Below are 72,089 nucleotides of genomic sequence, written 5' to 3'. Positions count from 1 at the left end.
GGTGGTAAAGTATATTTGTGGTCAGACCAATCAGTGAGTACTCTGTATTGTGGTTTTTTCTGAACCCTGTCTGGTTTGGATGTAATACATTGGTTGATTCAACGAAGTCTGATAGTTGATCAAATACTAATATTTCTGTTAGTTTGGCTAAGAATGTAATATTAGCGATGGGGCAATAATTTGAGGTATCCTCGGGGCTGGATTTATGATCCTTTATTATTGGAAAAATTGTGGCAGTTTTCCATGACAGTGGTAATGAACCAGTGTTAAGGCTCTTTAGGATAAGAGTGTGTATAAATGGGCCGAAGCTGGAAAAAATTTTTTTAAGATGAATGGAGGGATGATCTCTGATCGGGAAACTTTTAGATTAACTCTTTAGAAAAGACATTCAATATCAGCTAATGAAGGAAGGTTAAACGTAGAACATTTAGCAAGAAGTAAGTGACAATTATTTAGAATATCGGTGGAATCTCTGGATAAAGTATGGTAAATTTTTTTCCGTATAGCGCTAATTTTTTTACAAAAATAGTTGACAAGGTCTTGAGCTGTTAGGTTAATCTTGAGGTTATTGTCTTCTTTCTGAGAGATAGGGGCAATGGTTTTTAAAATAGAATAGAGGATAGAAGGATTTTTTGCTTTTAAGATTTTGGTGGAATAGTAGTTTCTTTTGGCACAATTAATTTTCATCTTGTAAAAAGAAGCATATTCTTTATAAAGTTTTAAATTTGTAGGTGATTTATTTTGGTGCCATTTCCTCTCAAGGGATCTTAATTGTCTTTTGAACAGGCAAAGCTCATCTGAGAACCAGGGATTTTGTATTTTACTGGTGGAAATAGTTTTGGTGATTACCGGTACTTCATTATCTAATAAAGATTGGATTGTTGAGTTCCAGGCAGTGAACTGTTCTTCCAGTGTGTCAGTTTTTAAATTTAGTGTTTTTGGGTTAAATGAAGAAAGGATGTTTGTTAATTCTAATTTTGTGTAGTCAAGGTATGAAATATTTTTGGGTTGTGGGGCTATTATTATTATTTTTTTTTAGTAGATCTTAATTGAAATGAAAGGGTAGTCTGACCAAGGAACTGGTGTAATGTAGAGATCAGAGTAGGTAAGGAATTGTGATTTTGAAATTAACATCATGTCTAGAGTGTGTCCTGCGGAGTGTGTTGGATCTTGAATTATTGATTATAAATTCAAGGCATTGGTATGGATTAATATTTCTCTGGTGATGGGGTTAGTTGTTTCATCAAAGTGAATGTTAAAATCACCAAGGATCAAGGGATGATTTGTTGAAGAGCAGAAATCGAAAATTAAGTTTTGAAGAAGAGTTAGGTTATTTTGGCCGATAGATGGAGGAATGTATAGTAAAAGAATGTCAATTTTTGGATTAATATTAAGTTTGACTTGGAGAAATTTGATGGCCACATTTCCGGAAGAGTAATCTATGGTACTAACAATTTAGCTGAAGGAAGTAGAAAATGAGAAATGAAGTTTTAGATGATATGCAGATAAGAATGTATTTTCCTGTTAAAGTACAAGCAGATATACTGTATGACAGATATGTATTTGCATTAGTTAAACATATGACTCAAAGGAATTATTTCAGTTGAGTTTACGTTGCAATCCATAATTGAATACAGTATATTAAATATGGAATATCTTCCCATTTTATGAAGCCGCATTAGGCTTTTTTATCACTGGCCGTGGTGGTATTAGCTCTGAAGTTCATAGGAATTATATGAGCATCAGAGCTAATACTGCCACAGCCAGTGATAAAAAGCCTAATGCGGCTTTATAAAAAGGGGGCCTATATTTTTATACTATTGGCCTAATATTCTTATATACTTTCAAGAGATTCAGCCACTCATTTATTTTCAAACTAACTGAGCTCTGGATTGAGTTACTGCTTTCACTTAGAAGTTTAGGCCCCTTCATTTAACCGTGCCGAGTCTACGCTTGTGGAGATGGCGCAGTATACAAACCTAAAGTTTAGTTTAGTTTAGTTTAGTTTCATTTTATTTTGGAAAGCTCTGAAAACTTTCTTGTTTACTAAACAAGATTACTAAACTTGTTTACTATTCTAGATTACATTCTTCTTCTATATTTACATACTATACTTACATTATTGTAAACCAAGTCGAGCACCTTTTTGGTTGAAGACCCGGTCTATAAAATTAAGTTTTAGTTTAGTTTAGTATCCAACTGTTTAAACCCATAGTAAAAATATTTTAAAATACATGTGTAATCACATAGTTCAGAATATTATTTTTAAATTAATTTAAACATCTATTTTATTTTTTTAATTAAATGTCATTGACTAAAGAGTATTAAGCCTTTAATGTGTCATTAGTGCATGCTAAGAAAAGAATGACATGAGAACAAATTTTCCCCATCCTCACGAGTTCTCTCTAGTCCCATCCGTTCCCCACAAGTTCTGGTCCTTGGGCTAGATTCACTAAACCTTCCAATCCTGTGCCAACATTCGCAAAACCAGTTTTATTGGTTTTGCCATCAGTCCCCGACCCCAACCCAGTTCACTAAACTGCTGCCCGATCAATCTCCTACCCTATCCGGTCCACCCATGCAAATGAGGTGAAATGGCATGCAAAGGTAGGAAGCCATCGAATCACTAAGCAGAAGAAGAAAGACTGATTGGACTTGCCAATCCAAAAAGAAGCAACTGCTGAGGACTAGTCGCTTACTAGTCTTGCTGACTCTCCTACCCTCTTCCGCCCTGAAATATCAGTATTGAGGTTACAACCCCACATAAAACAATCATCAAAATTAAAAATAAAACTGTAAAATATCTTTACATATGCGTAAGAATTCATTTTATATATATTCTGTAAAAAGCGATTTGCGAGCCCGTGGTTTTAATCTGTGGGTTTAAAGCTTTTTCTGTTCGATAATCTGGCTACACAAAATAATTCACTGCACCGGTCACAAATCATTCCCTATTTTTAAATGTCCAACTCGTAGGGCCCGCAAAAGTAAACTGCAGCCACCCCTCCCCCTTTCTTTTGAGTTCGCTTGTGCTTTACCGTCAATGACGTGCAGGAATAAACCCCACCCACTAACTAAGTAGTAAGGGCAAAGAGCTAGCGTATGCATAAATTGCATCAATAAACAACAAGGATATTCTGCGCATGCGTTTTGATCGCTCATACAGTGATCAGTGGGATTGCTATAGGGTATGCGTCCAACCAGATGATTTGCATGTAGAATCTGTAGTGAATCGGTCACTTGGCAAAACTCAGCCAAGAATCGTCCAACAATGATCCATATCGGTAAGTTTAGTGAATCTAGGTCCTTGTGCATACCTAATTCTAATCTAATCTAATCTAATCATGATTTCTTAAACACACTTCTCCAGAATAGGTTAAAGGCAATTTACAAGATAGGAGGTCCATGCAACATCATGGGGAAAAGTTACAGCATATCAAGAGGGAGAGAATTATAGAAAACAACATTGTGGAGGAGGTTTACAATGTTGTGAGGGGGGAAGCACCTTCAATACATTAAGGAGAAGGCCTAAATTACAACACAGGGAAAAGTTACATCAAAAGGAAGTAGGGGTGGAAGAACTCCTTCAATAGTCTTGTTTAAAGACTTGTTTATTTGTAACATTTCTGCAAGTTTAATGCTTTGTATTTCATTGTGATTACTCTGTTCTCTTTTTTAATATAAATCTTTATTAATTTTCAAACTTTGACAGTGCAATACAATTAATTGGACATAAAATACTGCATAAAACGCACTATTAACTACACAAGTAATACATAAAACAATCATTGTCTCTCACTCTCCTCCAAATTATTAATACAATAAGACATATGATGTGATTACAATATTATAATTAAGTAATTTTAATCCTCAAAATACATTTCCCTCCCCCCCACCCACCCACCCTGGATGTGTAAGGAAATCTAAGAAAAGGAGAGATACATGACCCTTATTGCGAGGTAACAAATGTAGTCAATGGGCTCCACACTTTATTAAATGAACTACTAAATCCCATACGTTCCACATTCATTCTCTCATATTTGTATGTGGTATACACATTTGCCCACCAAAATATGTAATTTATTCTGTCATGGTTCATTCAGTTATGTGTGACCATTTGGATAGCTATTCCCATCATAATCAAGAAAAGACGGTTTTTATAATATTTGAAAGAAGGTGGGTGGGACGGGATATAATTTTTATGTTTGTAGAATTATATGAGAATTACAAGCGTTGTTGTTGTTACTAATGATATATTCCTGTACGCTTGCTGTAAGTTTTCAAAATGAATAAAGAATATATATAAAAAAAAAAAAAAAGAAAGAAAAGACGGCTTTTATATTTATCCAAAGTAGGCTTAATGTGTAGTAACGTACCTCAAATTATGGCTTCTTAAGTTAAGGGAATAGATGACTCAAGAATAAGATTTATTTGTCCCCAAATTGACCTCCAGAAATTAAGTTTCAATGGACAAAAATATAACAGATGATCCAAAGTCCCTAATTAATATGACAATGCCAGCATCTATTAGACTTAGAACTATTAGACTTAATTTTTGTAAATGAACTGGGGGTCCAAAAAGTCCTATGTAATAAAAATAACCATGTTTGTCTCATAGATGCTGACGCTGTACATTTCAACCCCCAAGTCCAAATTTGTGCCCAACGAGATACAGAAATATACTGTTTTATCTCGATGCTCCAAATGTCAGCTCTCTTCATTTTGTTAAACACATGGAAATTCAAAGTGTTGCAGTATAAAAACAATTGTTTATGTTATGTTATGTTATGTCATCAGTTTACTGAAGGGCCCCTAAATCTGGATTATAGAACTTTCCTCACACATTTTGCTATACCCTTGGAGGTGGGGATAATCAGCTGGTAGATGTTGCTTACACTGGTGGAGAGGAAGAGAGGTTGAGAATAGGTGGGTTATTTGCTCTGGTGAATTGGCAGTTAGCGCACAATGAACAGAGCAGGAAATTTTGAACAGGATCTGGGCATTTACTGGCAGCCAGCGAAGTTCACAGTAGTATGCAGAGACTGAGTCATGTTTCTTTAGGCCAAAAATTAGCCTGATGGCAGTATTCTAGATCAGTGTTTTTCAACCTTTTTATACCTATGGACTGGCAGAAATAAAAGAATTATTCTGTGGACCGGCATCGGTCTGTGGACCGGTGGTTGAAGAACACTGGGCTAAGTTGTGGGCCAGACCCATTTCTACCCAATCTCCACTCCAGACTCCGCCCCATAATAGTACTAATTGCACCTTGCATGTCCCGTGCCTCATCTGGAAGCCTTCCCTTTGACAACATCAGAGAGAAGGCTTCTGGTTCAGGCGCAGGATGCCCGTAGGAGCCACTGCCCGTGGCTTTGTGCACTGAATCAGTTAGGAAGAGGGAGCTGGCTCGAAGATAACGCCGCATCAATCGCACCGTGGACCGGCAGTTCAAGAACACTGTTTTGGGCCTGATGCACGTGTTGGTCCTGTGGACCAGCAGGAAATTTCTGTGGACCGGCACTGGTCCGTGGACCGGTGATTGAAGAACACTGTTCTAGATCAATTGGAGTTTGTGCATTTGAGAGGAGGTTATGTCGTTGTAGAGGGAATTGCAATAGTCGAACTGCGCTAGGACTAACATTTGTACATGAATTACAAAGTGGCTCCTATGAAAGTAGGTTTTCATCAGTCTTAGTTGCTTTAAGCTGTAGAATGTTTCTTTTTTTTTCCAGAGATTGTCTATTTGTGATCCATAGGAAAGTGTGGAGTCAAGCAGGATAACAAACACCTTGGAGGTCTTCTCAACATTTGGGGCTCCTTTTACAAAGCTGCACTAGGGCCTTAATGCGTGGAATAGCGCACGCTAAATTGCCGCGTGCGCTAGCTGCTACCTCTTCCTTTTGAGCAGGCGGTAGATTTTCGGCTAGCGTGCACTATAGCGTGTGCTAATCCGGTACATGCGTTAAAAATGCTGGCGCACCTTCGTAAAAGGAGCCCTTAGTGATGCACCAGAGAGTAGAGTTAGAGTCATGGGTGCTGACTGTGAAACCAGCGAACCTTGGTTTTGATAGTGTTGAGTTTTAGTTTGTTGATGAGTGCCCAGGAGTAGATTTTTTTCAATGTCCTTGAAAACTTTGTTAGATGACTCGTTATCATCAGTGTGAAGTAGGATTAGGAGGAATATACTGTATTGTCTGAATAGGAACGCAGACATTCGCCATCAGTGAAGGTGAGGTTGCCCAAAGTGGTCATAAAAATGTTGAATAGCACCAGTGAGAAAGAGGAATCTCACATGCTGCTTTTCAACTCTGGAGATGTTGCTGTCCTTCCATATGTTGTACTAGCTGTTCATCAGAAACTCATTGAACCACTTAAGGACAGATCCAGTCAGACCCAGATTGCTGAGTCTACTCAATAGGAGTTTATGATCAACAGGAATTTATACATACAGTGCATGTACTTTCCTACTTGTCCCTTGTATTATACCCAACCCTTTTACTAGTGGTAGTTTCCCTATTTCTGGGACACTTCTACCTGTATATTTTGCATGAAGCTTTTTGTGTGTGTATGTCTGTGTTTATTCTCAGGGGCAGGAGTCTGTTGGTTTTATATTTGACCTAAACATGCAAACCTGATCTAAAATATTGACCACCATTTACACATATCTATTTCCACATTGATTTTCTAATGTACAAGCTCACTTTAGATAGTTTATGTATGTGCAATGTGGCATTTTTTTCCTTCACAAGGTACACATTTAGTTGTGACATGTAAAAAAAAAAAAAGGGGGGCAGATCCAGGTACTGTATCTCAGAAGTCAGCCTGTATGTAGTCATTATGTTATTTATAATTATGTTAATTGACTATTTCTTAAAATACCTAAAATTTGTTTGCATAAGGTAATCACATGAATAATTCATGCAATCATAGCTTTTCTCCCTTTTTCCTTTTCTCTCTATTTTTATCATTAAATGGGATGCTTTGTAAATTTAAACGCCTTGACACTACCTGAAGAATGTTAGAACACTTTGAATAGAAATAAAAAATTAAGAAAGAGCATACATAATAATACTTTTTGCTTCCTTCTTTAGATAACTGTTTGCTGATTTTATAGAAACATAAAAAGATGAAGGCAGATAAAGATCATATGGTCTATCCAGTCTGCCTATCCATGCCATGTACTTTCCCCTTTCACTCCCTGAGAGATCCTATGTACTTGTCCCAAACTTTCTTATGTTCAGATAGTTTTTTGTCTCCACCACCTCAATCAAGAGGCTGTTCCACAAATTCGCCACCCTTTCTATGGGGTGAGGGTGTGGTATAATGGTTAAAGCTACAACCTCAGCACACTAAGGTTGTCAGTTCAAACCCATACTGCTCCTTGTGACCCTGGTCAAGTCATTCAATTTCTCCATTGCCCTAGGCACATTAGATAGATTTTCCCTGTCCACCAGGACAGGGAAAAATGCTTCAATACCTGAATAAATTCATGTAAACCATTCTGAGCTCATGTAAATCACCCTTCCTGCCAATGATCCTTCAGGGGTTTGGGGGAAGTGTCCGGCAGGAGAGACTGGGCATCTTTATTGCCGGTGATCATTGGGGGGGGGAGGGGTGTCCAGCAGGAGGGATTGGTCATGTCTCCTGCCAGTAGTCTTCATGGGGGATGGGGAGGGGGGATGGATTGCCTGTGCTGCTAAACTGATCACGGCAGCTCAGTGGCAACCTGTTCAGAACTTATACCTGTTTTGATTTTGTCTAAGTCAAAACAAATAAGTTCCATCCAGGTAATCTTGTCAAACTCTCAATTATGGCTGCAGGACAACTAAGTTTGGTTAGCCCATGTCCTGCCCACCTCCCATCCTAACCACTCCTTGAAAAATGCCCCTTTTCTATTCTGGATGCACAGTGGCAGTCAGAGACCTAAAATGCCTCTAGATACATCTGATTGGCCCAGGCACCTTAGGCCCCACCAGTAGGCGGAGCTTTGGGACGGATGGGCCAATCCGGCCTCATTCCGTCGTTGGCTGCCTGCCGGACAGGCGGGTTTGGCTCCCGTCTGTCTGGCCAACTACACAAAGGTATGGGGAAGGGGGGTGGGGGTGTCATGGGGGTCAGCCAGGGGGGGTCGCGGGTCGGCTGGGGGGGCGGTCAGAGGTTCTTGGGGGGGTCATTGGGGGGAGGGGGGTTTGTGTCGAGGGCAGGAGGGCCTGGGATCCCTCCTGCCCGTAATGTAGTGCGGGGTGGGGGTAGGGGGTTGCCGTGGCCAGGAGGGTTTGGGCTCCCTCCTGGCCCGAACAACTAGCGGGGGGGGGGTCACCAGGGCCAGGAGGACTTGGGCTCTCTCCTGGCCCGAACAACTAGCGGGGGGGAGGGGGTCGCCAGAGCCAGGAGGGCTTGGGCTCCCTCCTTGCCCGATATTGTCGGGGAGTTGGGGAGTCGGCGTGGCAAGAGGGCTTGGGCTCCCTTTTGCCCCGATCGTGTCGGGGGTGCTGCGGTTGGCTGGGGCAAGAGGGCTTGAGCTCCCTCTTGCCCCGATCATGTCAGGGAGTCGGGAGTCAGTGGGGCAAGAGGGCTTGATGTCAGAAAAGGGCGGGACCGCCGGAAGAGGAAGCAGCGCAGGTGCAGGGCTCACAGAAGGGCCGGGACCGCCAAGAGGAAGCAACAGGACACCGGTAGGAGCTTCTACATGATGGGGGGGGGTCGGGAGGCTGTGGGGGTGCGAGCGGTCCTTCAGGGTGGGGGTGCGAGTGCGTGCGAGCGGTCCTTCGGGGTGGGGGTGCGGGTGCGTGCGAGCGGTCCTTCGGGGTGGGGGTGCGAGCAGTCCTGCGGGGGGTGAATCGGACATCGGGGGGGCATCAGGCTTTCAGGGTGGGGACAGGACTTCAAGGGGGAGAGGAGAGTCGGGGCGGGTGAAAGGAGAGTTGGGCAGCATGCGCGGTATACGGGTGTGCACGGTATACAAAAATATTTTACATATATTTTGGTTTCCCGCGCGCTATACCCGTGTGCGCGTTTTACACGGGTGCGCGTTATCTATGTGAAAATACGGTAATCATTTTTATAGTGTTACTAGACACACACAGCGTTGTACATCAGACCATAGAAGAAACCATCTCTGTTCAAAAGAGCTTTCAATCAAGTCAAGACAGACAGAATGGACATGAAGGTGCATCAATACACAGAGCTCAGGAATTCCAAAGGGAATGATCAGACAAATATTGTTGCCTAGCAGGTAGATTGGAGTTTGGACTTGAAAGCAGCTTCAAAGAAATGGGCTTTGAGTCTGGATTTGAATACTACTAGAAACGGAGCATGACCTACTGAGTCAGGCCGTTTGTTCCAGACATACGGTGCTGCAAAGTAGAAGGGTTGGAGTCTGGAGTTGGTTGTAGAGGAGAAGGATACAGATAAGAGAGGCTTACCCGATGAGCGGAGTGCCCAGGGGGAGTGTGGAGAGGGATGAGAGAGGAGAGATACTGAGGAGCTGCAGAGTGAATACACTTGTAGGTCAGTAAGAAGAGTTTGAACTGTATGTGGAAATGGATAGGGAGCCAATGAGAAGAGGGGTAATGTGGACATAATGAGATCGGTGGAATATGAGGCATGCAGCAGAGTTCTGAACAGATTGAAAGGGAGAGTGAAGGTTTAATGGAAGGCCAGTGAGAAGCAGGTTGCAGTAATCTAGGTGAGAGGTGATAAGGTTTTGATGAGAATTTTGGTAGTGCACTCAGAAAGGAAGGGTCTGATTTTTGTGCTATTGTACAGAAAAAATGACAGGTTTCAGCAGTCTGTTGGATATAATAATAACTTAATTTTTCTATACTGCCATAGTCAAAAGACATCTACGCGATTTACATTGAAGAAGGCTGAACAATCAGCGAATTACAGAATGCAAGAGGTGAAAGGTTACATAAGAAATAGGTAAAGGACAGCAAGTTACATCAAGTTTGACAAGGGGAAAATATCATTGAGAGTGAGGGGCATATGTTTAGGAGATGAATTTGTCAAATAGAACGATTTTTATTGATTTTCGGAATGCTCTGTAGGTCTGCCTGGATCTATTAATGTAGTTTCCCAGCCAGGATTGCTGTCTGCTTGCTTGGAAACTTAGGGTCCTGTCCAAAAATGATTTGTATTTGCAGTCTGTAATCTTTGGGTATGCAAAGATGTTTTGGTTTCTGGTTGTTCGTGTGGGGTTGTGTAATGTGAAGTGGGGTAGCAGGTAGGAAGGCACTAGTCCCCAGACCTGTTGGAAAAAGGTACATGTGAACTTGAACAGTATTTGCGCTTCCACGGGTAATCAATGCAATTTTTTATAGTAAGGGTATGTGAAGAGAAAGAGAAATGAATCAAATATTACCCCGAGGTTGAGAGTTAAGCTGAGCTTTATAAAGTTATTAACTATCTTATAATTTGTTTAAAGCTGATTTTTATTTTAGGATATTCTTTGGTTTATAGCAGAGTGTGGTTTGAAAAGTCTGGTAAAAAAAAAAGTTAAACAACATAGTCTCCATCAAGGGCTAAACAATTACACTGGGTTTTACTAAACAGCGGTAGAGGTTTCTACCATGTTGCCAGCAAGTTAAATGCTTTGATACTCATAGAATTCCTATCAGTATGAGAGCATTTAGGGGTCCTTTTATTAAGACACGCTAACTGATTTAGCATGCGCTAAATGCTAAGGTATCCATTATATTCTATGAGCGCCTTAGCATTTAGCACTTGCCTCAATAAAAGGACCCCTTAACTTGCTGGCCCATGATCGAAACCTCTACAACCATTTAGTACAAAGAGCTCTTAGTCCAGTGAATTTCTAATTTTTCCTATCATAGGAAAAATAACTTACAAAAAAAACCCTGTATACTCGCTGAACTAAGTGTATAGCCCTTGATAAATACTAAATTGTTTAACTTGCTTTTTTACTAAACTTTTCAAACCACCCTCGTAAATTAAGGGTTCATTTATTAACTGCATGCTAATGTCATTATGACATGTAATCTACCACAGGATCCATAGGAATAAAATGAATCCTGTAGTGGTCAGTGCATATTAACAGCATTATCACATGCTTTTAGACAATAATATCTTCCATGATTACAAGTTCTCCTAAAACCTGATTAAACATAATCTTCACAGATTGACCCTACATACTTTAGTAAACTGTACAAATGGATCCTATATTTTTCGGAAATGATTTTCTGTGTGCTACAGGATATCTCGTATAATCTTATTTTCCTCCACACTTGCTATTGCTTTCAGGTAAAGCAATCCATTACTGAATAGATAGACCTCTAGATCCTTTCCATTTATGTGCAAATAGCCCTCTGAGCCATGATTAGTGTTGCAGATTGAAAACTTTATTGCATCTTAGATACCATCAACTTTTTCAATCCATGCACAGAATTTAGAATAACTGCTAATGACTTTGGCTTTGCATCTGATTCACCCCCAGCAGTTTTAATCTCCAAAAGGCAAACATCACTTGAATATATTTATATTTTCTTAAATATCTAATGTCATTTAAAAAGGCCATGCAGTTTAAACTGGGTAGCTACTCACATTGGGCAACATCAAAGCCAGGCACGAGGGGTAAAAGATGGAAAAAAAAAAAAGGTAAGGAATGGGGAGGGGATGAGGTTAGGTAGTAACAGGGGAAAGGTGAAGGCTAATTGGTGATAATGGGAAGCAAGGGATTGGGGAGTAGAAAAGGGGAGAAGTTGAAGAGAGGCAAAGAAACCTGAGGGTATTGGTGGGCAAATGGCGTGACAGTGTGAGAGAGCAGGCGAGGAAAGTCGGGAGGGATTTGAGTTTTCCTTCCCTCCCACCTCAGTAGGGTTATGGGAGTGGTGAGTTTGGGTGAGGTTGGGGGACTGGTTGGGGATTGGGGATGTCAGTCACAGTTAGATGGTGGTTGGGACTAAGAGCAGAGCATTTATCAGAGGTGGATTAAAGTTGAAGACCTATGTGAGTTGTAAATATGTTTTCGTGGGCAGCACCACCATGAGGTCAGGTGGCTTGACAACACCATAAGTCACTGGGAGTTGTAATAGAAAGTTTTGGGGGATAAAGGGAGCTGGTTTCAACATCAATTAGCTCTCACAGGTAAATCCTCACAAAGGTTAAAATTTGGGTGTATTGCTCTATTTACAAGAATGTTATGAAAGTTAGTATTGGAAATCATGTTAAATAAAGCTGCAGCCAATCTTTGCCCAATTGGATGGTGCCTTGGTATTATTTAATCAGTATATATGAGAAGTCCTAATGTTAAAAGGATATTTACCCAACGGTTAGTGTGGTTTTTTTTTTAAATTGTTATATGATTCAGAGGGTGCATTTGGAGGCAAAGATCCCCAGAACTTCTTAGTGATATATTCTCAGATACAGTTGACATTTATAAGGATTTGCTTTTGTCTTTAAGAAATAGGATCCAGCCCTGGTTCCCATGGATAAAATAATCCCATCAATTTTCCTTCCCCCAGGAATTGGGGGATAGTTTTCCCCTCTGGATCAGCTATTACCGTATTTTCACGCATATAACGCGCGCGTTATACGCGTTTTTACCTACCGCGCATACCCCTCGCGCGTTATATGCGTGAGCGCGGTATACAAAAGTTTTAAAACATAGTTCCCACCCCGCCCGACGCCCGATTCACCCCCCCAGCAGGACCGCTCGCACCCCCACCCCGAACGACCGCTCGCACGCGCTCCCACCCGCACCCGCATCCACGATCGGAGCAAGAGGGAGCCCAAGCCCTCTTGCCCGGCCGACTCCCCGACGTCCGATACATCCCCCCCCCGGCAGGACCACTCGCACCCCCACCCCGAAGGACCGCCGACTTCCCGACAATATCGGGCCAGAAGGGAGCCCAAACCCTCCTGGCCAGACCGCTCGCACCCCCACCCCGAACGACCGCTCGCACGCGCTCCCACCCTCACCCGCATCCACGATCGGAGCAAGAGGGAGCCCAAGCCCTCTTGCCCGGCCGACTCCCTGACGTCCGATACATCCCCCCCCCCGGCAGGACCACTCGCACCCCCACCCCGAAGGACCGCCGACTTCCCGACAATATCGGGCCAGAAGGGAGCCCAAACCCTCCTGGCCAAGGCGACCCCCTAACCCCACCCCGCACTACATTACGGGCAGGAGGGATCCCAGGCCCTCCTGCCCTCGACGCAAACCCCCCTCCCTCGAATGACCGCCCCCCCCCAAGAACCTCCGACCGCCCCCCCCCCAGCCGACCCGCGACCCCCCTGGCGACCCCCACGACCCCCCCACCCCCCTTCCCCGTACCTTTGGTAGTTGGGCCAGAAGGGAGCCCAAACCCTCCTGGCCACGGCGACCCCCTAACCCCACCCCGCACTACATTATGGGCAGGAGGGATCCCAGGCCCTCCTGCCCTCGACGCAAACCCCCCTCCCCCCCAACGACCGCCCCCCCCAAGACCCTCCGACCGCCCCCCCGCCGACCCGCGATCCCCCTGGCGACCCCCACGACCCCCCCACCCCCCTTCCCCGTACCTTTGGTAGTTGGCCGGACAGACGGGAGCCAAACCCGCCTGTCCGGCAGGCAGCCAACGAAGGAATGAGGCCGGATTGGCCCATCCATCCTAAAGCTCCGCCTACTGGTGGGGCCTAAGGCGCGTGGGCCAATCAGAATAGGCCCTGGAGCCTTAGGTCCCACCTGGGGGCGCGGCCTGAGGCACATGGGCCCAACCCGACCATGTGCCTCAGGCCGCGCCCCCAGGTGGGACCTAAGGCTCCAGGGCCTATTCTGATTGGCCCACGCGCCTTAGGCCCCACCAGTAGGCGGAGCTTTAGGATGGATGGGCCAATCCGGTCTCATTCCTTCATTGGCTGCCTGCCGGACAGGCGGGTTTGGCTCCCGTCTGTCCGGCCAACTACCAAAGGTACGGGGAAGGGGGGTGGGGGGGTCGCCAGGGGGGTCGCGGGTCGGCTGGGGGGGCGGTCGGAGGTTCTTGGGGGGGGCGGTCGTTGGGGGGGAGGGGGGTTTGCGTCGAGGGCAGGAGGGCCTGGGATCCCTCCTGCCTGTAATGTAGTGCGGGGGGGGGTTAGGGGATCGCCGTGGCCAGGAGGGTTTGGGCTCCCTTCTGGCCCAACTACCAAAGGTACGGGGAAGGGGGGTGGGGGGGTCGTGGGGGTCGCGGGTCGGCTGGGGGGCGGTCGGAGGTTCTTGGGGGGGGGCGGTCGTTGGGGGGAGGGGGGTTTGCGTCGAGGGCAGGAGGGCCTGGGATCCCTCCTGCCCGTAATGTAGTGCGGGGTGGGGTTAGGGGGTCGCCGTGGCCAGGAGGATTTGGGCTCCCTCCTGGCCCGATATTGTTGGGGAGTCGGCGGTCCTTCGGGGGGGAGGGATGTATCGGACGTTAGGGGGGGGGCATCAGGCTTTCAGGATGGGGACAGACCTTCAAGGGGTGACAGTGCACGGAAGTCAGGGGGGGTGAACGGAGAGTCGGGACAGCGCACGGAAAGTCAGGGCGGGCGAAAGGAGCGTCGGGCAGCATGCGCGGTATACCCGTGAGCGCGGTATACCAAAGTTTTTGTACATATCATCGTGATTTCTGCGCGCTATACCCGTGTGCGCGTTTTATACGGGTGCGCGTTATTTGCGTGAAAATACGGTACTTTACCCCATCCACTAAGAGGTTAAGTGGCTTACTTAACATTTTTATGCCCTATTCCTAATCCCAATGCAGAAAAGTTTCTAGTGTGATAAAGTTTTGTGTGCACTACTGCAAAAAACATAAGAACATAAGAATAGCCTTATTGGGTCAAACCAATGGTGCCATCAAGCCCAGTAGCCCATTCTAACAGTAGTCAATCCAGGGTTACTAGTATCTGGTCAAAACCCAAAGAGTAGTAACATTCCATGCTACCAATCCAGGGCAAGTAGTGGCTTCCCCATGTGTTTCTCAATGACAGACTATAGAATTTTCCTTCAGGAAATTGTACAAACCTTTCTTTTTTTAAATCTTTATTCATTTTCAAACTTACAATAAGTGTGTCAATATGTTAAAACAGATTAACAATATATATATCACTTAATAATCATCAATAGTACAAATGATATGCTCTTATCTCCCACCTTTCCCACCCTTTCCTATTATATAATCAAATACCTTGTACAATATGTAATAATGAAATTACCCACCTCCCCCCCTCATAATTGAACCTGTAAATTTAAGGGAAAAATATTATCTAATCAGTACAATATTTTGTTAATGGCTCCCACACATTTTGAAATTTCCTAAAACATCCTCACTGTATTGCAATAAATCTTTCAATTTTATAAATATGACACAAGGAATTCCACCAGAAATTATAATTTAATCTACTCCAGTTTTTCCAATTATACGTAATTTGTTGAATGGCAATCTGACTTTTTGATCTCATTGCCATACCAAACAGCACAGTATCATATGATAATGCCACTGGGTTGTCTAATAAACAATTAATTTGGTCCTAAATTGATTTCCAAAAGATCATAATAATTGGACAATCTAATATAATAAAATGCTAGGCCGCGCATGCGCACTAAAAAAACGTGTTCCCTGATCTGTCGCGAAAATATGAGTGCGCAAGCGCGGTTTTCATGCATTGGGCTTACCACCACTGCAGCCAGCTGAGGTATATGACGCAGCTCAGCCTCTTCAGACAACGCCGCTCCTCCTCTTTGGGCAGCAGGCTCCTCTCCTCTCAGCGCAGCCGCTCGGAGGCCGCCGGGACAGAGCTGTGGCGCCGATCGCCTCCACCAGTCGGGCAGCCAGCCGCCGATCTCCAGTGGGCGGGGTATTGGAGGAGAAGGATCGCAGCCGCTCAGCGCCCCCACCGAGGAGCCCAGCAACTTTCCGCCCACCCGGTGGCGATTCCATTAGCGTGTGCAACAGTCTTCACACGCTCATTTGGGCCCTTCTCCTGCCCTGATTTGCTCAGCCGCTTCTCTGATGATGTCATCAGAGACGCGGCAGAGCAAATCAGGGCAGGAGAAGGACCCGAAGCAGCGTGTGGAGACTGCTGCACACACGCTGCTGGAATCACCACGTTTGTAGTTGGGCCCGCGGGAAGGGAAAGTGGGGTAGAGGAAACGCTAATGCTGCTGCACAGGGAACTGCTGTGGAGGGAGGGAAATGGAGGGGGAGGCAATGCTGCTTTGGACAGACAGACAGACAGAGGGAGGAAGGGAGACAGAAAGAAAAGAAGAGAGACACAGGGGCAGGGAGATACATAGAAAGGCAGACAGACAAAGGAGGCCAGGGACAGAGACAGAAATAAAGACAGCGGGAGTCGCGTCGGGGGGGGGGGGATGTGGCAGAGGGAACTTTTCCAATGGGTGCAACTGGGCAGCTGTCGGGAACCTATGATCAGGGCAGAGCAAGGTAAGTGTATCATAGGGGTAAGAAGGAGGAGGGGGGAGAAAAAGGAAGGGATGCCTACTGCTGGACAGGGGGAAAAGGAAAGAGGTGCTGCTGGACAGGGGGGGAGGTAAAACAAAGGGAGAAGGGCTGCTGCTGCATAAGGAGAGCTGTGAAGGGGTAGTGGTGGACACAGGGGAGGTAAAAGGAAGGGAGAATGGACAGGGGGAGCAGGCAAGGGGTGGTGGTGGACAGCCAAGGAAAAAGAAAGGCAGAAAGAAAAAAAACGGCTAAGGAGAGAGAGAGAAAGAAATAAAGACAGACACACACACATATATTCTAGCACCCGTTAATGTAACGGGCTATAAGACTAGTAGACTAATAAATGATCTAAAGTCCCTGCTTCGAGATGACAGTGCCAACATTTATTAGACTTAGAACTATCCAATTCTTGTAACCGAACAGAGGTCCATAATGCTCTATGTAACAGAAAAAAACCATGTTTGTCTCATAGATGCTGACACTGTACATCTCATCGTCAAACTTCAAATTTGAGACCATTGAGATGCAGAAATTTGATGCTTGATTTCAATGCTCCAAATGTCTCTTAGACCAGTGTTTGGTTTCTTTTTAATAAATCCAGTCAGCAATTTATACCACTGGGCAGCCTGGTGACCCAGAAAGTCCACCTGAAAGCATAAGAACTCCATACTATATTGATTATTAAGGTTTTTCCACTCAGGGAACCCCGCCTGAATGGCCTGCTTCAGTTGCAACCATCTAAAACTTTCTGATTTATTGAGGCCATATTTATGTTGCAACTGTGAAAACTCAAGCAGTTTACCATTAGAGATAACATCATCAAATAAACATATTCCTGCTATCATCTAATGCTTCCAGGTTTGCTTTATGGGCTGCCACCACACATTGGGTAGAAGGTTTCATCAAATTGTCTACAATGACACCCAGATCCTTTTCTTGGGTGCTAACCCCCAAGGTGAACCCTAGCAACCGGTTACTGCAATTTGGGTTATTCTTCCCAATGTGCATCACTTTGCATTTGTCCATATTAAATTTCTTCTGCCACTTGGACGCCCAGTCTTCCAATTTCCTAAGGTTGGCCTGCAATTTTTCACAATCTGCATGCATTTTAACAACTTTAAAAAGTTTAGTGTCATCTGCAAATTTAATCCCCTCACTCATCATTCCAATTTCCAGATCATTTATAAATAAGTTAAATAGCACCGGTCCCAGTACAGATCCCACTGGCACTCCACTTCCACTGAGAAAAATGACCATTTAATCCTACCCTCTGTTTTCTATCTGATAACCAATTCCTATCCCATGACACTTTTATTTTCTCAGGAGCCTCTCATGAGGAACTTTGTCAAACGCTTTCTGATAATCTAGCTATACTATATCAACCAGCTCATCTTTATCCACGTTATTTACACCTTCAAAGAAGTCAAGCAAATTGGTGAGGCATGATCTCGCTCGACTGAACCCATGCCGACTCTGTCCCATTAAATCATGTTTGTCTACATGTTCCACAATTTTATTTTTTATTATTGTTTCTACCATTTTTCCCAGCAATGAAGTCAGGCTTACTGGTCTATAATTTCCCAGATTTTCCCTGGAACTGTTTTTTTAAATCAGTGAAACATTGGCCACCCTCCAATCTTCAGGTACTACATACAATTTTAGTGATAGGTTACAGATAGCTAACAGCAGGTCAGCAATTTCATGTTTGTGCTCATTTAGCACCCTGGGATGTATACCATCTGGTCCAGGTGATTTATCACTTTTTATCTTGTCAATTTGGCTTAGTACATCTTCCAGATTCAGTGGTTTCTCCCATGTCTTTCTCAATAACAGACTACAGACTTTTTTTTCCATGAAATAGTCCAAACTTTTCTTAAAACCAGCTACATTCTCCAAACCTTTATTTAAACCAGATACATTATGAATACTAAAAAAATTGGTTAAAAGCATAAAATCTTCAATTTTTATAAAAATAACAAAATAAAGCTAAATTCTTTAGAATTTACCAAAAACATTAACTCCCCTCTTTTACGAAACTGAGATAGAAGTTTCTAGCGCGGGGAGCTGCAGTAAATGGTCCACGCTGCTCCCGATGCTCATTGAGTTCCTATGAGCATTGGGAACAGCGTAGGTCATTCAGTGTGGATCCCCTTGCTAGAAACTGCTATCACAGTTTCATAAAAGGAGGCCTAAATCATTTTAATAATTCCTTAACAGGAAACATGATAAGCACAAAAACAATGTAGTTTTAAGCTCCTTCTTAAATGACTAGAAACTAGACATAGCAGGAATGTCTACTGACAAGGAGTTCCATAACTTTGGATCTGTGAGAAATGAAAATACTAATATATTTTCTAATGGTGTTAATTGTTGCAAAATAATACAAAGTTATCAACTTATCAAAGAATATGACACTCACATATAATACGTCTAAACAGGTGTGATAAAACATGAACAGATAAACTACCAGCTAAAAGACACTAATTGAGGTAGTAACACATAAATTCCAGCAGAAGGAATTTGTCTAACACTATGAGCATATAGAAGTAAGAAACATTGCTGAATCAGAAGAAGGGAGGGGTGGGCATTCCTGGGATAAGTATTTGTTACTGTATGAACACAATGCCTACAGTCAAGTGAACATTGAATTAGAGATGTCAGCATAACTAATCATAAAGGCTATTGTTCAAAAAGCTGATCTGAGCTTGTCATGTGAGGGGCGAGCATGTGAGGGGAGGAGTCAGTGTCCAAATATGGACAACTGTAAATATGATCAGGTGTCAAAAGAATAATGGTAATGGGAGAAGTAATTAAGGTTGGAGAGACAGGAAGTATGCGTGAAAGAGTTTGATAGGTTGTGAACTGTCTTTGCACTGTCTAATGAGTGATCTGGCAGGAGGGGCTAAAAAAGATATGAACTAACTATATTATGTGATCATGTAAATTCTGTGTACCTTTCCTTGCCAATTTTTGTGCAGATTAGACACCATTTTGGCCAAAAAGAAAAAAACTAAATTGCATTACTTTACCCAAAGTTTTCTCTACCATGGGCAGTGCTTTTCTCACAGCTTGGGGGCTCATCTGGGATGACATCATCATTGACTTGGACTGGCATCATTGAGCAGCAGGGAGACATGTCCCACTGAGTTTGTTGGTTTATTTATTCAATTTTCTATACCATTCTCCCAAGGGAGCTCAGAACAGTTTACATTAATTTATTCAGGTACTCAAGCATTTTTCCCTGTCTGTCCCAGTGGGATCACAATCTAGATAATGTACCTGGGGCAATAGAGAGATTAAATGACTTGCCCAGGGTCACAAGGAACAGCGTGGGTTTGAACCCACAACCCTTAGGGTGCTGAGGCTGTAGCTTTAACCAATGCACCACACACTCCCACTGGTCTTTCAGTTCCTGACGTGGAGTCCAGAAATGTACTAACAAACATCCTAAGACTGTTTTTAAGGAAAGGCTTTGGTAAAGTAAGTGGGAAAAGTAGGCACATGACTGACCAGGCAGCCCTATGCATATAGATCAGGGTGAGACATTTTGGGCTATTATATTATTGCCTTGGTGGTTGGGAGTACATTCTGGGAGCACCTTGCAAGAGTGTGAGTGAGATGTATCCGCGAGAGCGAAGTCCCAATCTACATTTCCATTGTCCCTTGAGGAGCATTGTCAGAGACAGATGAAATTAATGTTTTTGTTTTGTGAAAGGTGCCGGGATGAGAAGTAAAGCTAGCAGAATTGATGAGGGGGAAGGTAGAGACCACAGGAGCATTCCTCCAGAAAGCTATTTAGTGAATATGCTGGAGTGTTGGAGCAATGTCCCCAGCACTAAGGAAAAGGATAAGAACCAAATGATTAAGTATTTCTGTTTCATTTGGACTAAAAAAAAGTATTAATCCTCTGGCCATCTTTTGGCCAAAGTATGGTGTGGAGATAGATTGGCTATGTCAAATTATAAATTTGTATATGATTAGAAAGCATCCTTATTCATGGGAAGATGCAGATTATGCTCCCTGTTGGAGAGGTGGAAGTTTGAAGCCCTTTCCTATGCTTATTAAGGAGAGGAAAAATAAGCCAGAATATGTGAAAGTCTGCCTATGGGTTCCTTTGAAATATTTACCCCCTCCTCATAACACTAGTGGGGGACAGGGTGTATCAGTGAGAGAACAGCAGGAGGGTGAACCAATAGATTTATCTGCTGTATCTGCTGCCTTAGAGGAGAGGGTGGCCATACATTCTAAATTACATAGGGAAATAGAAAAGTGCTATAAAGATCTGAAGAATTTTCATATGCCTTCAGGATCACCCCTCCATAAGAAGGATTGGGGAGTGATACTGAGCTATCCTTTAAGAGAAGTCCCAATAGGTGACGGGAGGGTGGGCTATGTTAGTTCACCATTTACTAATGTGACCAGTTAGGCTCTGTGCCTGATATGGTCCCTGCAATTTCTCTAGTGTCCACCAGGGGAGCCAAAGGGAGCCCCAGGTGAGTGCAGGCTCAGCTAGGACATGGTGTGGTTCTCACACTGAAAATCCTGCAGATTTCTCTACACTGTTAGAGAGAGGATAGGGAAGAGGAACAAGCCTCTCTCCCCTGAAGAGATTTCCAGCTCAAAGCAGGGTATTGGCCCAGTAACTGATGGAAATAGAGGAGGCTGGCTCCTCTATGGACTTTGCAGCAACAGCACAGGAGGAACAGATGGAATTTGAGGAAGGGCTTATTCCTGCAAGTTTGTTCCAGGAGCCTGAATTAATGGATGTGGGTTTGGCTACCAAGCACTACTGAATGCAGCACTATGAGTTTGGGGATTGCACTTGAGTGTCTATTTTGTTGCTGATTATTTGGGGAATATGTTTTTTTTTTCATCTTCTTTGGGGACAGAATCAAGGACTTAGTATTTGAAAACCCTAATCGTTTGTTTTGGGACTTTGTGTGGGGGTGGGGCACAGCCTGGTGCCTTGAGAAGGACTAGTTTTAATTTTTTTCTGTGCATTGCAGTTGCTTGGCTGTAAGGATTTGTTTTTTCATTGCTTTCAGCTAGAATTTTAGAAAGCTGAGTCTTGCCTTAATGAGGGTGAAGTTTGCCACTATCTGGGAGGGAATTTTGGAAAGCTGATATTTGTGCTTTACTAAAGCAAACTTGAGACATCTCCTGGGCCCAGCATTGCTTTTGCAGCTGGAGGCTTCTGTGTGTTTGGTTGTTTGAAATGCTTGGACTGCTACAGCTAAGGAACTGGACTTACCTGATCCCTGCCTTGAACTGGCTAGGGAAGAGAATTGTGAAAACCAATAAACTGTCTATACTAAAAGTGAAGTTTTTGATTTTGAAAGTGAAAATCCTGCAAACTGTATAGGGATGTTCCTTGTTTGATTTTGGAAGAACTGGAGTTTATTGAAGAGCTTTGGAACATTCTAACCATTAAAACTGTATTGAGAGCTTTCTTGCAGTAAGAATTTGGTGTTTTGATTTTTATCTTATTTCAGTCCCTGCAGAGCTAACTCATTATTGAGTAGCACACCGAGATCAGATTTTGCTGTGACCACTAGGGGTGCTAATGTTCACCTCTGAGAGATCTCGGTGGCTATACTAGTTTAGAGATAAGGAGGAGCTTCAAGAAAAAAATAAAGTCCTTAATTGAAAATCCAATTGGGTTAGCTGAACAATTTGCCCAGTGGACCTAATTTTATACCTGGCAAGAGATGATGTCTATTCTGGGGATTTTATTTAGCGAAGAGGAATAGGGAATTATTAGGAGAGCTGCCTTAATACAGTTGCAGAATACTCATCCTGTAGGACAAGAGGGACCCACAGGGGAGGAAAAATTTACCAGTGTAGACCCTAACTGGAGCAATCAAGATGCTGCCCATTGAACTAATATGAAAGGTTTATGACATTTAGTTATTGCAGGAATTAAAGATGCAGCACCAAAATCTCAGAATTTCATGAAAGCATTTGAAGTGGAACAAGAAATAGATGAAGCTCCCTCAGCTTTTCTTAAAAGGCTGTGGGAACAAATGAGAAAATATTCCGGTATGAATCTGGATGATCCAGTAGCTCAGGGCATGCTTAAAGTACACTTTGTTACTGAAGTAGGGCCTGATATCAGAAAAAGATACAGACATTGGAGGGTTGGAGTGAGAAACCTATGGAAGAACTATTAAGAGAAGCACAAAAAGCATTTGTGAAAAAGGGAGAAAATAGGCAGAAGCAAAAAGTGAAACTAATGATTTCTGCAGTGGATGAAGTGATTAAGAAGAGAGGAGAGGAGACAAATAAGCAGGGTGCAGAAGGTGGGCAGAATGGGAGAACAATATGGATTGGGGGGTCTAGTCGAGGCAGTTGTGGGGGGACACCAAGAACTCCAATGGAGTGTTATTATTGTGTCAAACCTGGACATTTCAAATGGGAATGTCCAGAACTGGAGATGGAGGAAAAAAACATTCCTCTTATGAAATTTGAAGATGATAAGTGGCAGATATGGTAAATTGAAATTAATTCATAGGGAAGAAAAGTGATCAGGGAATTTGTGCTGGGGCTAATTCTATTATATTCAATATGTATTCAGATGCACTTTCTTGTCCTTGTCAAGTCTTGATTAGATTGTAAGCTCTTCTGAGTAGGGACTGTCTTTTCTGTGATCTTTGCTTATGTCTAGTAGAACTATAGAAATGATTAGTAGTAGTAATATGTTTATGAGATAAATTGTCAAAGGCTTAGAACAGTGAATCATAAACTATGTGCCATGGCAAGATTTGAAGTGTGCTGTGAGATGCCAGCAAAGAGTTGTGGAGCGAGGCACGTCCTGTAGACAACCGGCACCTCTCCTCCTCCTCTACTGCTCTCTGCACCTCTCCTGTTGAGCCCCCCCCCCCCCCACTGCCAACTGAAGGCCCCATCTGCAGGGTCTTTGTGAATGCATAGATGCTGATGTGATGATGTCACACATGTGCATGATGTCATCACATTGACATTTGTGCACTTCCGGGTGCCCTCAAGCCATGGCCACTGGTGTAGTATATCACAGCTGGAAATAGTTTGCAAGACACTGGCTTTGAAGGAAAATTTTGCTTTTGTCCTGGATGACATGAAAACTTGAAATAGAGTGAATATCCCAGAGCAAGTAGATAGCACAAGAAGTGATCTACAAAAATTAGAATAATCCAATGCTTTGCAGTTAAACTTTAGTGCAGTGTGACACTCTTAGGATACATAAATCTAAAGTAACTGTATTTTATTGAGAGTGAGAGGCCTATGTGCATGGACCAGGAGAGAGTTAATAATGTCTGAGGATCTCAAGGTAGTGCAACAATGATAAGGCAGTGAACAAAGATAGAAGGATGCTATGCTGCATAGAACGAGGCATAACCAGCAAAAGAGATGTTAATACTCCTATACAAGTCATTCGTAAGATCCCACTTAGAGAATTATGATCAGCTTTGGAGGCCACATCTCACTAAGGACATAAAAAGATTTTAATATGGTTCAGAGGAAGGGGCCAAAATGATATGTGGTTTGTACCAAGAAATGTTTGAGAAGGTGCTTGAAGACCTGAATATGTGTATTCTAGAGGAACAGAGGGACAGGGGAGATATTGACATCTAACTGCAGTATATCCATATGGCAAGGGTGTGCGGTCTGGTTGTGTTTTAAGTGGGATTGGGGAGGACCCAAAATATGAGTGTCCAACTCTGATCATATTCACGTCTAAAATGATAGATATTATTTAGACCTTATACTTGTCATATCTGGGTTACAGATATGTTCTCTGATTTGAGCAGCTGTCTACTGGAGGAATTAAGGAATGACATTGTCTTAATTCCTCAATGGCTGCTGTCCCTCTTCCTCTTCCCTGAATACATATGACAGCTCCAGACATTATGGACATTCTTCGAGCAGCATAAAGCATCAGTGTTTAAGCAAGAATATAACCTCTAGAAGAGGTTATTTATGAGCATGATATAGCGAGGTATAAACTCAAATTTGGGAACTGAGGATAGAGAAGGAAGGCACACATATTAACTGCCCATGTGAATAAAGTTTGTGAGATGGGACAGAATTATATGAGAAGGGAGGTAATGCGGTGCTTCAAATTTAAATCAATTTCTGGTAAGGTAGCAAAGTTTGAACTCGATACAGAAGACTGAGCATCACTGTACATGGCTGGATGATTTTAATCACAGTGGAGGAATATAAATTACTTGACTAAATTTTGAATGGACTGTACAAAAGATAGATGAGAAACTAGGTTGCAATAATAAGCGTGATGTGATAACAGCATTCATAAGGCCTTTTTATGTGTTCAAAAATGAAACGATAAGAGTCTGGTAATACAGAGAATGAAACAAAGTTTAGTAGTGCTATGGATTAGTGTACAGGAGAAAAGATGAAGATATCCCCAAGACTAGGGATTATGGAGAAGGCAAAGATGACAGTATTATCCACAGCATAGCAGGAAATTCCTCAACAATACTACACGGTATTTGCAAAGTCATATCAATCTCCTAAACTTAGAAACATAGAAACATGATGGCATATAAAGGCCAAATGGCCCATCTAGTCTGCCCATCCGCAGTAACCATTATCTCTTTCTCTCTCTGAGAGATCCCACGTGCCTATCCGAAGCCCTTTTGAATTCACAGTCTCTGTCTGCACCACCTCTTCTGAGAGACTGTTCTATGCATCTACCACCCTTTCTGTAAAAAAGTATTTCCTTAGATTACTCCGGAGCCTATCACCTCTTAACTTCATCCTATGCCTTTCTCAATGCAGAGTTTCCTTTCAAATTAAAGAAACTCGACACATGCACATTTCCATTACGTAGGTATTTAAACGTCTCTATCATATCTCCCCTCTCCCTCCTTTCCTCCAAAGCATACAGATTGAGATCTTTAAGTCTGTCCCTATACGGCTTATGATGAAGACCACATACCATTTTAGTAGTCTTCCTCTGGATTGACTCCATCCTTTTTATATCTTTTTGAAGGTGTGGCCTCCATAATCAAAGACAGGCACTATATAGGAATCAAGAAGATAGACTGGATAGCAAGCTAAAGATCATGAACTAGGGAGTTATATAGGAGAGTTGGTGGAGCAGGAATCAGGAAGATGGACTAGAAAGAATATAGTTTTTCTGGTAGTATTTCAGGAGTTTATACTAGCTCCTGTTATATGTGTCATCAATTAAAGGGTCCCCTCAACTAAAACAATAGGGTCTTCTGTGAGTGTATCTACATCCTGAGTTTCTAAATTCACTGAAACATAAAATATGATGGCATATAAAGGCCAAATGGTCCATCCACAGCATCCATTACCTCCTCCTCTCCCTAAGAGATCCTATGTACCCAGTGGCGTACCAAGGGGGGGGGGGGGGGGGGCGGTCCGCCCCGGGTGCCAGCCCTGAGGGGGTGCTCCCGGCCTTGCTGTTCAGTCCCCCCCACCCCCGAAGGACCGCTCGCCCCACTGACCTTCCTGCACCACCTGTGAAGCAGCCCGCAGCAGGATCGCGACGTCAGCGATCCCTGAGCTGCTTGGGCGCTGCTTCCTGCCCCGCGGTCCTGCCCCTCCTCTGACGTCAGAGGAGGGGCGGGACCGCGGCGCAGGAAGCAGCGCCTAAGCAGCGCAGGGATAGCTGACGTCGAGATCCTGCTGCGGCTGCTTCATAGGTGGTTCAGGAAGGTCAGTGGGGCGAGCAGTCCTTCGGGGGGGTGGGGGGAGACTGAACGGCAAGGCCGGGAGCATAGGTAGTGCTGCTTCATAGGTGGTACGGGGAGGCCAGGGGGGCGAGCGGTCCTTCGGGGTGGGGCGGGCGGGCAGGCAGGCAGGCTTTCAAGGGGGAGGGGGGTGACAGGCAGGAAGGCAGGCCATCAAGGGGGGGGCAGGCAGGCCTTCATGGGGGGAGGCAGGCCTTCAAAGGGGGGGACAGGCCTTCCGGGGGATGTGTAGACCTTCAAGGGGGAGGGACAGGCCTTCAAGGGGGGAGCAGGCAGGCCTTCAAGGGGGGAGCAGGCAGGCCTTCAAGGGGGGGGGACAGGTCTACAAGGGGGTGGGATAGGCCTACAAGGGGGTGGAACAGGCCTTCAAGGGGGGGACAGGCTTTCACGGGGGTGCAGGCCTTCAGGGGGTGTGCAGGACTACGGGGGGGGGTGCAGACCTTCAAGGGAGGGACAGGCCTTCAAGGGGAGGACAGGCCTTCAAGGGGAGGACAGGCCTTCAAGGGGGGGACAGGCCTTCAAGAGGGGGACAGGCAGGCAGGCCTTCAAGGGGGGTCAGGCCTACAAGGGGGGAACAGGCCTACAAGGGGGTGGGACAGGCCTTCAAGGGGGAGACAGGCCTTCGGGGGGTGCAGGCCTTCAGGGGGGTGCAGGACTTCCTGGGGGGGTGCAGGACTTCGGGGGGGTGCAGACCTTCAAGGGGGTGCAGGCCTTCAAGGGGGGACAGGACTTCAAGGGGGGGACAGGCAGGCAGGCCTTCAAGGGGGGACAGGCCTACAAGGAGGGGACAGGCCTACAAGGGGGTGGGACAGGCCTTCAAGGGGAGTGCAGGCCTTCGGAGGGGGTGCAGACCTTCGTGGGGGTGCAGACCTTCAAGGGGGGGGACAGGCCTTAAAGGGGGGGGACAGGCAGGCAGGCCTTCAAGGGGGGGGACAGGCCTACAAGGGGGAGGGACAGGCCTTCAAGGGGGGACAGGCCTACAAGGGGGTGGGACAGGCATTCAAGGGGGGTGCAGACCTTCAAGGGGGGACAGGCAGACCTTTAAGGGGGGACAGGCCTTTGGGGGGGACCCTGGTTTAGAAGTACATGGAGGGAAGGGGGTGTTCAAAGAGACGTGCATATGCCAAACTTTTTTTGTGGGGGAGGAAGAAATAATGGGTCTGAAAATAGAGGAGAGGGAGAGAGATGATGGACCATGGGATTTAGGGAGGGAAGGAACTGAAAGGGAGAGAAATTGGACACAAGGGATGGTGTGGAGGAGGGATAGAGATACTGGATAGGAGGGTAATTGGGAAAAGAAAGGGAGAGATGGTGGACTCTGGGGTGGTGGAGAAGGAGGGAGAGATGCCGGATGAAAGGGTAGTTAAGAAAAGGTGGATCTGTGGAAGGAGATGAAAAAAAGGAAAGATACCAGACTTCCTGGGAAGGGAAGGGAAATGGAAAGGGAGGACAGAGTTGGCAGATGGATGGTTAGCACGCAGAAAGAAGGAGACCCTGGCAAGCAAGTTATCAGAAGAAAACCAGAGCCTTGGACCAACAAGATTTGAAATATAACCAGACAACAAAAGGTAGAAAAATGAATTTTATTTTCTGTTTTGTGATTATAATATGTCAGATTTGAAATGTGTATCCTGCCAGAGCTGGTGTTGGACTGCAAACGTGAGCTAGGATTTAATAGAGAGAAGAAAAGTCCTTTTTGTTTCTTTATTTTATTTACACCACAGCGCCAGTGTGGTTAGGAGAAGCCAAAGGGGGTGAAAAAGCTATAAAACCCACCAGGAGTTTTGAAAAAAATCACCCAACTAGGCAGGAAAATCGAATTGAAAAACCAATTCAATAGGCTGAATCGAATCGAAATTTTTTTTCCTGAATCTGGCAGCATTAGTTTGCGCTACTGTCTTAGACTTTAGGACCTGGGATTGGGGAGAGATGGCATCCTCGGTACTTTATAATGCAAGTGAAACGAGGATTTGGTCAGACTTTTGAGGGTCTGCAGAAAAAAAATATTGTATAGGCCGGGGACATGAAACAGCAGGAAATGGGAACTTTTCTTCCTTCTATTTTTGTGAATGGAAAGGCTGAGGATGTCAGAGAGTTCAGTTAAAATATGTGCTTTATAAGAAAATATAATAATGTGTTTTATAAAGTTTATAGCATAGCTGGCCTACCCAGTGAGGTGTTCCTAGTGGTGGTGGTGGCAGCAGCGTGTCAATGTGTTGAGAGGAAGAGGTGGTCTGGGAAATTCTGCTGAGCAAACTCCGGGCCCATTTTCACCCCCCAGTTAGTCCACTCCACTCAACTGGTTCACACACTGAGTGGGTCTTTGGGTGTTATGTTGGGATCTCTTCCAGTGGTTTGTCAGTATCTCCTTGTGGTCCAAGGAAGGAAACTTTGTTATCCTTAGCATTGACCTACAGAATATGTTTGTAACAGCGCTGCTTGTGTGGCATTAGGCTATGTAGTGATCGAAAGAAAAAAACAGACCTTTGCACATTTTTGCACTATATGTTGGGTGTATGAGGAGATTCACATTTCCTGCACAGCTAAGTCCATGTGAAGTTACCTTGTGCTGTATTTGACATCTAGCAAAGTCTCTGTTTGAAAGGAAAGATCTAAACTTAAAAATGAAGTGGCCAGAAGTTATGGTAAAAGCAGATAGTGTAGCTGGTTTTAAGAAAGATTTGGACAAATTCCTGGTGGAAAAGTCCATAATCTGTTATTAAGACATGGGGGAAGTGTCTGCTTGCTCTGGATCGGTAGCATGGAATGTTGCTACTCTTTGGGTTTTGACCAGGTATTAGTGTCCTGGATTGGCTACCATGAGAATGGGCTACTGGGCATGATGGACCATTGGTCTGACCCAGTTAGGCTATTCTTATGTTATGTTCTCATCTGTAGGGGCCTTTGTTTTCACTTCTTATTTTAATGTATTTTTTTTCTGGGAACTTATCAGTGTTTTTTATAATGGGAACAAAAATGGAAGAGAATTAATGTGTGTGGGATGAGGGGGTAACTAATTTCTTCAGCTAAATAATTCAATCCACTTCAAACAGACATAGGAGAACTCACGCACCATTCACACACCCTCCAACCAAAAACGTCAAAAGAAAAAAACTGTTCGACAACCTCCTAGCCATTCGAGCTGCAACACTCGACCCCCAACTCTACAACCAATTGACATCGACCACAGACTGCAAAACCTTCAAAAAGAAATAAAAACCCTTCTATTCAAAAAACACATAAAACCAAACTAACACAATCAGAACTGTCCCAAGCATCACCTGCAACTACTCCATATGTACTTCTGATGTCATGACAATTCAGACATAATTTATGTTATGTTTGGAATATAAGAAAATTTTCACTGCCTGTTTCTATTCTGACCATTTATTCCGTTTCATGGTCATTACAAAAAATATTTTTTTACATGGGGGGAGGGTGTCAAAAAATGATGGGCCCCGGGTGCCACATACCCTAGGTACGCCACTGTATGTACCTGTCCCATATTTTCTTGAATTCAGACACAATCTTTGACTCCACCACCTCTATCAGGAGAGTATTCAACATATCTACCACCCTTTCTGTAAAAAAAAATATATATATATATATATATTTTTTTTAAATTAATCCTGAGCCTATTACCTCTTAACCTCAATCTATGCCCTCTCACTCTGGAGTACCCTTTCAGTCAAAAGAGACTCTCTCATGCATATTTATGCCACATACCGTAAGTATTTAAACATCTCTATCATATCTCCCTTTTTCCACCATGAAGGGCTTGATGTATAGCTGCTAATACGCACTGTAGAGACAGCAGTCCCAAAGTCAGAGGCAAAAGACCAGGGTTCCACCAAAGATACAAAGATGCCCACAAAAACACACAAGGTGGAACAAGTCCTCGGAGCCAGGAGTAAAAAAAAATACAATGTACTTTATTTCAAATTTGTGCACATAAATAACAATCACTGGAACCTAGATCCAACATGGGCTGTGTTTCACCAATATAAGCCTTCTTCAGGGGGGTCCTATCTTACCCACCACAAGTGGTTCAGTTTTTTAGCTGACACGCAGTAGCAGGCTCATGCTCATGGTACAAGGTTTTTAGTGTAACAATCATATCATGCCTAATTTTCCATTACAATGGAGAACATCATCATCCCCAATGTGCTATTGAAAGAAACTCTCCATTTAAAAGTTGTTTTTCAGCTATGCCTCTAATCCAGAAAGCCCCACAAGCAAAGGGAAAGCAAACAGCATCACCAACAAGGAGGACCAGATCCAAAGCATTGGGTCAGCAGCCAGACCACTGTGGAAACGCAACCAGAAATGATGATCATGGCTTGAAGGATCTCATTCAAGAACTATGGCAGCAGATGCACTGTTAAGGCATATTACAAGTCGACAGCAGCTTCCAACTCCAGCAGCAGTTGCAACACCTTTAACTAATATACAGGGGCTGGCGTCATGCCTTAATTCAACACAGCCAAACATTCTTGAGATCATTGAATAGGGTGAGTCTATGCTGAATGCAGCACACACAGGCACAACACCAAATAATTGGGTTCAGGTTCTGAATTGTACAATTTATCCTAGGAAGTATGTTTTGTATTTTATGATAATGCTAACAGAGATGTTGATATTAACTGTTATGTACCACTGCTGTGGCCTTATAAATAAGGGCTCCTGTTCCTAAGGTGTGCTATGCTTTTTAGCGTGCGTTAACCATGTACTAAACGCTAATGCATGCATGTTACTCTGTGGACACGTTAGCAGTTAGCATGTACATAGATTTAGCGCACGCTAAACGCGCGCTAAAACACTTAGCGCACCTTAGTAAAACAGGGGGGTAAATGTTCCCTTTCAAAAGAAAATAATAGATGGCGTGTTTTTCAAGGGGCAAAGGGAAGATGGGGGAAGGGGAGAGAAAGGGAAGAAGGAAAGAGGGGTGAGGTAGTCTAGTAGATGATTACCCTCATTATGTACAAACATCGGCATGTCTTGCCAGCCCTATTATTCCAATAAGAAATATTTATCAAAAAAGTGGCATCACATGAATTTTGCCAATTTTGTAATCTATACATGTAAATATAAATTTTCTTTTCAGTGTTAATTAATATTTATGAAATGTGCCTTGATAAATTTTTACCCTACCTTTTGTTCTTCCCTTTTTTTTTTTTTTTTTCTTTTCTATACCCTTTAATGTAACTTTACCCTCTTTCCTATCCTTCATGTTAGTTATTATTGAAATTTATTGTTATTATGTTATAGTTTCTTTATTATATTATGTACATCGCCTAGAAATTTGAAATAGGCGATTCATCAAAAGTGAAATAAACTTGAAACTTGAATATTGGTTGATTATACAAAACAGGAATGCAGAAACAGCCAATTCTTTCTTTTTAGGACTTGAAGAGGGGTGTGTTAACCCCCAGAGAGGTAAGCTTGTTAGTTACCTGTCCAAATTAGCAGTCATTTACGCCTGCTTCAAAATGTTTGTAAATACTAGTGTTCATATTTTTCAAAATAGACATTGCTGTTATTAAATTGAAAACATATGCAAACCATTCTGGCCTGCCCAAAATATGTCCACAAAATATCCCCTTCTAAATAGAGAATGACACGGGGACCTATTCATATGTTAAACCGTGGTAAAACTATGGTGGTCACAAAAAAAATTGGGCCATTTACCAAGGGGGCAGGAGCAAAGCTTCACCACCTCGCTAAACAACAACATTAAAAAAAAACCCCAAAAACATACTACTACAGCTCTTAGAACCTGGCTTTTTACTCATGCTTATTTATAGTTGTTAATGCAACAAGGTTTTTTGATATTTTTTTTTTCACATCTCTCCCCTTTTATGCCTCCAATTGCTTGTATTCAAGATTGCTGATGTGCTACTCTAAACACCTACCCTTTTTTGTATCTTTTTCTTGCATATATGCATTTTGCTTTAAAACTGTCTTAAACTGTTACCTTTTATGCCATATATAGCTTTGATGTACATTAGAAAAGGCACTTACAAGGGTCACGTCACCCTTGTAAGTGCAGAGTGTATTACCGTACTGTTAAATATGTTTTCTTCTAACCTAGTCAGTTGACAGCATTTTTGTCATTATCCCGCCCTGGGAACTGAAAAACCTTGAGCCCAATTGATTTATAATATTAGACTCTCAACCCAATTCTATAGCCTATATTATGCTTAAAAATATGTTTAAATATTTTCTTAAATCTCGCTAAACTTCATTATCTTGGATCCTAAGAGGACTTGAGCATTATTAGCTAAAGTTACTTTATTTTATTTTTTGGTGTGAGCATTAAGCTTTAAAACTTCATTGTAATATGTAATTGCTAACTTGCTTTCTGTACAAATGTATACTTGGTGTTTATGTTTTCAAAAAACAATAAATAAATAATAATAATAATAAAAAAGAAAAGGCAGAATGTTCCTGAGTATTTTTTTTACCATTGCCGCCCCCCCCAAACAACATTTCACTTGTCACGAAGTAGCAGCCTGCTTCTGCCCCTCTCCCCTAACCACGGTGGGTTTAGGTGAAGGGGACAATGGGTAAATTACAGCAGGATAGAAAATGGGCCCTAGGGTTTATTTGTGGGCAGTGGAGGATTAGGTGATTTGCTGAAGAGCAGTATGGGGTTTGAGCCTACAACCTCAGGGTGCTGAGGCCGTAGCTCTAACCACCATGCCACACTCTTCTCCTTTGCCTGGATATTCAGCCACAGATAACCAGCTCAATATATTACTAACCGATCGACCTCAGAAATACAGATACTCAAGTTAGCATATAAATGGTATAATATTATTTATAGGTATTATATAACACCTTTCCAGAGTGCTTTAAAAATAATGAGGAATAAGGGAATAGAGGTTCAGAAATTAATGAACACTAGAAAAATACAAGCACACATACACAGAGATAAAAGACCTGTATTCCTAATTCTTAAAAATCAGGTATTTACCTTTAACCACTGAGGAATCAGAGCTAGCAAATATTGCACAGATATTCTCGCTCCTGTTTCAGAGAGTTATTTGTGATCTAGCCTCTCTGGGGATGAGCAATTTGGTTTCTAAGCTAAGTGATACAGAATCTTAAATGAAAAGTGGTAACCTGAATATTCTATGGGGATAGTGGCATATATTTTGAATTTTGTCATGAGCACGGATCTGCTTTGTATGATTTGACTGTCATATGTTAAAGGCCTCTAGGTAGGGAATGAGAAGGTAAAGGACAAGGGAAGATACAAAACTTTAAAATGTACCTGCTTTAAAAAGGTTGTTGCTGTCTCCATTTTCTATCTAGCTTTTCTGGCCTCTACAGAATCTCTCAGGTGTTTCACCTAATCAAATGTTTGATTCTCTCTTGTTAATGAAGCAAAGTCCATTTACTGTACATTAGGGGCTCCTTTTACTAAGGTGCGTTAAGGCCTTAACGCGAAAAATAGCGCACGCGAAATTGCCGCGCACACTAGGCCTTAATGCCAGCATTAAGCTGGAGTTATTCTAGAAGCGTACCAAGCGGTTTAGCGTGCAATAATTTTGTGCATGCGCTAAAAACGCTAGCGCACCTTAGTAAAGGAGCCCTAGGTGGTTCCTTTTTTTTTTCATATAAAATGTGCTTTATTACTCTTTCTAGAGACCCATCCATAAGAGAGGTGCCAGTACTTATACTGTATACTAGGCTTCTCCAACAACCATAAGCAATTTTAGGTGCCAAAATCCCAAAGGAACATTACATCTGTGAGCACCTAAGTTACTAAAAGCAAATATGTATCATAAGAACATAAGAACATAAGCAGTGCCTCCGCCGGGTCAGACCACAGGTCCATCCTGCCCAGCAGTCCGCTCCCGCGGCGGCCCAAACAGGTCACGACCTGTCTGTATCATCAGAAGGGACTCCCTTGCCACCTTGGTTTCTCATTTAAGTCCTGTCTTCCTATCGAAGTCCTAACCCTCCGGTCTTGCACCTGCACGACCTGGTTTGGTTTCTATACTCATTACCTGGTTAGCTTTCTATACTTGTGTTACATCCCAGCTCCTCCCTCAGTATCCCATGATCCCTTTATCCTTCAGGAATCCGTCCAATCCCTGTTTGAATCCCTGTACCGTACTCTGCCTGATCACTTCCTCCGGTAGCGCATTCCAAGTGTCCACGACCCTTTGGGTGAAAAAAAACTTCCTTGCGTTTGTTTTGAACCTATCTCCCCTCAGTTTCTCAGAATGCCCCCTCGTATTTGCTGTCCCCTTCAGTCTGAAGAATCTGTCCCTATCCACCCTCTCTATGCCCCTCATGATCTTGAAGGTCTCTATCATATCTCCCCTGAGCCTCCTTTTTTCCAGAGAGAAGAGCCCCAGCCTATCCAACCTCTCGGCGTATGGGCAGTGTTCCAGCCCTTTTACCATTTTCGTTGCTCTCCTTTGGACTCTCTCAAGTACCGCCATGTCCTTCTTGAGGTGCGGCGACCAATACTGAACGCAGTATTCCAGATGTGGACGCACCATCGCTCGATACAATGGCATGATGACTTCCCGTGTATAAAGGGAGAAGATACCTCAGTGACCTTAAATGTGTGAACTTATCTCTTTATAGTTCTAGACTGGAACAGGTCAAATCTCAATCATCGGTCTGAAAAACTCCTTTAATGTATGTTTAACTTTTTATTTCTTAACCACAATGATTTTCTTTATAGAGAAAGCACCATCATTTAATTGAAAAGACACTTACCTGCTTCAGTGGATATCATGACACTTGGACGCCAGCACTGTTTTTTTAAACCCAACGGGGGTCTCTGTTTCACTACTCTGTTGAGGCTTCGTCAGGGGTTCACGTGCTGTGAGCCTTTAAACATGAAACGTGATGAGTAAAACTTCAAAATGAACTTAAATTTAACAAGTTAAACACTGCTTTTTATAAAACAAAAACCATTAAACATTACTTTTAGTGTGGCATTCATTTTTGAAAATGAAACCGTGAACTGAAGATGCCAACAGCTTTTTAAGCCAAATACCGATGGCCATGTCATCTAGAACTATAAAGAGATAAGTTCAGACATTTAGACCCTGAATCTATAAAGGGCACCTAAGGCTTGTCTAACGCTGAGTGGGACTTAGGTGTCCAAACTAAATGGTTAATGAGCAATTTAAGGGTCTTAACGAGCGATAATTGGCATATAGACATCCAAAGGATGTGGACATCACTTTGTAGGTGCCTCCACAATTTCTTGGACGCCCATTGGGAAAACTCATATCTAACAGAATAGGCATTGGCATGGAATGGGCATGCTTTCAATATGGGCGTCCTTTGATTCATTTGCATAACACTAACTTTAGATGCGCTTTGCAGAATCAGGGCCTTAAGGTCTCTGAGGTCTTTTCTCCCTTTATACTATTGTATATTATTTGCAGATGCATGTTTGCTTTTAGTAACTTAAGTGCTCACAGATGTAATGTGATCAAAAAGTGCCCCACATGCCAAGAGAAGCCACATTAGGTTTTTTTTTAAATCACCAGCCACTGCGGTAAAAACTCCAACGCTCATACGAATTCAGTGAGCATCTGAGGTTTTGCAGCAGTGGCCGGCAATAACAAACCCTAACACGGCTTGTTAAAAGGGGACCTAAATTATTTAACAAGCCATTAACTTTGAATTAATTGGCATTATCAACTATTGAAATGAATTGGCACTAATTTTATTTGCAAGTGCATCTGTCTGTGCACTATTCTGTAACACAAGCACCTAAACCCCTTAATACTCTCCTTTAAGGGTGTGTGGCCAGGGGAGTGACTTGGGCAGGGCAGGAATGTTCCATAGGTTTGTGCACACTGTTATATAATAGTGCCATTTATGTGCCAAAATGCCATGAGTTGGGCACCCTAAAATAACAAAACTCTCCACAATAAATATGTCAGATCTCTGTTACCTAAACTCAATAATATATTTAATATGTAGAGGGGGTCCTCAGTTACTAGTTCTATATACTCAAATCATCCTTAAGCTGAAGCACTAATGTGGCAAACAGCTTATCACAATGTCCCGCTCTTGATGGAAATGAGTGTTTAAACCTTTAAATGTGTGCCAATAACATCCCTGGATCCTCCCACTACATAAATGAAAATGTGTGAGATAAAAGTATCCAATAAATTAAAATGCTCAACTCCACTATGGTGAAAATTCATAGCAACATGATGACAGATAAAAGCCAAATGGCCCATGCAGTCTGCCCATCCGCAGTAACCATTATCTCTTTCTCTCTCAGAGAGATCCCACGTGCCTATCCCAGGCCCTTTTGAATTCAGACACAGTCTCTGCCTCCACCACCTCTTCTGGGAGACTGTTCCATTCATCTACCGCCTCTTAACTTCATCCTATGCCCTCTCACTGCAGAGTTTCCTTTCAAATGAGACTTGACTCATACGCATTTCCATTACGTAGGTATTTAAATGTCTCTATCGTATCTCCCCTCTCCCGTCTTTCCTCCAAAGTATTCAGATTGAAATCTTTAAGTCTGCCCCCATATGCCTTATTATGAAGACCACATACCATTTTAGTGGCCTTCTTCTGGACCGACTCCATCATTGTCCTAGCGCAAACCAGCTGAATGTTCCCACTAACTTAGAAACTACTTATCTTACAGTCCATGTTCTTGGTGCAAACACAGTGCATTGAACACTTTTGTCGCTCTTCTGCTGGCTTATCCCAGCACTAACCGGAGAATGCTGCAATCATCTGTGCTGATATCTGTGTAGTTTTTTTCATGTAAGTGTTGTGGTATGTCCTATATCAAGAACCTATGTCTGGATTTTTATTATTGTTATTATTGTTTTTATTGATTTTTATATTTTTACTTTAATAAAAATCCTGCACCTTGTACATGTCCTACAGTTTTGTTTTTGCTTTAATATAAGCATCAGACCCATTCTGCATGTTTTAATGGAGTAGGAGCCCTCCTACCTAGTTATATCTTGATGAATATCAAGCCCCCAAATGACAACTTCAGCAATGCCATCCTGCAATGGCAGTCAGACCCCTAAAACCCCAGAATTTTCCATCTCAACTCCTGCAGTTTACCTGCTTTTCCACTTTCTTAACTCTGCACATAATGTTGACAGATACCATTATTCACACAGCTAGAGACTGCACTGGTGAAGGTTGGAAGGAAGATTTGGGAGCAGATTTATATCTGCCTTGAAATTAACATGGATCTCTTTCCTCAGCTTTACCATTCCATGAGACAAGAAAAATGAACTTCTACATTTGTATGTGCATTGCTACTCTGCCGACATCATTCTTCATAGGCCACTATGTAGACTTTTTTTTTCAGCCTTTGCTCTCTCTTCTTTACATATTCAGTAAAAGTAATGAAACAAAGCATATAGCACAAGTGCAGAAAGGACAAGGTGGGGAAAAAAAGCTTGCTCTCATGCGTCATTGTCCTTCTCAGGCAAAACCAAATATAATTAACATTTCATTATTGTTAGCCTGAGGGCTTTTAAATGAGATCTTCTGTTGTATGTTATGTGTATTGAAAAAAACACATGAGAATGAATTGTGTGGGAGTGGATGAGCGATAAGCAAAATGAGCCAAATGCTGACAATATCAGATAAGGGGGAGAGGGGGGGCAGACAGGTACCACAAATTATAAGAGGGTCTAACTGTGGGATATAAGGTCCAATGCCCCCCTCTTAGCTTTCAGCAGTTTCCTGAGCAATTTTCTCCCAATGGGGACCTTTATTTTTAAACAAAACCTGCTCTAATTTTCAATCAGTGCAGTCATCAGTTTAGTTTAAATGCTGGCACATGTTTACCGTAATATATTCATTACCTCTATCTGACTACGTGGTGCTGTTGATCATAGAATGAGGGTGCAGTGTGGGCTGACTAACCCCCAGATTTTAAATATGATGACTAAAATAGTGCATGCTGTGCCCATTGCTGATTTATTATGTGCAAATTACCGTATTTTCTCGCATATAACGCGCGCGTTATACGTGGTTTTTACGTACCGCACATACCCTCGCACGTTATACGCGTGAGCGTGTTGTACAAAATTTTTTTTACATAGTTCCCCCCCCATCATGTAGAAGCTCCTACCAGTGTCCTGCTGCTTCCTCTTGGCGGTCCCGACACCCGACACGATCGGGGCAAGAGGGAGCTCAAGCCCTCTTGCCCCAGCCAACCGCGGCACACCCGACACGATCGGGGCAAGAGGGAGCTCAAGCCCTCTTGCCCCCCCCCGACACGATCGGGGCAAAAGGGAGCCCAAGCTCTCTTGCCCCGCCGACTCCCCAACTCACCGACAATATCGGGCCAGGAGGGAGCCCAAGTCCTCCTGGCCCTGGCGACCCCCCCGCTAGTTGTTCGGGCCAGGAGGGAGCCCAAACCCTCCTGGCCACGGCGACCCCCTACCCCCACCCCGCACTACATTACGGGCAGGAGGGATCCCAGGCCATCCTGCCCTCGACGCAAACCCCCCTCCCCCAACGACCGCCCCCCCAAGAACCTCCGACCGCCCCCCCAGCCGACCCGCGATCCCCTTGGCCGACCCCCACGATACCCCCACCCCCCTTCCCCGTACCTTTGTGTAGTTGGCCGGACAGACAGGAGTCAAACTCGCCTGTCCGGCAGGCAGCCATCGACGGAATGAGGCCGGATTGGCCCATCCGTCCCAAAGCTCCGCCTACTGGTGGGGCCTAAGGCGCCTGGGCCAATCAGAATAGGCCCAGGAGCCTTAGGTCCCACCTGGGGGCGGGGCCTGAGGCACATGGGCCCAACCTGACCATGTGCCCAAGGCCCCGCCCCCAGGAGGGACCTAAGGCTCCCGGGCCTATTCTGATTGGCCCAGGCGCCTTAGGCCCCACCAGTAGGCGGAGCTTTGGGACGGATGGGCCAATCCGGCCTCATTCCGTCGTTGGCTGCCTGCCGGACAGGCGGGTTTGGCTCCCGTCTGTCCGGCCAACTTCACAAAGGTACGGGGAAGGGGGGTGGGGGTGTCGTGGGGGTCGGCCAGGGGGGTCACGGGTCGGCTGGGGGGGCGGTCGGAGGTTCTTGGGGGGGCGGTCGTTGGGAGGGGGGTTTGCGTCGAGGGCAGGAGGGTTTGGGCTCCCTCCTGCCCGTAATGTAGTGGGGGTCGCCAGGGCCAGGAGGACTTGGGCTCCCTCCTGGCCCGATATTGTCGGGGAGTTGGGGAGTCAGCGGGGCAAGAGGGCTTGGGCTCCCTTTTGCTCCGATCGTGTCGGGGAGTCAGGGGGGCAAGAGGGCTTGAGCTCCCTCTTGCAACAATCGTGTCGGGTGTGCCGCGGTTGGCTGGGGCAAGAGGGCTTGAGCTCCCTCTTGCCCCGATCGTGTCGGGGAGTCGGGGGGGGGCAAGAGGGCTTGAGCTCCCTCTTGCCCCGATCATGTCGGGGGTGCCGCGGTTGGCTGGGGCAAGAGGGCTTGAGCTCCCTCTTACCCCGATCGTGTCGGGGGTGCTGCGGTTGGCTGGGGCAAGAGGGCTTGAGCTCCCTCTTGCCCTGATCGTGTCGGGGAGTCGGGACCGCCAAGAGGAAGCAGCAGGACACCGGTAGGAGCTTCTACATGATGGGGGGGGTCGAGAGCCTGTGGGGGTGCGAGCGGTCCTTCAGGGTGGGGGTGCGGGTGCGGGTGGGAGTGCGTGCGAGCGGTCCTTCGGGGTGCGTGTGCGTGCGAGCAGTCCTTCACGGTGTGGGTGCGAGCGGTCCTGCGGGGGGGGGGGGTGAATTGGACGTCGGGGGGGGCATCAGGCTTTCAGGGTAGGGACAGGACTTCAAGGGGGAGAGGAGAGTCGGGACGGGCGAAAGGAGAGTCGGGCGGGCGAAAGGAGAGTCGGGCGGCGACGGGAGAGTCGGGCAGCATGCGCGGTATACGGGTGTGCGCGGTATATAAAAATTTCTGTACATGGATTTGTGTTTTTCGCGCGCTATACCCGTGTGCGCGTTTTACACTGGTGCGCGTTATCTACGTGAAAATACGGTAATTGGTTAATAAGCCAATCAGGGCTAATAATACCAGTCTGCGTTTTAAAACTTTTACTTAGATGATTTCTTAAAAGTAGTTGTTCTTGAATCAATTTTGTATCCTGTGTCTGGAAATGACGTCCATTTTTGCCTATAATGTCTGGGTTTTACGCAAAATAAGAAGTTATGTTTTCATGATTTTAACTACTGTAAGCACAAATGTATTCAAACACTATTTCACACGAGGTCAATTTTTATTACAAACACTTTTAAAAAATACTGTAAAGAACTGCCCTAATTTATTTCATGACTACCCTGTAACAAAACAAAAAGCAAACAGTGTTCCATTAATTTTCAAACTTTCTCCTCTTTGACTTCATTGCAGATCCTTGAAGATCTTGACTGTTCCTCTTCAACATCCAACAGTAGTCAGCCATCATAGTTTCATTCCATCTTCCCTGGTACCTCCTCTCCTTCTCCTTAATATTTTGGTGAAAACGTTCACCTTGCTTTTCACTATAATGTCCCAGATTTTCCAAAAAGTAGTCAATATGGGAATATAGAAAGTGAACTTTTACGCTCATGTTACAACCCAACTTCTTGAAATTTTCCAACATTGTTTCAAAAATGGCCCTGTCATTAGGATCTTTGTTATTCCCTAGAAAGTTTCTACTAACAGATCGGAAGGTGGTCCATGCTTCCTTTTCTCTCTCATTCATTGTTTTATCAAAATCTTCATCAGTTTCTTTATTTGAGGACCAACAAAAATTCCAGCTTTCAATTTTTCTTGTGTGATGAAGGGAAATTTCTTAGAAAGGTACTTTAAGCAGGGCCCATCCTGTGGTAGAACCCTTAAAAAACTGTTCATCAAGTCCAATTTGATGTGTAGTGGTGGAAGCAGAACTTTTGAGGGATCTACAAGCAGTTCATGCAGGATGTTTTTAGTTCCAGGCACAAAATTTTGCCACTCTGGCCAAATTATCACACTTCAATGTTTTTGCTTTGCCTGACTGTCCCATTCACATAGAAAACAAGACATTTTAGTAAACCTAGCTTGTTGTCTTAATAGTTTTTCTATAACTTTGAAGTCACTGCAGATAAGCCATTTGTGTTCTCGTACTAGATACTTGTTAAAAGTAGCTTAATGTTCTAGAATGTCTCTTTCATTTGCTGAATGGGCCACAGGAATGGACCCATACACATTCCCATTATGCTCCTCTTTGAGTCTATAAAAAGTCTTCACTGAGTAGGATCATGTTCAGTGCCATAGAAGTACATTAACTCGTTTATGTTATTCTAGTAAACCAAGGAATCATTATGTGAGAATAAAGGAACTAGTTATTTTTCTCTGTGTCTGTGCCATGAGTAATGTGTTCCTGGTTCCAGAAGATTCTTACTTTTAAGCAGGGTGCCAAGTAGTTCTGCAGATTCCTTAGGCAAATTCAAATCATGTACTAGATCATTAAGTTCACTCTGAGAGAACTGTTGTGGAGTAAAGACGCATTCATGCTGGTACACATCATCAGTATTATATTTGGTGATTGTGTCAAGTTCACTTTCAACATCATTTTCTGCTAGATTCTCTAAAACAGCTGGAGGAAGAGGAGCATGTAGGTCTTCTCCATGTAGAATTGGCCTAATCGCTGAAGGAATGCTTGGATACACAATTTGATTCTTATTTTTCAAATTGCACCCCTGAACATTAATTAAACAGAAGTAATAGTCATTAAAGTGGTCCTTAGGCTCCCTCCACACCACAGGAATTGCAAATGGCGTATACATTTTATTTCCTTTTGTCCACAATCTTAACCTCTGAACACAATAGCAGCAAACTTTCTTTGGCACCCATGCCTTACCCTGGTCACCAAGTTTCACTTTAAAATAAGCATAGTACACTTTTTTCACAAAGTCTGTTATATCCGTTCTTTTGTTGTGACAGGCTTGCAACTTAAGCTTGTAACATGGAGATTTTAGACATGCTTTCCTTTATCAATGTTTTAATGTATTTCAGTTCAGACAGAGGTTCCAGGATATCTGAAATATTCCGTTCCTTTGAAGCTTTCAGTGGCTTTGGCGAGTCAGGCTTAGGCCTCTTGGCATTGTCCGCTGTGAAAGCAGCCTCCAACTTACTTTGCTTTCCAGATGCCATCCTAAAACTTATATATTATACTCACTATATATGCGTATAATGAACAAATCGTGCACTCAGCACTTGTTGCTCTACCCCCCGCGATCTGTCATGAAAACAATGACGATACTCAGGCGTTTTCAACTAGTGTGGAATTTTATTTGGCCGCAGCCATAACAGCACTATTACATCACAACTGTCATCAAATGAGCAGCATAACAAATCATGAACTGTGATCAACTGTACATCGAAACTGAACATCTGAAGATGACATAACACTCCATGTATAAGCCGCGTCCGCCTCGTGTGATGCCGGCTCGAGAAGGGCGACCTCCCTTCCGCTCCCCTAGTCTATTCCCCCCCCTCCTCCCCTCCCCCTCCTCCGTGCCGATTGGCCCAAGGCTTCGGCCGATTTATACTCGCTCCTCCCTATGCGGTTCGGAGCTTGTTCTTACTCCAAATTGCCTGTGTTTTATACACGTGTAACCTGCTAGTTAGGAAAAAAAGATGGAGAAGGGAGAGAGCCCTTTTGCTAAACAACACTTCCAAGGTCACACGATAACAACTAGCAGCAACAGTTGTGCCAGCCTAAATGCTTACAGGTCTGTACTGAGAAATTTCCCTCCAAGTATTACTTCAAAGATTTATTGCTGTGCCAATAGGTAATGAGTATTGTTGGAGGGAAATTTCTCAATACTTTTTTAATGCTGATTCCAGAACTGTTCTTAGTTTTCTTCTACCACATACAGTTTTTTCACAATTTTAGAAATTTTCCTCCAACAATACTCATTACCTACTGGCACAGCAATAAATCTTTGAAGTAACATTGTTAAAAAAAACTGTACGTCGTAGAAGAAAACTAAGAACAGTTTTTGAATCGGCATTAAAAAAGTGAGGTAATATCACATATTAATTTTCAGTCATCTGATATGCGGGCTAGTGTTAATTGCCACTTAACAAGCAATCAGCTTGCTATGCACATTCTATAAAGTTGTGTATGTTAATTCAAAAGGGGTGTGGCCGGGGAGGGACACAAGTGGTTTGCATGCGTCCCTATAAGCTATACACACTGTTATAAAATATGCCCAATCTGCATTTAAGCTAGGAATGGGCATTTACACCACTACTGAGATATAACTTATTCCATAAATTCACAGTTCTGGATTTCCAGCCTACACAATGAACATTCTAAGTTCTAATTTAGGACATATACTCTGCATTGCAATCAGTACATGAGGTGATATTGAATATGGATTATTCAGTCACTATGTAAGCAAGCTAAAATAAATCTGGATAGTCTCTTCTATCCAGATAATTATTCCAACTCCCCCTGTCTAGCCTAAGGGGTTCTTTTACTAATCTATGGTATAAAGTGGCCTTACAATGATTTTCCTACATACTAAGGTCATTTTTACCATAGCAGTAAAATGAATGATTTTTCCCTTCTTTGTATTAATGACAATTCACCAATTTTGCCATTAGCGAGCAGCCATTAAAAAAATAGCCACATTAGCACTTACCAGCACCTATTTTGTATGTGTTAAGGGTTTATAAGATGGACCAGTGACCTACCTGCACTAACTGATTAGTGCAGAAATTCCCACTCTCTACCCCCAGATATGCCTCCCCCCCATGCAAAAAAAAATCGTGTATGGTTAGTACATGCTTGTTTCATATTTATGACAGGACACCTGGGCGCATCGCACACTAAGCTACTTTAAAGCTATGGTAGGTGCATGCTAGTACATTACTGCAGCTTAGTAAAAGGACATAAGAACATAAGAATAGCCTTACTGGGTCAGACCAATGGTCCATCTAATCCAGTAACCTGTTTCCACAGTGGTCAATCCAGGTCATAAGAGCCTGGCTAAAACTCAAAAAGTAGCAACCATTCCAGACCTGAGACTGTGATGTCATAATGCCTCATTCTACCAATGTCTAAGAGCCAACCTCCTCAGTGATGTCACAATGGCTTGATTTTTCCATAACAGGCTGACATAAGAACATAAGAATAGCCTGACATAAGAATAGCCTTACTGGGTCAGACCAATGGCCCATCTAGCCCAGTATCCAGTCTTTACGGAGGCCAATCCAAGTCACAAATGCCTAGCAAAAACCAAAATAGTAGCAGCATTCCTTGCCACTGATCCAGGGCAAGCAGTGGCATCCCCCATGTCTATCTCAACAGCAGACTATGGACTTTTCCTCCAGAAACTTGTCCAAACCTTTTTTTTAAAACCAGCTTCATTATCTGCTCTTACCACATCCTCTGGCATAAGAACATAAGAATAGCCTTACTGGGTCAGACCAATGGTCCATCCAGCCCAGTATCCCATCTTCATGAAGGCCAATCCAAGTCACAAGTACCTGGCAAAAACCCAAATAATAGCAGCATTCCCTCATAGCCTTGATTCTATAAGTCTAAAGTTAGGCACTTAGAATAGCGTGCATAGTCAATCTAGGAGCCTAATTTAATTATTCAATTAGATTTATTGATGCTGTTTATTGAAAGTCACAATTAAATAACAATTACAATTCATTAATTAGATAATAGGCACTTTTAACTTCCAGGTAGATGCTTAGACTAAGGCACCTACCAGAAAGTAGGGGTAGGGACAGATCATGGGCAGATATTCAGCATGTATTGTGTATAGGTGTCTAAACTGGACTTAGGCGCCCTTATTTTGGTCTAGAAAATCCTGCCATAAACAGGGGGTGCCTAAGATTTTGACATCTACAGGTGCCTAAGTCCAATTTAGCCACTGCTAGTCACAATTCTATAAACAGCGCTAACTGAAGACTGATAGCCGCTATGTGTTGCACCACTTGGAACATATCTTTAAGGTGCCATTTATAGAATCAGAGTTTAACTACCTTAAGGTGCCCTATTGGTGTTTTTTTTAAATGGGGGTATAACATCCGCAGACCCAGAAAATAAAACAAAAACATAATAATGATCACAGCTAATCAATACAAAGTGCTTTGAAAATATGCCCCATACCTTGTTACCCTGCCAAAGTGTGCCTTTTGGCATATAGTACCTACAAATGTGAGTCAGGTAAAAGTATGTACATACAGTGTATACCATGGGGATGATGCTGGAGGGTCCAGAGAAGAGCGACTAAAATGGTTAAGGGGCTGGAGGAGTTGCCGTACAGTGAGAGATTGGAGAAACTGGGCCTCTTCTCCCTTGAAAAGAGGAGATTGAGAGGGGACATGATCGAAACGTTCAAAATACTGAAGAGAATAGACTTAGTAGATAAAGACAGACTGTTCACCCTCTCCAAGGTAGGGAGAACGAGAGGGCACTCTCTGAAGTTAAAAGGGGATAGATTCCGTACAAATGTAAGAAATTCTTCTTCACCCAGAAAGTGGTGGAAAATCTGTTATAGGGGAAAACACACTTCAGGGTTTCAAAACAAAGTTGGACAAGTTCCTGCTAAACTGGAATGTACGCAGGTGAGGCTAGACTCATTTAGAGCACTGGTCTTTGACCTGAGGGCCACTGCGTGAGTGGACTACTGGGCAGGATGGACCACTGGTCTGACCCAGCAGCAGCAATTCTTATGTTCTTATGACCTTTCCAGAGTAGCACAAAACTGATTTCTTTTTAGATCCTCCTCAATTCAACAAGTCGCTAGGACTCAAACACAAGTCAATGGCACCTAACAACAATTATTTTATAAAAGTCCTTTTCCATGTGTAAAACAGGGTTTACTTGTGGAAGAAAATTTTATAACATTATCCCCAGAAAGATAGAAATGTTGAAACACTATCTCTATTATCATGTGGCATCTTCTTCAAGACTCAGGGCCCCTTTTAAAAAAGCTATGGTAGCAAGTCTACTGCGGCAAATGCACCAAAGCCCCCATTATGTTTTATGTTTATGTTTTATTAAAACTTGTTATATTGCTTGTTCTTATGAAGGGTCCAAGCGCTTTATACAAATAAAGCATATAAAAAGAAAAGAACTCTATTAAAAATAGGACAGACCTATTCCTATTCCTATGGTCCTTGGTGCATTTGTCGTGGCAGACTCACTACCACAGCTTTGCAAATGGGGTCTTTAGGATCTGATAAATTATTTCATTTTATTATTTGTGTTACAAATATTTTATTATTTGTATCAACTACGTAGAAAAGGAGAGCCATAGTAAATCAAGCCCTTATCCATTGGTATCACTAATTCTAGTTGGTGCATTTCTGCTTTGACACTCACTATTTCTTGTTTGAAATGATAACCTCTACCCTCTTTTATCATCTCTTTCAGAAGTCCTTGCACATTTATGGACTTTATTGTTCTACATTGTCAATTTTAATAAGTTATTCAATTTTGTAACAGAGCAGTATAAAATTCCCCTCATTAGTATTCTAAAACTAATGTGTTTTCTTAATTTTATAATAGGCAATTATCAAGTTAATTATAAAAATATGTCTATATAGGTGAATATTATGGTTCCAAATTTCATTTTCATTTAGATATTTTGCCATGTCTGTGAAATTTCTACCTAATAGTGCACAAATAAGAAGCTGGTCTTTTATCAGGTAATTAAATATAAATCATACCATAGTCAGTCCAGCTGGTATGCAGCTGAGCACCTGCTCCTCTGTGAAAATGTATCACTGTAACATAATTTAAAACAAATTCTTTAATTTTCAAGTAAAATATTTTGGCTAAATTACAGGTATCCAAGCAACCACTTATGGACAATATGTTAGCCTTTTCTTGATCAGTTCATTGTATCACTTGCATCTCAACATTGCTTATCTATTTGCAGCAGAGTTCTAGTTCTAGTTAAACTGAGGGAGCCTTTTAATAAAGTATGTTAACTGTTTAACACAAGAAATAGTCTGTGAGGTTAGCATGTGGTTGCATTATCACTTAATGCAGCAACTCGATACAAAGGGGAGCATTCTATACCTAAGTGACTCCATGCGAAGGCTCTGAGGCCTTACGGTAGCAGTCTTTTCTATAATGACACCTGGGCACTCGGGTTTTGTTATCAAATACAGTAAAACCTTGGATTGCAAGTAACTTGGTTTGCAAGTGTTTTGCAAGATAAGAAAAACATTTTATTAAATTTTAACTTGATATACAAGCAATGTCTTGCAATACAAGTACATACAGTATACACACATCACAACTGAGCCGATGGTTCTTCTCTCTGACACTGCAAGAGTGTAGTGACTTTACAATCTACGGCCCGTAGATATTAAAGAAGAGACAAGTTAATCAAATCATGTATTTTTTAATGAGTATAACTTATGGGCAGACTGGATGGACCGTTCAGATCTTTATCTGCTGTCATTTACTATGTTACTATCACTGTTCTAAACAAGCAAAGTCTTGTAATACGAGTACATACCGTATACACCCGTCACATCATTACAACTGAGCCGATGGTTCTTCTCTCTCTGATGCTGCAGGAGTGTAGTGACTGTTCTAAATGAGCGAGGTCTTGCAATACAAGTACATACAGTATTTTGTATTAAAGTTTGTGGGTTGTAGAATGAATCTTCTGAGTTTCCATTATTTCCTATGGGGAAATTTGCTTTGATATACGAGTGCTTTGGATTACAAGCATGCTTTTGGAACAAATTATGCTCGCAAACCAAGGTTTTACTGTACTAGCATAGCCCGGTATTGTTGTGACAAAGATTTAGGCACCATCAATTACATCAGTCATAGATCTGGCATAGGAGTGGACACCTACATACAGCAGGGATGAGTACAGCGTACAGTATTATATAAGTTATTGTATACGCATGAGTGGGATTCTTGCCCATGTCTACCCTTTTTCTGCCCATGTATATGCCACCTTGCACATATGTGCTATATCAAAACTTCATCGCTATACTTGTATGTAAGTATGTGATACCTATATTGAAACAATTGCATTGGTTTCCAGTGTTTAGTAGGATTCATTTTAAAGTATTGACTTTTATTCTTCGGGGAATTTATGAGCTAGCACCTTGGTACTTTCTTCAGGTTTTAAAAGTATACCAACCAACTTGTGCACTGTTGTCTGTGAAGATTTAACACTTGGAGGTCATGCAACAGGAAAGAATAAGATATGCTGACACCAGGATGACTACTTTACCATTGTAGGTCTGCTCTTGCTTAGTCACTTATCTGGATGTTTATGTTTATGTATGAATTTAGTACAGTTTAAGAAAATATAAAGCAAAACAATTTAAGTTTTGTTTTATCAAAAATTCTCTAAACCACACTATAGCAATCTACTAGTTTTATTTCAAATTACACTATTTTAGATGCTGAATTGTCAGTAGTGCACCTTATGAGTTTCTCACTTTCATAAGAATCTCCTGCACTTCTAATAAAGAATAGTTTGGGTGGGGGGAGGGGGGTTATTGATCTGTAAGAATCTTGTAATATTTTAAGTGATGTCTATAGTATAAATGTTTTATTTATTGTTCTTCACTTATTGAAATTATTTTAAAATGAATAAAGATTATTTAAAAAGAATCTCCTGCACTTCAAACATCAATGATCTCTGCTTCCTTTAAGGCTTCTTTAAAAATCCAGCATACTCTTTTGTTAATAATTTTTATATAAGCATGATTTTAATCAAACTTTGCTTCACTGTACAGACTTAGTTGGCATTTAAGCTTTATTTATCTAGTTCTGTTGGATGGGGACACAACTCCGTATTTTTCCTTAAGGCTTCTTCAATAACAAAATTTCAATAAATATCTTTTCTCTTGTATTAGATCCATCCAAACAAACAACAAAACCCCCCTCATAAACTATCAACTCATTAACTAACACTTACACTCTGTTCCACATCAGCCTATCCAGACATTATTTTTTCCCTTCCTGGTGCATCCTAGGATGAACCAGGGAGGGGCTTAAGGCTTTGATTGGCTCAGGTACTTAAGGCTCCTCCCATATCAGGACCTTAGGCCTCCTTCTCAGTGCATCCTGGGATGGAAAGGGCATGGCATAAGATTCTGATTCACCTAATTGGAATCTTAGGCCATGCCCCTTCCATCCCAGGATATACTGGGAAGGGGAAGGCCTGACATTTTGAAGAGGCAGGCCTACAGGCTTAAGGAAGTGCACATCCCTCCAGCCGGCTTTCTTTCTTCAAAGATATGGCAAGTGGATACTTGAGGGGTATTGGGGTTTCAGCTTTGGCGGGTGTTGTCAGTTGGGGGTTTCTTGGGTTCTAGTGAATTCAGGGGCTCTGGGGGAGTTTAGTGAGAATCCCTCCTGCTGAGCAACTTCAGGAGAAGTTTGAGGATTCAGGGGCTCTGGAGGTGGCAACTGGAGGGAGTGGGTACCCCTCCTTCAAGGCAACTTTGGGTGGGGGTTGGGGCTTCTGGGGAGTGGTGGCAGGAGGTAGTAGGTATCCCTCATGCCAAGATAATTTCCATGTGGTGTCAGGGTTTTGAGGGGATTACCTGTACAGCTGCTCAGCTGATCATGGCAGGGATATTTTTTTCCTCGTCAGCTGAGTTGGTAGGGCTCCCAGAAGCTGCAGCCTTAGAGAGGCCTGCCAGCTCAGCTGATTGACGATTCCCTTGCTGCGATAAGCTGATAGCAAGGGATCCCTTGATCAGGTAGGCACAATTCTGTAACTGGCCCCTGTGACATGGGTGCTGGTTAGAGAATTGGGGGTATTAGGTAGGTTTAGGCATCTGTCCATTAGGGCAGATGCAATTCTGTATAAGGCGCCGGTATGTGATTTTCAGCCGCTTCTTAGGTGGCAGCTGAGACTGGCGTTCTATATAGAATCTGCCCAGTGTCCTGTTTCCCAGTAGATCCCAAGTAGTAAAATACATTTTGTGCTGTTTATCCTATGAATAAGCAGTGGATTTTCCCAAGCCATCTCAATAATGACTTTTGGACTTCTCTTTTAGGAAATTATCCAAGCCTTTTTAAAACCCCACTTAACTAACTGATTTTACCACATTCTCTAGCAATGAATTGCCTTTAACAGGTTGCTATAGCAATCAGATAACAGCTGTTAAGCTCTCACGGAGGTTCGTGAACAAAGAACCAGAGAAATCACCAGGCTGATTTTCTGCCCAGCGTTTGGTTCAGGTAAATTACTGTTTTGTACAGGAGAACAGTATTGGCTCTTGTACTCAAAACCCAGCCAGTTAATTATGAGGCAAACTTTGCAGTCTCAATCATTACAGCCTCTGGCATAACACTACCTCAGTTTATCAGAGAGGGGAAAAAACACAGCAAGGGAAAAAAAATCTCCCCTAGACTCACAGTTACTAAACCTATCTCAATTTGTTCTGACTGGTTTTCAAACTCAGCACTGCACTCTTCTATCAGCATAGGCTCAGGAGGGCAGGATTCTGAAAGTGAGTTCACAACCTGTTCTTCCTTCATTTCCCAATCAGAATCAGCAAGCTGCCCTGGCTGCTTCCAGGCAAACTCAGCCCCATGCTGGGCTTCCTGCCTCTACACTGCTCCTGCTGCTCCTGCTGTTCCTGCCACAACTTCTCTCCTGGTTCATTCCTCCCCCCCAGCTCTCTATAGAGCCTTGTTTTAAGCTGAGGGCAGAAACCACTCCCCCATAGCTTCAGTGGGGGGAAGAGCTTGCTTCCATCTGCTTGTGCCATTTCTCCCAGAGAAAACTGCTTGTTTGCCTTCTGCTTTCCAGGCAATGGATAATAAGAGAGCAGAGATTTCTGTCTTTGCCTAGACACTAACTTAGGTACGGCAAAGCTTTCTTGTTCTGTCTCCATGTCTTCCTCACTGCTTACAGGGTAGTCAGCTGAATTACTGTCTTGGGTACTGATCTGGTCAGCTCTTCTGGGGTTTGTATGCTTCACTATATTTCCCTGTGATAAACCTCAGGAATGCAGTAGGTTTGTTACACCATCCTCCAGTCTTCCTGTACTATGCTGGATTAAAAAAAAAATACAAATTACTAACAATAGCTCTGGATGTTTATTGATACAGCCTGAGTGTTGAGTTGGGCTTATTTTATTATCTGTATTTGTTATATATAATACTTTTAAAGAAGAACACCAGATTTAACTGGTGTGATATAACATTAGCTGAGCTGAGGTCACCTTCTGGTAATATTTATTGGATGGTGGTGTGAGTGAAATGGGGGAGGGGCAGAGGGTGAGGGGAATATACAAAGTGATGTCAAGGATCTGTAGATTAAGGATTGACAAGTTTATAAGAGGAGGTAAGAAAGGATAGACAGAGCTTGTAAGAAAGAACAAAGATTGGGGAGTTTTCTGAGATGATGGGGGTGAAGCAGTCACAGGATTGGTTGGATGTTTATGTCAGGCTGGAGGGAGTTCTGTGAGGAAAGGAAGAATAGAGTAGTATCTTCAGGAAAAAAATATCCCTCCCTCCCTCCCATGTGTGCTGGTGATATGTTTTGTGTCAGGTTTTTTTTATTTTTTGGGGGTGGGGAGATTATAGGTTTTATGTGGACTTTGGTGGGTTCGGTTAGACTTTTGGGGTTGGGGAATGTGGTCACAGCTTTGGGTGGGAGCATAAAATGGGGTTTGACCCAGTTGGAGCAGGGAGATGAGGAGTTAATAAATAAAAAATGTACCACTCGTACACGACACCATTGCAAAGGGAAGCATAGCCCGGCATCACTGTGGGTCATGTTTGGAGGAGGGGAAGCATGGCTTGGTATCACGATGAATCAAGTTTAAAGATTTAATGGGAGCTAGTTTTGACACAAAATAGCATTGGGAGTTTGACATTGAATATGCATTGGGAGTTTGTTAGTTTTGGATACAAATTGAATTGTAAATGGAGATAATATAAAGATAGATAATAAAGCTGTGGCCAAATATTTATTCCAATAAAACTGAGTTGTGTGATTATTGATTGATGCTGTTTAGGTTTCAGTTGCAGGTGACAGAGTGCTAATGCTAATGTTATAAATATATAAGAACAAAAGAAATTTAAAAAAGAAGTGCCCTCCTCATGTTTGTAACTTAAAAAAAAATCAAATTAGGACACTTGGGTTTTATGTTGTTAAAAGAACAAAGTTCAAAGCAACAAATGCTATTTTTTAAAGTTAATTTTGTTCTCATTTTATTAGACTGAAGCTGGCTGTGTTTCATACAGCTGTCCAATTAGAATGTCCCAAGAGTGATAGGCAGTAATGAAACAAAAAGGGAGGTTAATGCTGAGCTTGGCAGATCTGTCATTTATGGTAATGGATATCGTCAGCTCCATCACTCCTGAGGACAGATGTGATTTTTGGCTCCTTCAGGTTTTCTCTGGCAATCCGCAGCCTGTGCCTACTGCTCTCATTGCCTGTCTTAAACAGTACATTTTTGTGATCAAATAGTTTAAGAACTGAGGAACAGCTGTGCCAGCACAATCAAGTTAACTAAGGGAAAAATACAAATGCTGCTAAAGGTATATCAGGTTACTGTGAAAATTACCCATTCTGATTAAAGGAAAAATAAAAGGTGAATACCCTGTTGACCATCACTTTATTCTCATTTGGTTTGTGGAATAGTGCTGGAGTGTTTTGTAAAGCATTGTGATCAATGCAAAATGTGTTTGGAACTGATTGGTGTGGGGCTTTGATTAATTAATTAAATTTATGTGTGCCCATTTATAAACCGAGAGAACAAGTTGATAGTAAAATCAGCTAATTGCATTTACTATGAGAGTGTAGTTTACAGTAAAACACACAGTGAACAATGGCAGCACTCCACATATGCTTCCTAAACTTGGAATTTCATTATAAATCACTCAGAAATATTTAGATTCTAAAATCCTGTGTGCATCTGACAGCCTTTTATTTTAATTCATGTTTGGATCAGTTGCTCATTTTGTTCAATTTTGGATACTGAATCATTTGTTTAATTCTTTTCTAGTTCAAATTCAAGTTCAATTTATTTGATATACCATATACATATAAACCCAAATATAAAATCTAAGCAGTTTACAGTATAAAAAAATATAAAAGGGAGGGGGACAAACACAAGCAAATTAACAAATGCAACTGCAGAAACATATCAAGAAACATTAAGGAAATAAAAATATGGATTGGTTACAAGTAAATCTGGATATAAGGGAAAGGGAAGAGGTAAAAACATATACGGTGTCAGATAAAAATGTGATCATGCTCTATTTTTGTTTGTATCTATGGACTTATGTGCAAAATGACAGTGAAAAGTAAAATGCCTTTAGTTCAGTCTTGAATGACAGTCAAATATGAGCTCTCAGTGCAAAGATAGTAAGGTAGAAAATTCCAAAGAGTGGGTACCATGACATGAGTAATTCCAATGAGTATCAAGGAATAATTGTCTAAATGAAGGGACAACCAATAACTGTTGTTGAGATGATCGAAGAGTATGTGGAGAATATTGAACCAGAAAACTAAATAAAAAAGAAGAAGACTACGTGATAATATTTGATGGGAGAAAATATTATATTTGAAAGGAATATAAGAATGTGCTCAGCCTTTAAAATGGGTATAACATGATCAAATTTTGAACTATGGTGAAGTAATCTAATTACAGTTCTTTGAACAATTGTAACCTATGTAACTGATATTTTGGAAGACCAATAAGGATGGAATTTCAGTAATCGAGCCAATACCTAAAATGTATAAGAATATATAAGAATGCGAAGGGATCTTTGTTGAAGAAATGAATGAATGGATCAAATTTGGTAGAGAGCATAAAAGAAAGAAGATACCACCTTAGAAATATAAGAATGAAAACTTAAGGTATTGTCTATCACAACACCTAAAACTTTGATTGTTGATGAAAATTTTAAGGGAACTCCCTTCATACTGAAATTTAAAGATTCTGCTGATGAATTTCTTGAAAAGAAAAGCATTACTGCAGTTTTTTGTAAGTTGACTTTAAGTTTGTTGAGTGTAAGCCAATCTGTAATTGTATCCAATTTTGCAGAAACAAATGAGTAAGTTGATAGTGAGAGTCAAGTGGAAAAATGAGCTGAATGATATCTGCTTAAATAAAGAATATGAACCCTACAGACTGTAAGATGAGAGTAAGGGATGTAAGAAAAATATAGAAAAGTATTGGCCCTAAAACAGAATCCTGTGGTACACCTGATTGAAGTGAATGGGAATTTGAAAAAGTATTAGAGTGATTAATTGAATATGTACAGTCAGTCAGGCATGACTGAAGCCATTGAAGGGCATAGCCCTTAACGTTTATTTTTTCCAAGCGGTCAAGAAGAATATTGTGGTCCACCATATCAAAACCTGAAGACATATCAAAAGAAAAAAAGAACAATATCATGATTGCTGTCCAATATCTGTCTCATATGATTTGATAAACTTAGTAATTTATGTTCTGTAGAATGATGTGGATGAAAGCCTGTCTGGCAAGGGTGTAATACTGTACATTTCTTTTGTTAGAAAATCTGATAGTTGAATTGCAAATGCTTTTTCTACAATTTTGGAAACAAATAGCAAATTAGAGATGGGTCTGTAATTTGTCACAATATTGGGATCAGAATTATGATTCTTCAGCAGAGAAGTAATGGATTGGAGTTTTTTCCATTCTTGAGGAAAATCACCAGTAGTACTAGTTTGAAGATTAAAAGAACAAAGTGCTGCTTCTGGTACTACAGATGATAAAGATTGAAGTGAAAAGTTAGTGGCATTCAAAAGATTGTCATTTTGAGAGCAAGTGGCAGTCAAGAGATTAGCATTTGAAGAACAGATAGTAGACAAAGGAACAGTCCCAATAGATGCTTGTAATTTAGCAATTTTATCGTGAAATCCTGAAGCAAAGTCTTTGGCAATAAGGGAAGATGATGATACTGGAAAAGATGAATTTGAAACGGGACATGCAATTTTGTACTGTAATGATGGTCTTTACAATTCACCTTCAATGAAACTTTTTTGAAACTAGTATGGAGGACTAGCCTAGCAGTTAGAGGAGTGGGTTACAAGCAAAGGAACCAAGGATTCAAATCCCAATGATACTTTATTGGAGGCGGGGTATTGCTTAGTGGTTAGTAAGGTGGACTAAGATCCTGAGGAACGGGGTTCAGTTCTGACTGTGGTATCTTATAATCCTAGGCAAGTCACCTAACCCTTCATTGCCCCAGGTACAACCCCCCCCCCTCCTAAAAAAAGAAAAAAAAACCCAAAACCTTCTTTGATTGTGAGCCCACTAAGGTCAGAGAAAGTATAATACCTGTATATAATGTGTTCAGCACTGCATATATGTAATGCTATAGAAATTATTAGTAGTAGTTATTGGAACAAAACCAGGAGAAAACCTCCACACACAAGTCTATAATCAACAAAACACAGTGGAGGTCCAAAACAGCTGGTGTGCAATTTTATTAGTCAAATCACAGTCTAGTGTGGTGGCTCAACACACACATGTTTCGGCCTCTACGACCTGCCTCAGGAGCCTAAAATACATCCATAAACAATAAAAATATCAATATATAAAATATCATATATAATACACACATAGAAACAAAACATTGTGAATGGATGGCAACATAAGAGAACAATTCAAAACGATGAATATAAAGCAATAAATTTTGTGAATAAAATTTCACAGCAATAAAAATGAAATAATCATATTATATTCAATACATATGAATAAGCAAAATAAAAAAATAGCAGACATACCTATGCGCTCATAGGTACACTACAACCACAATTATTAGTATACATATAAATATGCAAAATAAAAAATACATATGAATAATACATATGAAATACAAATGGGATGTGGCCCTTCCAGGGTATAAACTCTACAGGAAGGACAGAGCACACAAAAAGGGGGGAGGAATAGCACTGTATATAAAGGACTCCATTCCCTCATCCAGAACAGAAACAACAATAAGGGCGGACAGTCTGGAGTCACTATGGGTTAAGCTGACAGGAGGGGAAGGAGCTGACATCAAATTGGGATTGTACTATCGCCCGCCAGGACAGTCAGAAGCAAACGACCTGGAACTGGAGGCCGAACTGAGGCAGGAGTGCAAAAGTGGAAGGGTGGTGGTTATGGGGGATTTCAACTATCCGGGAATAGACTGGGACATTGGGCACTCAAATTGCACGAGAGAAACTAAATTCCTAGAGGCGATAAGGGACTGTTTCATGGAGCAGCTGGTCACGGAACCAACGCGAGGGGATGCCACGCTAGACCTAATCCTCAACAGGCTAGAAGGACCCGCAAAGGAAGTGGTGGTAATAGCACCATTAGGGAACAGTGATCACAACATGATCCAGTACAAATTAAACATGGGAACATCAAAGGTGAAAAGAACCAAAACGACAGCACTCAACTTCAGAAAGGGAAACTACAAGGACATGAGGAAAATGGTAGGAAAAAAGCTCAACAGCAACTCAGGGAAGGTGAAGACCGTAAAGGAAGCCTGGACACTGCTTAAAGGCACAGTGCTCGAGGCACAAGACCTGTGCGTCCCAAGGTTTAGGAAAGGGTGCAAAAAAAATCGAACTAGAAACCCAGCATGGATAACATCTGCAGTTAAAAAGGCGATAAGTGACAAGAAATCATCCTTCAAGAAATGGAAAAAGGATCCAACAAAAGAAAACCAGGAAGAGCACAAAAGACACCAGAAAGAATGTCATCGAGAGGTCAGGAAGGCAAAGAGAGAATATGAGGAAAGACTGGCAGGAGAAGCAAGAAACTTCAAACCCTTCTTCAGGTATGTGAAAGGGAAACAACCAGCCAGAGAGGAAGTGGGACCACTGGACGACGGAGACAGGAAAGGAGCGATAAAGGAGGAAAACGAGATAGCTGACAGGTTAAACAATTTCTTCTCGTCGGTCTTCACCAGAGAGGACACATCCAATATCCCAGAACCCGAGGTGATTATAAACGGAGAACACGACGAAAGGCTGGTACAACTAGAGGTAAGCAAAGAGGATGTCCTCAGACAGATAGACAGACTAAAGAGTGACAAATCACCAGGCTCGGACGGCATCCACCCAAGGGTACTAAAAGAACTGAGAAACGAAATAGCAGAGACACTTCGCCAAATATGTAACCTCTCCCTAAAAACTGGGGAGATCCCAGAGGACTGGAAAATAGCAAATGTCACGCCCATCTTTAAGAAGGGATCAAGGGGTGACCCGGGAAACTACAGGCCTGTGAGCTTGACCTCGGTTCCTGGAAAGATGCTGGAAGCAATGGTAAAGGACACAATCTGCGAACACATAGAAAACAATGGACAACTGAAGGCGAGCCAGCATGGCTTCTGCAAGGGAAGGTCGTGCCTCACGAACTTGCTGTACTTCTTTGAGGGAATAAACAGTCAGATGGATAAGGGTGAATCCAAAGACATCATTTACCTTGACTTCCAAAAAGCCTTCGACAAGGTACCACATGAACGGCTACTTAAAAAACTGTGGAACCACGGGGTGCAAGGGGATATCTACCGATGGATCAAACACTGGCTAGCGGGCAGGAAACAAAGGGTTGGAGTCAAGGGCCAATACTCAGATTGGCAATGGGTCACGAGTGGAGTTCCGCAGGGGTCGGTGCTGGGACCTCTACTATTCAATATATTTATTAACGATCTGGAAACGGGGACAAAATGTGAGGTTATCAAATTTGCTGATGACACCAAACTCTGCAGCAGGGTTAGAAACACGGAAGACTGTGAAGACCTACAAAAGGACCTAACGAGACTGGAAGACTGGGCAAAAAAGTGGCAAATGAGTTTTAACGTGGAGAAATGCAAGGTCATGCATGTAGGGAAAAAGAACCCGATGTTCAACTACAAAATGGGGGGAACACTGCTAGGGGTGAGTAACCTGGAAAGGGACTTGGGGGTGATGGTCGACTCATCACTGAAACCATCGGCGCAATGTGCGACAGCCTCAAAGAAAGCAAACAGAATGCTGGGCATCATCAAAAAGGGTATCACAACCCGGACGAAGGAAGTCATCATGCCGCTGTATCGCGCAATGGTGCGCCCACACCTGGAGTACTGTGTTCAATACTGGTCGCCGTACCTCAAGAAGGACATGGCGGTACTCGAGGGAGTGCAGAGGAGGGCGACTAAGCTGATAAAAGGTATGGAAAATTTTCCATACACTGACAGGTTAAAAATGCTGGGGCTGTTCTCCCTGGAGAAGAGGAGACTTAGAGGGGACATGATAGAAACCTTCAAAATCCTTAAGGGCATAGAGAGAGTAAATAAGGACAGATTCTTCAAACTGAGGGGAGCCACAAGCACTAGGGGTCACTCAGAGAAATTGAAAGGGGACAGGTTTAGAACAAATGCTAGAAAGTTCTTTTTTACGCAGAGGGTGGTGGACACATGGAACGCGCTTCCGGAGGAAGTGATAGGCCAGAACTCTGTACAGGGGTTCAAGAAGGGTTTGGATAGGTTCCTGGAGGATAAAGGGATAGAGGGGTACAGATAGAACTTGAGGTAGGTTATAAAAGTGGTCAGAAACCACTTCACAGGTCGCAGACCTGATGGGCCGCCGCGGGAGCGGACCGCTGGGCGAGATGGACCTCGGTCTGACCCAGTGGAGGCAACTTCTTATGTTCTTATGTTCTAATACATATGAAAAAGCAAAATAAAATAGCAGACATACCTATGAGCTCATAGGTACACCACAACTGCAATTATTAGTATAAATAAAATAATGGTTGTCCACAAACACTGGGAAAATTATTAAGGAAAAAAAAAGAAAAGGAAAAAAAAAGAAAAGAACATAATTTATTCTAAATGTATATGTCTGTAAAATAAAATTACCAAAATACTGTAAAGAATGAGAAAAGTAAAAAGTAGGGAAAAGAAAAAAAAGAAGGGGTTAGTGGGGAAGAAAATAGAAGGAGAAAAAAAGGGGGGAGGAGAGAGGGGGAGGGAAAGGAAGGGAAGGAGACAAGTTGGAGGAAGGTGGGGGAAAGGGTCCATCCCACTGTGACCCCCAGCCCCACCCCATTCTGCCCCCAAAACCCAGCCCCACACAAATCTCATCTCTTCGGGCCAGGGCTGGAGTGCATCTCCAGCTTTTCAAAACCCGGACAAAGTACAGGGGTTTTGAAAAGCTGCCTGGATGCCCAGACATGTCCTCTAAAAGAGGACATGTCTGGTGAAATCCGGATGTCTGGTAACCTTAGATCAGGGCTAAAGGCTGAATGCTATATATAAAAAAAAGATGTGTACTCAAACCCCAAACAGTTAAATATCCACAATTCAACAATATGATTTTAACATTTAAGTTGTTATTCAAATAGTTTAAAAGTGCTCATAGAAGAAAAGCTCACAGGGCACACCATATGGTGAAAAACATCAACCAGTTGTGCATACTGCATTCTAATCATAGCACATCTTAATTAGAGCACTAAGGCTTCAAGTAGCTTGTGATGTTGATATGAAATTCTGTTTAGGTTCTTAGAACGAACACTTACCTGTAAAATCTGTTGATAAAAAGGATGGTAAACCCTGGCTTCAACACTAGCAGCGTTTCGCAGATGCTACTTCAAGAAGCCAAGCAATAGCTTTTTTTAATTTTTCTTTTTGTTTCTGAAAATACCTGTGGAGAAAAATGTGACACTTTAAAAATTAAATCCCATTAAATCCCAGCACCTATATAATACTTTATAGAGCATAACCATTAACTAGTTTTAGCTTTTTTATTCTTTAAAAAGAAAATTACGCTTCAGATGGCCTTCATCTGCCGGCATGGATTGCAGGTCTGCGATCCCGACGCTTGCGCAGACCATCTGTAGATGGTCTGCGCATGCATCTAGACCCATCCAACCGTGACTTTTTAAAAAAACTTTTACTTGACGCGCACCGACTCTCCTGCTCTCCCCTTCCAAGCCCTGCTCTTGCCACCCAGACTCTCCTGCTCTCTACCACCTTCCCTGCAGTGCAAGCCCGTGGGTTTAAAGTGGGGCTGCACTGCGGCTTTAAACCCGCGGGCTCACACTGCAGGGAAGGTGGCAGAGCCAGGGGGAGCAGAGAGGACATGTCAGCTTGCCAAATAAGTACTAAAGACAGGCAAGGGGAGAAGAGAACAGGGTAGCATGGTGGAAGAGAGGAGAGCGGCAGAGAGCTGAGCGCTTTTTGGATAGTTTCAGGGCTGCAGGGCTTGGAGTTCAGGCAGAGAGCAGGATAGTCGGAAAGGAGGTGAGCGACTGGTCCCCAGCAGTCGCTTCTTTTGATTGGCCAGCCCAGTCGGTGTTCCTGAAGTTTTCTTTTGTGAATCGCTTCCTTCCTATATTTGCATGCAATTCCCCCTCATTTGCATGTGCAGATCGGATTGGGCAGTAATCAGATTGGGAGTAAGATTAGTGAATGGGAGCGAGGTCGCAAAGTGATCGCAAACTGATCGGTTTGCTTTATGAATCTAGCCCAAAGTATCCAAATGACAGTTTTACAGGAAGAGGGAGGGGAAGGGTGGGAGACGGAGAGATAAGGAAGGGTGATATGAAGTTGTCAGATAATTCAAACAGACAAGGTGATCAGGTAAGCCAGCTAAGGGCTAGATTCACTAAGCAAACTGATCGTGTACCGATCGGTTAGTGACCCCTTAGCGACCAGTTTCCCTCCGACCTGATTCACTAACCCCTGTAGCGATCCATTCCGATCGTCCCATGCAAATTAGTAAACCCCCATGCAAAATAGCCAAGAGATTGATTCACTAACAATTTCTTGGCTAATTTGAGTCGGGTTTTACTATTGGCAAACCCGGCTGCTGCACACCTGTTGGTAACTGAGTCACCGTCAGGTCTGAAAGCTTTTAGACAGGCCTGCTTGTCATTTTTTTCATTTTTTTACAGGGCAAAGATATTTTGCGTGCGTTACACATGCAAAATATCTGCCCTATAAAAAAAATAATAATAATAAAAGACAGGCAAGCCTGTCCAAAAACAGCCGAGGGCCCCCCCGACAAACGATCCCCCCCGCGACCCACAAATAGCAGGAAGGATGCCCACTCCCTTTTGTCACCACCTGACACTGCTGTCCCTGCCCATGCGAATATTGCAGGAGGGTTACCAACTCCTTCCTGCCACCAACTGAGTAACCCCTGACTGGCATGCGACTCCCCCCCCCGGCCTGGCCCACCCCCGACTGGCACACCGCAACAACCCCGACCGGCACACTACATCATCCCGATCTGCCCGGCCCACCCCTGGTCGGGCCTAGCCCGACCCATCCTGAACCGACACCCCCCCTGTACCTAACAGTTGGAAGCACGAGGGGTGGTCAGTCCCTCCTGCTCCTTAGGCCTCCAGCAATGTCTTCCGGAGCAGGAGGAACTGCAAAGTCCTCCTGCTCCTTCGCCGCCTCCTGCTTCCTTGATGACGCACTGTGAATGTGGGCCTTAGGCTCCGTCCTGGTACATCATGTGATGCACGGGGAGGAGCCTAAGGCCTTGGTTGGCTGAGGCGCGGGGGGATCGTTTGTGGGTGTGATGGCGGGGGGGGTGTCGGGCAGGGACAGAGTGTGTCCCTGCTTGCCAGACTCTCCTACTCTCTGCCGCTGTTTCTCGCAGTGCAGGCCCACTTTAAAACCACGGGCTTGCACTGTAGGGAATGGCAGCAGAGAGCAGAAGAGTCCGGGAGCAGGCAAAAGAGATCTGGGCTGGGCTGAGTCCTGACAGCAGTGACAGGAGGCTGCTTCTCCTGTCACTAATGTCAGGGTGTGCGCATGAACGGGGATTGCTCTGGCTGTGGGTAGGGGGCGTGCTAACGATCATCTCCATTTGCATGTAGGCCTTTACTGAATCAGTCGGCCGGCATGCAATAGGAAACGGATCGTGCACGGTTTGGAGGTTTAGTGAATCCTGCCCTAATTCCCTGCATGTGCAAACTCCCACTGACCACCCTGATAGAAGTGTTAATCAAATGGGGTTAGTAAACCTCTCCAACTACCAATTATAACAGCAGAAGACCTTTGTACTATCAAACTATCTCATTTTGCCCTGCAAGCAAAATGGATGAAATTTGACTCTACTCAGACCTAAAATAATTCTTTAGGAAACTCTACTTGAAAGTACACTTCCATAGCAAAGAGATTTCCAACAGACTAGAATACAATTTAAAATAAAATAATACATATTTTACCCCACATGATGGACAAAATACAACAATAGATACCACAACTTTGCAGCAAACAAAAGAAAATTCTGTATAACCTTTCTCTATCAGAATGAGCTGTCATAAAAAGCTTACAAAATAATCAAAACATTATCATCAAACCTGCAGACATAGGCAGCTCTATAGTGATTACAGACACACATAAATACTGCATATTGAAGAAGGATAAAGTAAACTCTCAGACAAAATGAACGACAGGAGATCCGGATTAGAGAATGACCCGGGAAAAAATTATATCCCCGTCACTGCCCCGTCCTCGGACCACCATCCCCTTCACCACCCTGTCCCCATCCCTGTCGTCCCCTTCACTGCCCCGTCCCCTTCTCTGATTGGGGGACGTGTGAATGGTTTGTGGTTTCTCCTATGTCCGGTTGGGTAATATGGATTAGGCGGTTGTTTAGGTAGGCTGGGTTGTCTCCATTTATGGCTTTAAATAGTAGGCAGTAGAATCTGAATAGTAGTCTTGCTTGTATTGGGAGCCAGTGTGAGTCGAGGTATGCAGCCGTGATGTGGTCGTGCTTCCTCAGTGAATATATAAGTCTTAGCGCTGTGTTTTGAACTGTTTGTAGTTGTTTTATCATGGTTGAGGTAGTTTGGTTGTTTAGGTAGGCTGGGCTGTCTCCGTTTATGGTTTTAAATAGTAGGCAGTAGAATTTGAATAGTACTCTTTCTTGTATTGGGAGCCAGTGCTAAGAAATGCAAGGTCATACATTTGGGCTGCAAAAACCCAAAGAAATGGTACAGTTTATGGGTTGAAGAACTTAGGTGCACACCAAAAGAATGGAACTTGGGTGTGATTTATGTGATGATATTAAAGTGACCACACAGGTTGAAAAGGTGATGGTGAAAGCTAGAAGAATGCTAGGGTGCATAGGAGAAGGTATGGCCAGTAGGAAAAAAGAGTATTGAAAATATTGTGTACAATTCTGGAAACTGCATTTATTGAGCCCATCTTACCAAAAGAGCCCAGAATGGGTTACAGTAGTACATATACAGTATGTCATATGGGCAAGACATATTTAGAAAGTTAGTGGTATAATGACCGAGATATAGTAGAGAACATATGAACAGCTGAGTTATATTAATTAACTATATATGCTATAGGAGAGATAAACATCCGAGCTACACTAATCAACTATAGTAGAAATAAACAACCAAGATAATCTAATTTACTATACATGAGGAACTTAGCACTATAGTCTAGTTGATGAGTTTATCTGAGATCAGTTAGGCATGGTCTTTTCATGGAGCTGGATTTGTGAAGAGGAATATTTTTATGGCCTTCCTGAAGTTCCATAAGTCATCCAGCTTTCGGATAGATGGAGGGATGCAGTTCTAAAGTTTGGGTATGAAGTGTAAGTAGGCGTGTCTGTTGGCTGATTCTGTTTTGAGACAGCCATCTTTCTTTCTGAGATCTTATGGTCGACTTTGGTTATAGATTGGTAGCTTGGAGATCATATAGCCTGGTACTAATTCCTTGAAGGTTTTGAATGCCAGGACTAGGGCTTTGAAGATGCAACATTTCTTGATAAGTAGCTAATGAACCGATGCTAGCGCTGGGATGACGTGGTCATGGATACTCAGGGTTTTTTTTAATTGGCAGAGTGCTGCATTTTGGATGCATTGGAAGTGAGATAGGTTTTAGACAGATAGGTCTCCAGGAGGTACATCTGTTAGGGAGAAAAATGTTCTATATAGTGCTAGTTGAGTGCTTGATCTCAGGAATATTTTTTCTGACTTTTTTCTTGTCTAACCTTGTCCTTTCCATCCGTGGATCATAGGAGCAGGGTAATATATGAGCTGCTAGTCTTTTCTGAGTTTTCAGAATCTAGCAGGCATGTATTAGAGGAGGCAGAAGAGGGAGAGAGGGAATGTATGCATATAAAATCTGTAGTACCCATGGAGGTAGTTGGTGAGTCACCTATTTGGAGATGCTAAAATGGGACTGGGCTAGGTGAAGGTTGGGTTGGGACAAGACAAAATGGAGCAAGTTAAAATCCTTGGGGTGGGGGTCAACACCTATGTCAACAGCAAAGGGAAAATTAGATACTTTGAACACAGCAAGCAAAGTGGATTTAGTACAGATATACCCCAGATGTCTCCTTCCCCTCTGTATTTTTGTTACTGATGGTAATATGCATACCAAATACATTCCAGGAATTACTGAACAAAAAAAATTAATTATCAAAACAATGCACCAACATAATACAACATGCTGAACAGAACAATATTTACAGTTTTCTGGAAATATATGCAGGTACTTTAAATTGGAGAAGAGCAAAGAATACCAAAAGCCCCTAAAATTTTGCTTTATCGGTTACAGTAAAGCTTTTGACTGTGTGAATCACAATAAACTATGGAGAACTCTAGCACAAATGGGAATAACCAAACACATAACTCAGCTGATAAAGAGCCTCTACAAAATTCAAGAAGCTGCAGTGAGAACTGATTGGTTTCCAATAAAACGTGTAGTCAGGCAAGGATGGATCTTGTCACTTTACCTGTACAACCTGTACAGTGAAGCCACTTGAAGTCCAAATGATGAAGTTACAACTGTCTTATTTTGGTCACACCATCAGAAGAGAAAGATCATTGGAAAGGTCATCATGTTTAGAAAGATCAAAGGAACCAGGCAAAGAGGGCAACCTGCAACCAAATGACTGTACATGTTGAAAACAACCATCAGGATGACTCTGGAGGACCTTACCAGACTAGCACAAACCTATTTATTTTTAGATCTGTAATTTATCAAGTTGCTAAGATTTGAACATGAGTCGATGACACCTAACTAACTAACTTCTGGCTCCCAAGCAGCTACTGCAACTTTCACTGCTGTCCTGCATCTTCAGAAAAAGAAAACTGATATCCAATAAGGCAATTCACAGAAGAGGAAGTACAGAGAGTTGTGGTCCTACATATCTTTTCTATTTATTTACTAATGTGGACTGAGTATAGGTGGAAACAAAAGGAGGGAACAAAAGGTGATTGTTGATGGTGAGCAGGTGCATTAAAAGATGGTAGGGGTAAGACAGATTAACAAATATGGTGGAACACTCAGTGTTAAATATAATGTGAACTAAAACAGAGGAAAAAGGACCTCAAAAAACCCCTGGACTATAATCAAAAAGATCATAACCAATTGGGGTTAGGTTTTCATCACCGGTCCAAAACCCCTGTGTGATTTTGTATTTAAAATTTTTTTGTCATTTTTCAAAATTCAATATATATTTATACTTATAATTTAATATTGTGATTCAATATCAAAATCTCTCTGAGTCTCAATTGAGCATTACATAACCAGCAGCTAAATGTTGAAGGTCTCTATGATATAAGAAATAACTGGGTAATGTCAAGCACTTATCTTGATGGCCCAATGGAGGCCCAACCGTTTCGCTCAACAGGCTTCTTCAGGGGTAATGATAAGACTTAATGTAATGCCAGTGCAGGCTTTGCTCAAGAGTTCTTAAAATGAAAAAAAAGAGAGATAAAAACATAACATTATATCAATGTATTCATGACAAATCAGGGCAAACTAATTTTAATGACATATTAATGCTATGACTGCTAGCTTCCACCGCCAACTAAATAGCGTGATGTTTTATAGTTTTAAAATGAAGGAAAAATATTTTATATTCTCAATAGATAAATACTCACTCTGTTATATGCCCGTAATAACAACAAAGATCGGAATTGTGTTTTAAAGCGCAAGGGGAAATAAAAGATGTTAGGGGTAAGACAGAGAAAGTGGGGAAATAGTGGAATGAGAGAGTGAAGAGCAACACTGAGAAGGCAGTGAGGCTTGCGAGCAGAAAAGGTTACAGTTGGGACTGGAGAGACTTGGCCTCCCCAAACTTCTTATATGGGAAGGCCATGTGCTCTCTTCTATACTAATACAAAGCTGTGGCCACTCCTATGAGCACTAATGTATAAATATGTAGACAATTGCTGTAAAAGGTTAATGTTTATTACATTGGCTATATGAGGTGAGGAGTGACCTAGAGGTAGAGCTGCTGCCTCAGCATCCTGAGGTTGTGGGATTGAATCCCAGCACTACTCCTTGTGATCCTGGGCAAGTCATTTAATCCTCCATTGCCCACCACTTTGAATGTACAACCACAAAAAGGCAGTAATTCATACAAATCAAATTCCTTTTCCCTATACCATCATATTTGCACAAGCAAATCAAAGTGGTTTATAATAAAATATAAATATTTTACACAGGTGGAAAGGAACTCCATATAGGTATAGGGAAGTATAGCATGCATACAATACTAAAGCAGTTAAAATAGAATAAAACTAGACTAAATAATATTTGGTGTTTGGTTTCTGATGCTACATTGTCTATATTCCTAACAGCAGGTCCGTTTTTTAGGTAATGATTAAGAAGAGTCAAAAGCAGATTGAGACAAAACCGTTTTCAGTTCTAACCGGAATTCTCGATTCGAAGTGATCGATTGGAACAAACGTGGTAAGGAAATTCATAAAGAGGAGCAAGGTAGAAAAAAAAAGCCAATTTGCCTATAGATTCTCACTTTGTCTAAGTTAATGGAGGTACCATCAAACAAAGAAAAATGGGGAGACCCAATGATCCACCGATGAAAACAATCCACCGATGAAAACAAAAACAAAAACTGTGGTTACAGATGCTCTGGAGATAATTTATTAAACACTAACATATAAAACCATAAAAATTCAATGAAAAAAGTACAATGATAAAAAATACGATGATAAAAATCCAACCGGACCCTACACGGTCCGTGTTTCGGCGAACACGCCTTCCTCAAGGGTCCAATGGTTTGCAACCTAACTTATAAAGAATTGGACAGAAAACAGTCTATTGTCTTTAAACGTGTGAGCAAAGAACACCGCAGACAAGCTGAAGTAGCAAAAAAATGCTAAGAGGTACCATCAAACAATAATCATTTAGTGAGGATAAGCATTATGTGGGAGTGTAAAAGAGGATAAATAGCTGGGTATACCATGGTCAAAATATTTATATGTAAACAGTAAGAATTTTAAATTTAATTTGAGGCTAGATAGGGAGCCAATGTAACTGTACTATATATATTTGTCATTGAAAATTAGTCAAGCTGTATTTTGAAAAACTTTCAGTCTATTGAGACTGTAACTAGGGAAACTTAAAACAAGTTTCTGTGAACGTGTTAACCTTTTGCATTGGCAGGGTATCAAATGAATAATAAACATAAACACCCATTTTTGAAGACGGAGCTTCTATTAATATGAGGGTGGCTTGAAAAGTTTGGTTAAAAAAAAAGCAAGTTAAACAATGTAGTCTTCATCAAGGCAATACAGCGAGTTTCCAATTTTTTTCATATCACAGGAAAAATAGCTTACGAAAAAACTGGAAACTCGCTGAACTAACCCCCCATTTTACAAAGGTGCGCTAAGCTTTTTAACAAACACTAAATATTAGCGCACACTGAATGCTAACACGTGTATGTTATCCTATGGCTGCGTTAGTGGTTAGTGCATGTGTTAATTTAGTACATGCTAAATCTGCGCTAAAACGGTTAGCGCACCTTTGTAAAAGAGGGCCTATGTGTAACTCCCTTGATGGAGACTATGGGGCTCATAATCGAAAGAGAAAAACGTCCAAAAACCAGCCTAAGTCGGCACTTGGATGAACATTTCTCAAAAACGTCCAAGCGCCGAAAATAAAAACGGGTTTTGTACGTATTTCTAAACGATCTAGGCCTTCATAGTGCCGCTCAACGTCCAAAGCTAAACGGGGCATTTCGGAAGGCGTGTCGAGGGTGGGAGTTAGGCGGGACATGGGCCGGCTTAGACTTAGTCGTACAGCATGTATAACCGAAAGTTTAACAACAGAGCCTAGATGGAACTTGAACGTTGTGACTTAGTACATGTAAAACATGGTCTAAGTCACAAAAAACCACCTAAAGTCACCAGATAAGCACTGCAAACACATAACACAGACCCCATCACACTACCCCAGTGATCACTGACCTCCCCCCACCCCCATAAAAATTTTATTCAGAACTTTAAAATTCAGCCTCCAGACCAACATCACCTGGCTGCCTGGCATAGGAAAACCTAGTCGTCCAGCCCAGAGGCAGCTTAAGTCATCTTGGGGGTGGGTTAGGGACCCATGGAGAGGAGTGCCCATGCCCATAAGTCCCTGTAATCACTGCATTGATCCTTAAATATGTGCACTCCCCTATACACCCCCAAAACCCTTTTTTACTGGCATATAAGTGGCTCCTGCAGCCATAAGGGCTATTGGGGTGGTAGATAAGTGGGTCTAGGGCATTCTGGAGGTGGTTTGGGGGGCTCACTATCACCTATAAGGGAGCTGTAGTGAGGAGAAGCCATGGCACCCTTTTTGTGAAGTTCACAGCAGTGCCCTGTAAGTTACCCCACTATTTAGGTGGCATGTCTGGGTATGCAGTCCATCACTTTGCAGACCCCTCCCACGTCCACCCCTCCCAGGGCTTGTTCTAGGCGTTTTGGACTTCGACGGAAAGTTGGACGGAAATGTAGTATAAAGATGGACGATTTAGTAGCTTGGACGATCAGATCGGCAGGACATATAATTAGACGATTTTCGAAAGTAAAAAAAAGTTGGACGTCTCTTTCGAAAATGTGTCTTAGGCTCTTTTTAACTTTGGACGACTTGCGAGATGGACGTAAACGGACTTAGACGTCCCTTTTGATTATGCCCCTCCATGTTATTTAACTTTCCCTTTTAACAAACTTTTCAAACCACATTCATGTTATAAACTACTTAATATAAGTCTGCTTTTGTGTCTAACCATTCACTGCCAAAGCATGTCTGTTTTGAAGGCACAGATTTTTCCATGTTATAGCCTTGGTACGTGTGTATTACCTCTCCTCATTTCTATACATGCATATGTTTTATACATTTTGTAACATTATTCCCGTTTGTTAACATGTTCCATTTCTACATTACCTAATATTATATTTCAAGCTGTAATATATCAATTATCTAGTTTTTAGGTCCTTCCCTAATGACACAAATTTCTGAATACTCAGACTTATTTACTTGCTCTTATTAAATATTCAGCCATACTCACTGACATGCTCTGATTTGTCACCACTGACTCATTTACAATTCACACAGACTGCTCTCTGCTTTTAGATCTCATTTTCCCTCACTCCCTTGCCAACAGTTTTGCAGCCCAGCTGCCATCTGTCTCCCAATTAAGTTTAATTTTAGTTATTATGACTTTTCAGTGACCTTCTACTTGTGATTGACCTAAGAAATCCTACATTCTCTTTAGGGCTGAGATGGAATTTACCTCCTGTCACAGAGGAACAGAAAACCAGAAACACCCAAAGAAAGACAATTTGTCAATATCAACTGGGTTTAAAAGAGCCACAAGGCCAGGAAAGGCAACTTAATATAAATCTCATTTGCATATTACTTAATAGAGAGGAAAAAAGTCGGACTAAATGAGAAAAAGGATCCATGGAGTGGGACAGTGCCGTGGAATCCTCCTCCCTGTTGTCCGCCGATGGAGACAGTGTGCTGTTTTCTTCGGGAGCTGCCCACCAAGAGCAGTGCGGCCAGTGCTGGATTATTCTATCTCTGTGCATCTTCTGCCTGGAAGCGATGAGTCGGGACTGCAGCAGCTGGAAAGCCCGAGCTGATATTCCGTCTGGACTTTTGCCATCGGGATTATGTAAAATATGCAGGCAACAGAGCTGCTTCAGGAAATTGGACTTCTGTCAGACTTATTTGATTTTTTTTTCCCAGTTTATGAATGATTTTAAATTTTATTTCATTGTTTTTACTCCTATTCTTTTTATTTATAAATTGAATTTCCTGAATTCTATTGTTTAACGTTTCCTCCCTTCTATTCCTTTTTACATATTTCTTTAATTCATTTAGATATCATTTACATAGATGGTGCTCCTATCTGTAAAGGTAGGAATTTCTATGAAATATTCTACATGCTTCTCTCCTCTACACTCCTTCCTGCTCTCTTTAGTCCTCCCTACCCTCTTCTAACCCCTTCCTCTGTAATGTTGCCTAGAGCTTGTATAGGTATGTGCGACGCACAAATGGAAGAAATAAAATAAAAAGGGATTGTCACGGATTGAAATAATAGACTAAGGGAAAGAGGGGTTCTTCTCCTTTGCTGATGAAAGAAGAGAGTATTTTGGGAAATCAGAGAAAGAAATCTCACCTAGAGAGTACGAAGTCTTTCTTCATAGGACCTCCAGTCCCCGTTAGACTGAGGGGGAGCGCTTGGCAACAAGGACTTCTAAGGGCAACCCTTGGAGAATGAATGCTGGCTTATGCCTAGCTTTTAGTAGGCCCAACGCAACCCAATAGGCTAGTGAGTGATCAAGGGATGCTCAGACCTAACCAAAGTGGCCAGAGCATCGTCAAAGCCCTTCTAGTCTTACTAATGTGGCCAGAGTGTGCATGTTCACAAGGGCCCATTCAAACATTTTTAATAGTTTTAGTGAATAGTTCTGAAATGAAACATTGTAAGTAGACAGTCATAGTAACTGAAACAGTAGCCTCCAACCTTTTTAAATTTAAAGAGCCTCAGTATGAAAACAAGAAAACTCTGAGGGCCACCAAAAGATTTCAAGTTTACACATATTATTAATTTTATAAACTGTCTGGACCTGCTTGTTCAGACTAAATATTTAAACATTAAACATTAAAAATTAATATTAATATTGATTCTAAAACACTTCAAGGATATATTTTAAAAACTCATTTATTTTAGGATTGTTTGAGGGCCATAATGGAGGATTTGGGGGGCTGCATGAGACCCTGGGGTCACCTGTTGGAGACCACTGAAGTAAAACATAAATTCAGTAGAGGGAAAGAACATTAAGCTTGAAAATTTGTGGAGCATGGGTTCTCAACCACTCTTCTCGGAACAAACCTAACCAGTCAAACTTTTGGATACTTACAATGAATATGTATGAGATAAATATGTCTGTACTATCTCCATTCTATATAAATCTATCTTTTGATTGTTCAATGTAGATATCCTTGACTGGCTAGGTATGTCCAGAGGACTGGGCTGAGACCTCTTGCTCTAGATAATACACTTTGAGGGTCAAACTTCCTTACTGAAAAACTAACAGAGGAAAAGGATTACCAGTGGATAGAAATCTGTAAATGGGATTTCAGACTGTATGGATAAGACTTAAAAGATATGACATTGCAATAAAGTCACGATTGATTCTATTTTTTCAAAATTTAAATCCAAATAACTTTTCAATGGAATTTCAGATGATCCTATGTTTGACAGCTACTGAATCAAATCAAATAAATAACCCCCCTCCCCCCCCCTTTTACAAAACTGTAGCATGGGTTTTAATACCAGCCATGGCGGTAACAGCTCCAAAGCTCATAGAATTCCTATGAGCATTGGAGTTGTTAATGCTGCGGCCAGCGCTAAAAACTGTGCTATGGTTTTGTAAAAGGGAGGTAAATGCATAAAAGAAAAAGAGCATAGGAAGATACCGGGAAATGGATCATAGGCAAAACTAATACCTGATCATTCAAAAGTATGCAATTATAGCACAAATGTGAATTACACTTAAGAATCTTCCCTTTTTTTAAATCTATAACCATAGAAAGCTTATCTAATAAAAGCAGGAAACTCTTAAACAATTTGTATGACTGATACTTAGCATCTTACCTTTATGAATGAATAACTCCTGCCATCGAAAAAAATCCATAAACTTTAAAATATAATAACTTATGGAATACTGTATTTCCTGGACAGCCCCAAATTTGAGAGCTTT

This window comes from Geotrypetes seraphini, chromosome 2 (assembly GCF_902459505.1).
Source record: "Geotrypetes seraphini chromosome 2, aGeoSer1.1, whole genome shotgun sequence".
In the NCBI taxonomy this organism is placed as follows: domain Eukaryota; kingdom Metazoa; phylum Chordata; class Amphibia; order Gymnophiona; family Dermophiidae; genus Geotrypetes; species Geotrypetes seraphini.
This window is presented reverse-complemented; position numbering follows the sequence as displayed.